This window comes from Rhineura floridana, chromosome 15 (assembly GCF_030035675.1).
Source record: "Rhineura floridana isolate rRhiFlo1 chromosome 15, rRhiFlo1.hap2, whole genome shotgun sequence".
Taxonomy (NCBI): domain Eukaryota; kingdom Metazoa; phylum Chordata; class Lepidosauria; order Squamata; family Rhineuridae; genus Rhineura; species Rhineura floridana.
Window position 1 is genome coordinate 338,977 of NC_084494.1, and position 61,731 is coordinate 400,707.

The window sequence follows — 61,731 nt, forward strand, 5'->3', positions numbered from 1 at the left end:
GAAGGCGAGGCTTGACACTTTCGGTTTGTAACACTTTGAATCCAGCTACGCTCATGCCAGAGCCTGGTGATCTCCTACATGACTGTTTAGAAGTCTTGGAGCAGGATATTTCCATTAGACCAGGGCTGTCAGACATTCCCCTATTAGAATCTGACCAAGTGTTTGTAGACGGGTCAAACCGCATCTGTGCTGGAAAACGCCTTACAGGAGCAGCAGTAGTAAAAGCAAATTCGGTAGTTTGGACAGGAAAACTTCCTGGAAACTGGTCTGCCCAGCAAGCAGAACTATTTGCAGCAACGAAAGCCTTGAAATTATGGAGAGGGAGGAGAATAAATTTATACACTGACTCTAAATATGTGTTCGGGACAGCCCATGCGTTTGGAGTTTTGTGGAAAGAACGTGGCTTTTTAGGGAGTGATGGTAAGCCCATTCAAAATGGAGAGCAGATTCGGAACTTTTTAATGTCCCTATTATTGCCAAAAGAAGTATCAGTGATGCATGTACCAGCCCATGGGCGCTGCAAGGACCCTATCTTGAGACAGGGTAATAAGTTGGCAGATGAGGCTTCTAAAGAAGCAGCCCTAGGAGGAGAGACGGATCCTCCCCTGGAAGGGGCTCTGCTACCTAGTTGGCCCTTAGCTGAGTTGAAACCCATTTATTCTCCTAAAGAAGAGGAAAGAGCACTAGAGGCAAAAGCGAAGAAAAGGGCTGACGGATGGTGGCAAGTACCCAGTGGACATATTATAATACCCAGACCATTGTTAAGACATTTGGTGATTGCAGCACACAAAGCTACACACTTGGGAGGAAGCGCTTTGGGGGATTTGCTAATGCGACAGTTAATTGCACCAGGGCTATATGTAGAAACCCAAAGAGCGGCAACTCAATGCCCCATATGTGCAGCACAGAACCCAGCCGGCATTAAACGTCCACATCCAATGGGAGGCAGACCTTGGGCATTTTATCCATTTCAACGTCTTCAAATTGACTTTGCAGAATTGCCCAGAACAAATGGGTATAGATATTTGCTAGTAATCATTGATCAGCTTACAGGATGGCCAGAAGCGTATCCTTGCAGAAATAACACAGCTGCAACGGTAGATAAAGTATTGTTGAAAGAAATCATTCCACGTTTTATGCTACCAAAAGTAATTGAATCTGATCAAGGACCACATTTCGTCTCAAAGATTGTACAGGGTGTTGCAACTGATTTGGGAATACAATGGAAGTTACACACTCCATGGAGGCCCCAATCCTCTGGCTAGATTGAGAGATGCAATCGTTCTTTGAAATTGATTGTGGTAAAGATCTGTAGAGAAACTAAGTTAAAATGGCCTGAGGCTTTGCCATTAGCTTTGACTCGACTACAATCTATGCCAAGGGGTGAGACTAAATTAACACCTTATGAGATGTTGTATGGCAGACCTCCTGATCTGGGTATAAGGAAGGGGCAAGGAGTATCTTTGATAATAGGGGAAACACAGTTACGAGAATATGTAATTGCCCTGCAGTCTGTTTTACATGATCTCCATAGGTATGCCAGAGAATTCCAGAGGTTGCCATTGGAAGGTCCAATCCACCAGTTCCAGCCAGGTGACTGGGTCCGTGTTAAGAACTGGCAGAAAGATTCCCTAACTGACAACTGGGGACCACCACAACAAATCTTGTTGACAACCCAAAGTCAGCGGGAACCCGAAGTGGATCCATACAGATCGGGTCAAATCTTCTTCCCAAGCAGTGGAACCAGGCAAGGAGGTAGCCAAGGACCTCCCACCAGCTGAGGGACAGGAGAAGGGTCCTGAAGAAAATTGGCTCTCGGAAACAGTGCCTGGTTTCGGCCTGAAAATTAAATTGCGGAGAATGCAGTGACTTTTGATATCTTCCAGCACCATCTAGTGGATCATGCTAAAAGGATAGCATATGTTGGGGATCAACACTGGAATGGAGTGGATATCAGCTGGTTGTGGAACTGGCTCCCAAATTGGGGTTGGATAAATCCCAAATTGGGATCCCCGGGGTGGGCTAATTTTTTTATATTGTTTTAAAACTGTCTATTGATGGCCCTAAACTGTTTTGTACTGCTGCTTTTAAAATGATTATTGTTGACTGCACTGTATTTTATTATGTATTTATATTGTATTGTTGAACTTTAATGTTGTACATCGCCTAGAGTGGTTTCGGCCAGATAGGCGACACAAAAATTAAATTTATTATTATTATTATTATTATTATTGGATAAGGCATATGTTTGTGATTTTTTGTATAATACTGTTAATTTTGTTGCTTCTTCCATGTATTTTGCCATGTGTCAGATGTATGATGGAAAATGCGATGAAGAATTTAGTGCAAAGACAAATGATGGTCAGGTATCAGAAACTAAACCTAGAGGATTGTATGATTTAATTCTCTAAACGCTTTTGAGGGAGGATTGTTAGAATGGAAAATTTTGAATTGATTTGTTCCATGTGAAATAGATCTTTAGTAAAAGCCAATGTTAAGTTGTCTGACATGCAAGGGTTAAGGGATGAAGGCCAACACTGGAATAACAAGTAAGACTTACATATTTTGTATCATCTTGTGGTACTGTGCGTAATTATGCCAGGCCAAGACTCCCAAGACTCCCACCTGTGTGCTTTGTGCAATCTGCCTAGTGATAGAAGAATATATCTATGCTTGTGAGAACTGTAACTTTAGACCTCACTGGACTGGCAAGAGTTGTCTGTGAGTCTCCGTTTGCAAACGTAATAAAGCTTTGGTTTGAAACCTTGAGTCTCACATTGCTTGAGTATTGGGATCTCATCCAGCGGTACGAACCTCGGAATTGAGTGTAACAGTATCATCTGCATATCTTAAATTATTGATGTTTCTCCCTCCAATTTTAAGAGCAGCTTTCACTTCACATTCTAAAATTTCTGGTTCTTCATCATACAGTTCCTCCATGAATGAATCTGTCATCCTGGCATCTCTTTTATAGAGTTCTTCAGTGTATTGCTTCCATCTTCCTTTTATTTCATCTCGGTCAGTCAGTGTGTTCCCCTGTTGATTATTCAACATCCCTACTCGTGGTTTAAATTTCCCTTTCATTTCTCTAATCTTATTTTTGTTTACATTTCACTTTTGTTTACATTTCATTTTATCTTATTTTTGTTTTATCTTATTTTGTTGATTTTTATTTTTATTTTGCTGCTTCTATTTTGTTTACCTTTTTGTTTATTTTTTTCTTTGCCATTTGAATATATTTGTGTATATTGCTTTTGTATATAGGGGTTGGGGCCGGGTTAGGGGCTGGGGGAGGGGCTCAGGGTAGAATTAGGGCTCGGGTTAGTTTAGGGAGGTCTTTTAGAGTAGGTTTAGGTAGGTGCTTTACAAAGAGGCCTCAACACATTCAAAACGTAAGTAAGATTTCTTCACAGTATTTCTATTTTTGTGTTGATATTCTGGGGGTTCCCCTACGTGGCCTTGGTCCCTGGAGGGCACTTAGGCAAGTTGCCCCAGTTTTCTGCTGCTGAGCCCAGGGACTTCACTCCACAACCCACCTTGGCACCTGCCTCCACCCCCTCCTGAGACCAGCACAATTCTCCCTCCACAAGACAGTGGAACACCCAGATAAGGGCGCAGCTAGATTAAAACAGAAAATGTGTGTTTATTTAAAGAAAATAATATTTGGAACTAGTTGTCCTCTTGCACAGAATGCTAAAACAAACATTTTGACACCCTGGTAAAATCACCCCTCCTCAGGAGCCGCCCTCCTCCCCCAAACTCTTCCCCCTCCTCCCCCCCTCCTTCCTTCTCCTTCCTCCATCTTCCATCTCTCCAACGGTCCCAGGAGACACCCTCTCCGCCTCCCTGTCAACACTCTCCATCGCACTCCGTCTGCTCCCAAAGTTCTCCCTCTGGCTCTTCTTGCACACCTGGAGGCTTGCAGGGTGCTCCTCGAGGCCTCCTCATCCTCACCACGGATCAAAGATTGCTGCCTCTGTGCTGCGCGTGCAACGCGGGGAGAGGAATCTTGGCTTCGCTGGGATCGTTGGGGAGCAGAAGGTTTAGCACACAGACATATGCACACACACAGAGTGATCTTGATGGACCTAAAATGAGAAAGGCGATACCTGCCCTGAAGGAGGTTGAAACTTGGGCAGGCACCCCTATTTCTGTTTTGCTTGCTCTGATCCCTGGCCTCCCTCTGCTCCCCTCCCCTCCCCACAGCCTTTCCAGCCATGGGCTTCATTCTGACCTCTCCCTCTTCTGTTCTAGGTTGAGGCTCCTGCGGAAGCTTCTGTGGAACAGTCCTGGGAGGCCAATAAAAAGCCCTCCTGGAGGTGTGCCTGTTTCGGGAAAAAAAACCCAGAAGCCAAGCCAGGTGAGGTTGCCAGGGAGGAGGTGGTGTCCAGTTTTGGGGGAAGGGAGGCTTTTTTTAAAAGTAACTGAAATGTAATTGTAGTCATTACTTTGGAGGAAAAGTAAAGTAATCAGTTACTTTCAGAGCAATTGTAATTCTAACGGTAATTACTACTTTTTGGGGACATGTAACTGTAACTGTAATTTATTACTTTTTAAAAGTAATCTCCCAAGCTCTGATTACATGTGAATAACTGTATGAGTGTACAGCCCAACTACTTCTGTACCCAGGTACACAGATTGTACACTTGTTGACTGTAATGTGTGAACAGGGCCAAGGAGAGTGAGAATTCTGTCATGGCAGAAGAAGGGAGAGTGAATCCTGAGGATAGTATCCCATCTACATCCTCAAACAGCCTGGTAGCAGCAGGAGATAAATGTGTAGACACTGAACTCAGTAATTCAAGCAATATCTCTTGACAGTGAGAAAGGACAGTCAAATGGTGGCATTGCTAGAGAAGCACAAAGCAGCATTCAAGCCTGGCCAGATTATTCTATTATTTTAGAAGGTGGTATAATCTTAGTAAGGGGGCCTGAATCATGAAGGAACCCTGCGCTTCTGAATCTGCCACCACTCTACTGTGGTGTGGAGTAGAAGATACCGTGTATCTTCTCCCTCTAATGAAGAGCCCCGCAGGTTCAGACCACAGGCCCATCTGGCCTTTTCTGAGAGTGGCCACTGGATGCTTCAGGGGGAAAGTCCACCAAAGGACACCTTGATGGTAGTCCTCTGCCACTCATGATCTCCAACAATATTTGGCCCTTTAGATGTTGCTGAAGTACAACTCCCATCAACATAGGGTTGCCGGGTTCAATCCCTGAGACTGATCCTGTATCTTTAGGAGAAGAGAAAGTCAACCAAGTGCAGGTGTTCTTGCAACACTGTAATGAGAAAAACCACAAGGTGGAATTCTCCCTTCCCCCGGCACAACTTTTAAAGATACAGAAGACCTCTTGGAGGTCGGGCCTGGAAATCTGAAGAATGGCCAGGAGATGGGGAGCAGGAAGGTCTGCAATAGGATGGCTAAAGGGATCAGGGCAGGAAATACTAAGAGGTGCATGGACGTTCCTTCAAGGCCTTTCCTCCTGTTTCTGTTGCAGAACTGCAGGTGCCATAGGGGAAGGAGTTCATCCCCTCGCCCGAGGTCAGTATCTGGGGAACGGAAGCAAAGCCCATCAACACAGGAGGTTCCCTTGCCTGAGCATGCACACAAAGACACAGAGACTCACACGCACACTCACCCCAAACCAGGAAAATGCCCATTCTAGGTGTTTGCACTTTGGGGTCTGAGAGCACCCAAGGGGGTCAAGAAGGTGGGGGCAGGGAAGTGTGTACCCCCCCTGAAGTCTGAATGTAATGGCGGGTGGTTTGCCAAGTCATGACCTGTAGTGTAATTCACAGACTTTACACCCCCTGAAATCTTTCTGCAGACACTCTTGGGACCACTCCTTTCTCCCCATTATTTTCATAGCTCTGTATTTTTGAAAACTAAAACGTCATCCCCTGGTTAAAGGTTTTACTGTTTCCCTTTTCAGCAACTCGCGAGGGATGAATTCTTCCTCTTCTCCCTGTGAGGAAGCCTGGGGGAGGGACCAGGACACCCTCCCCTTTTCCAAGGATGCTGCAGCTCATGTGATTGGGGTGAGTTGCAGGAGGAGAAGCCCCGTAGAGAGGTGGGGGGGAGTAGGGAGCCCTGGGGATGGGGTTTGGGGGGAGGTCTGTGGGTCTGGAAGGGAGGAGGACTTTGCAGGTATCTGGAAAGACCAATGGCCAGGGAAGTCAAGCCCTGCATTTGGGGCTGGAGCAGCCGCCCTGACGTCCCTGGAGAAATGATTTTGTCTCTTCTTCTCTCTTCTCAGGACATCCTTGACAGGTTCCAAAAATTCCTGGACCCCCTGAAAATTGTCAAAATGGCCCTAGAGGCAGTTTATGAACTCAGGTATATTGTTGGGGGGGGGTTGATTGTTTTGGAACAGTCATTGGGGTTTTCAGCTATTGTGGGGAGGGGGGAGCTTTTGGGGGCCAGGGAAGGTCCAAGTCAGCAACTTGCTCTGGCTAAGTCTCCCAGGGGCTTTAATGCTCCCAACGCCAGCTGACTCCTCCCAGTCTCCGCCCCTTCCTTGCAGAGGGGGAGCCCTTAAACGAGCAGGACTCTGGCGTGGAAGCTACAGCTTAATGGGTCCCTGGCTGGATGGCTGGCATGGGGGGTGGCTGGATCCTCAGGGGGACATGGAGGCTTTCAGGGTTCAGACTCTGGAAGTCCCAACTTGAGAGGTCTTTGCTTCAAGAGCCGCTGATATGTTGGCTTCAGGTTGTGGGTCAGGCGTGGTCCTGATTCTGGGGACTAGGCTGGTGTCTGCTAGCTCTGCCTCCAGTGCTAGTGGTCTGAGGGTCCCACTGGCTCCTCCTCATCTCTGAGACTCTGCATGGGGATGGGGAGCTAAGAGAGGCCTGAGAGGAGGTTGGGGCTCCCACCATCCCTTGCAACTGTCTACAGGACTTTGGGAAACCCCCTCTCATACTTTCCCCTCCATCCTCTCAGCTTCATGAACATGAGGAGCACCAGAGGGCCGCCCTGATAAATGTGCCCATCCAGAGGAACTCCAGATAGAAGAATTGGAATATGATCATGTCCATACCCAGAGATGAGTTTCCAGAGATGAGTTCCTCTTCTCGGACCTAGATTTTCTGGGCAGCGATGATGGAGGGACCATAGTGTGTGTTTTATGTTTGTGTGGTTTTTATTGAAGTTTTTTGTTTGTTGTCACTTTATCATGTATACTGCATTTTATCTAATAAAATTTATAAACAGTTCTGAGTCTGCATTTCTTATTTCTTAGAATATGGAATCATAGAATAGTAGAGTTGTAAGGGGCTTGTAAGGCCATCGAGTCCAACCCCCTGCTCAGAGCAGGAATCCAAGTTAAAGGATCCCCAACAGGTGGCTGTCCAGCTACCTCTTGAATGCCTCCCATGTTGGAGAGCTCATCACCTCCATAGGTCATTTATTTATTTCATTATTTATTTCATTAAACTTATAGACCGCCCCATAGCTGAAGCTCTCTGGGCGGTTCACAAGACAAGAAACATCAAAAATACAATAAACGTGTAACAATATAAAACATTAAAAGTTTAAAATGTTAAAAAGTTAAAAACAATGTCAGCGCATACTAAACATGTTAAAAAGCCTGGGTGAAGAGAAAAGTTTTAACCTGGCGCCGAAAAGATAGTAACGTTGGCTCCCTTGTAGTACCACTCTAACAGTTAGGAAGTTTTTCCTGATGTTCAGCTGAAATCTGGCTTCCTTGTAAGAGGAGTTTGATAGCGGAATCAGTGGCACAGAAGGGCAATGGGCTCTTCCCTCACTGAAGGTCTTCAGAGGCTGACAGTAGTGTAGTGACAAATTCAGAAGTGCAGGGTCCCTTTATGATAGTCACGCCACACTACCACATAGCCAAGCCGCCTTTTCCACTTTTCCTTGTCTCTCTTTCTCTCCTGTCGTCTCACAAGTCCACACTCTACTACAGTTCATGTCCCTAAGAGCCAATCAGCATGAAAGGGGAGTCTGTGTTAGCTACTGAGAAGAGTCTTCTCAGAGGCTGACTCACTTCCTTTCACTCTGATTGGCTCCAATCAGCACAAAAGGACAAGGACTCTTCTCAGTGGCTAACACACTTCAGGCTTTCATGTGGATTGACTTATACATAGGGACCTGGCTGGGACCCTGCCCACCAAAAAGCAATAGGTCTACAATGCTCCACCTGTTGGAGATACCGTAGCTCTGGATTTCCTGCATCAAAGAGATGGTACAATTAGATGGCTTCCAAGGCCGGCTCCAAATCTATTTTATTTTTTATTAAATTGAAATGCAGGGCCATAGGCCGACGCAAGTAAAACAGTAAAAAAAAAAATACAATACAAACATAATATAAATACAATAAAACATGTTGCCTAGGTGATATTTGATGAAGTAATGTAATTTGTTTGAAGTTTTCTGGCCGCTATTATAAAAAGGGAAACATTATAAGTTACTTCTCAGTTATGATCTGCCATTAAGAATATAATTTTTTCATCAGATGAGATAAGCCTGGGAATGTCTAGCCATTTCTTAAGAAATCCAGATCTAGGTTGGATATATATTGGACAATAGAGCAATACATGAGGGAGGTCCTCCAGTATGGGAGAACCACAGACACAAATCCTTTGATCCTTGGGAACACCAGCTAATCGGCCTTCCCTGTCAGCATTTGGAAGGGAAAAAAAAACATAAGGTTGTAAATGCCTGTCTAAGGGCAAAGGGTATAGGTAGTGTGAGGTAAGTAGCGCATTGAGGAACAAGTTTAAAATGCCAGAACCAGGGAGAAACCTTTGAATTGATAATAGTTAGCATATCTAATTTCAGGGAGTGATGAAATATTCGTTCACGTAGAGATTTGTTGTTTGAATCTAAATTAAACTCCAATGGTGAGAGATGGTATGTAGATAGCAAGTTATTTAGCTTAGAGCCCCATAGGGCAAAGGCAAAAGGGTGATTAAGGCATAACTGGAGTAGTACCCTAGACTGAGACTCTTCAGGAGATCTTAGAAACTTCAAAAGAGTGTAATGTATATGTGCTATAAGAGGAGGGAAGCCAGTCTCTGCACGCATCATTGCTGCTGAGGTTCCCATCGGGAGAGATAGTAAGCGTCTGAGGAAGCTGTTTCGTATTGTTTCTAGGGCTTTTACAGTGTGGTTATCCCAACCCCAAACGAAGACTCCATATAAGATCTGTGGGATCACCTTGGCATTATAAATTTTTAATGCTGGTTGGATCTGATTGCCACCCATAGTGCGAAAGAATTTTAGTATTGCCCCTACTGTCTTAGATGCAAGCAGTTTAGTATATTGTCGATGGTATTGCCAGGAAAGAGTGTCCGAGAAATAAATTCCCAGATATTTGAATTCCCGGGGTTGCTCTAGCTGATGTTCAGCTATATACCAGTGATGGCCTTGGAATTTCTTCCCAAATACTAAAACTTTAGTTTTAGCGTAGTTTATATTCAGGTTTTCCTTTGTACAATAGGTCTGTAGAGATCTCAACAGCTTTCTGAGGCCGATAGGGACTATGGAAAGGAGGACCATGTCATCGGCGTAAAGAAGTATCGAGACTTTCCTTTGGCCAATTGAGGGGAAAAAAAATTGAGGTCCTGATAAGAAAGGGATAATGTCATTTAAAAACAGGTTAAAAAGCAGGGGGGCTAACAGGCATCCTTGCTTGACACCTCTCTCTACCTTGATCGGGTCAGAGAGGGCTCCAGAAAAGGGAGTTCTTACCAGAGCAAATGTATCAGCATATAAAGTGCGAATTAAGTATAAAAGATGCAGGTCAATGTTCAGTTTGTGCAACTTATGCCACAGAGCGTTCCTGTCTATCGAATCGAACGCCGCAGCCAGATCAACAAATGCTGCGTATAAATGTCGTGTGGGACCTGCGATGGCCTATTTTACCAAAAAATGAAGAGTAAGGCAATGATCAGTCGGGGAGGAGCCTTTACAGAAGCCTACTTGCTCTGGGTGAATGATCTGTTGTGCCAGAACCCAATCTTCTAGTTTAATTAAAAGAAACTTGGCGAAGAGTTTAGAAACTACGTTCAGCAGGCTGATTGGCCGGAAGTTAGCTGGATTAGATGGATCTCCTTTTTTATAAATAGGGATGATGATGTTACATCTCCAGCCCTCAGGGATTATGCCTGTGTGATTTATTTTAGTAAATAAGCGGGCCAGGAATGGGGCCCACCAGCCTGAAAATTGTTTAATGACCTCTGGTAAAAGAAAATCTTCACCCGGGGCTTTTCCATTTTTTAATGAGTCAATCAATGATTTTATTTCTTGGATTGAAACTGGGGGCCATGGCGGCAAATTCATGATATCTGACATGGGGAGAATATTGTATGGAGACAAAATTGAGGAATAAAGATATTGAAAATGAGCTTGCCAGGTTGAAGTCCAGATCAGGCCGGGCTTAAGAATATTACTCAGCCCTTGTCCCGACTTTACTAAAAACCAGAACTGACGTTCTTGGTTCTTGTTTATCGTCTTTGTTAGTAGGTTCCAACGAGATTCCGCAAAGGCTATTTTTTTTCCTTCAAAAAGGCTCTGTAAAAGGCCTTCTGAGATTTGAAGGCCATAAGAGATTGGGGGGACGGGAACTTGATTGACCACTGGAGAAATTTTTTTAGGATTTTTTTGGCCTCTCTGAAGTCTTGATCGAACCATTGGCTCGTTTGGAATTTACTGGGAGGACAATTATTTTTATTGGTCATTTAAGGCCTGAGTAAAGATAGAACGGATTGAAGTGCCAATGAGGGGTCTTGAATTTTGTTCAGAACCTCAAACCGAATTAATTGGAATGTGTCGCTCTCCAGCAGTTGAGCGACTAATTTGGACCTCCTGTCTGACCAAAAGACTCTTTTCTCAGGGGCAACCGACTTTGTAAGTAAAGGAAATGACGGGCTACTCTTAGGTGCCTTAAGACTAAGTGAGAGCGGGAAGTGGTCGCTCTCAATCCTTAGATTGACTTTAAAGTCTATGATATCCTTCAGCATCAACTGAGAGACCAGTATATAGTCAATCACACTTGAGCCACGTGGTGTCCAATAGGTGAAGGAACCCGAGGATTGGTCATATGTAGAGCCATTTAGTATTTCCAAAAGGTGTGTTGATACGAGTTCTGGCCGAAGCCACTCTAGGCGACGTACAAACTAAAATTCAGTAAATTACAATACAATACAGATAAAATACAATAAAATCAGAACGATCATTAATCACAGCAGCATGAAATCAGTTAGGGCGATCAATAGATAATAAAATATCCCAAAAAAGTTAGCCCTCCCCGGAATTCCTGAAGGCCTGTCCAAAAAGCCAAGTTTTTAATGCCTGGCGAAATATATCCAGGGAAGGGGCTTGGCGAAGATCGAATGGGAGGGAGTTCCAGAGAGTGGGGGCCGCCACTGAAAATGCCCTCTCTCTAGTCCCTACCAACCTAGCTGTTTTCGTTGGTGGGACTGAGAGAAGGCCCTGTGTGGCTGATCTGGTTGGGCGGCTTAATTTGTGGTACTGGAGGCGCTCCTTCAGATAAACTGGGCCAAGACCATATAGGGATTTAAAGGTTAATACCAACACCTTGAATTGGGCCCGGAAAACAACTGGCAGCCAATGTAGATGAAATAATACTGGCGTGATGTGATCACGGCGGCGGCTGTTTGTAAGCAACCGAGCCGCCGCATTCTGCACCAGTTGTAGTTTCCGGACCGTTTTCAAGGGTAACCCCACGTAGAGTGCATTGCAGTAGTCTAATTGAGAGCTGACCAGGGCATGTACTACCAGTGGGAGCTGATGAATAGGGAGGTAGGGTTGCAGCCTCCGTATGAGATGTAATTGGTACCAAGCTGCCCGGCTCACTGCCGAAATCTGAGCCTCCATGGACAGCTTGGAATCAAGAACCACCCTGAGGCTGCGGACCTGATCTTTCAGGGGTAAACTCACCCCATTAAACTGTAGGTCAACAGCACCCAACCTCCCCCTGTCACCCACAAGTAGCACCTCGGTCTTATCAGGATTGAGCTTCAGTCTGTTCCTTCCCATCCATCCACTCACGGATTCCAGGCACTTGGACAAGGTCTCCACAGCCATCTCTGGTGAAGATTTAAAGGAGAGATAGAGCTGCGTGTCATCTGCATATTGATGACATCGCAGCCCAAAACTCCTGATGATAGCTCCCAGCGGCTTTACATAGATGTTAAATAGCATGGGAGAGAGGATAGAACCCTGTGGCACTCCGCATGTGAGGGGCCAAGGGTCTGAAACCTCATCTCCCAATGCTACCTGTTGATGCCTGTCAGAGAGAAAGGAACGGAACCACTGCAAAACACTGCCTCCTATTCCCAATCCTTCCAGGCGATCCAACACGGTACCGTGGTCGACGGTATCAAAAGCCGCCGAGAGATCCAGGAGAACAAGAAAGATGGATTCTCCCCTATCTAATGCCCTCCTCATATCATCCACCAGAGCGACCAAGGCTGTTTCAGTACTATGTCCAGTCCTGAAACCCGATTGGTATGGATCCAAATAATCCGTTTCATCCAAGTGTGCTGCCAACTGGCCAGCCACCACTCGCTCAATGATCTTCCCCAAAAATGGCAGATTTGAAACGGGGCGAAAGTTGTTCAAGACTTTGGGATCCAAGGAGGCCTTTTTCAAAATAGGTTTTATAATTGCCTCCTTGAGGGCTGGTGGCAAAACACCCTCCTTCAAGGATGCATTTACCACCGCCCTGATCCCTTTGCCTAATTTCTCCCTACATTTCATAAGAAACCATGATGGGCAAGGATCAATCAGACAGGTGGTAGGCTTTACCGTTGAAAGCACCTTGTCCACATCCTCAGAAGGGAGAGGCTGGAACCGATCCCACAGAACCGGACTGCAATTGGTCAACTCTGGATCCCCCACTGCATACACAGCGTACGGAATCGAGTTCTTCAGGTGCTCGACTTTATCAGCAAAGTGCTTTGCCAATTTGTCACAGGAAGCCTTATAATGTTGCAAGGGTTCCTGAGCAACTGGACTGACCAGGCTTCGGACCACTTGGAACAGCTTCCTGGGACAGCACTCTGCGGATGCAATAGAGGCAGCAAAGAAATCCTTCTTTGTTGCCCTCACTGCCACCTGGTAGGCAGCTATTGCTGCTCTAACCTGTGTCCGAGCATCTTCAGAACGGGATTTTTGCCACCGGCGGTCTAGTCGTCTCACCTCCTGCCTCAGACTACGCAACCGGGGTGTATACCACGGAGCCATCTGAGTCCTATTCAGGGGGAGAGGACGTTTCGGAGCCACCCGGTCTAATGCCCTGGTGATTCCCTCATTCCACTCCATCACCAGGGTTTCGACTGGGCGACCTTCAGCAGGTTCCAATTCTCCCAGCGCAGTCAGGAATCCCTCTGGATCCATCAGGCGCCTAGGGCGGACCATTCTAATAGGTCCTTTACCCCTGCGGAGGGAGTGTGGCATCGAGATGTCAAAATTCACCAGATAGTGATCTGACCATGACACGGGGGTAAAAGAAATAGCCTCCAACTTCAGAACACTTCCTACCACTCCCAGGACAAATACAAGGTCGAGAGCATGACCGGCTACATGGGTGGGCTCAGTATTATTAAGGTGCAGTTCCCAGGAAGCCATGGTTTCCAGGAAATCCCAAGGGGCTCCACTGAGGGTGGTCTCAGCATGCACGTTGAAATCCCCCAGTACTAAAAGCTCTGGGGTCAACGCTCGTACATCCGAGACCACCTCGAGCACCTTGGACAGAGAATCTGCCGTGCAGCGGGGTGGGCGGTACACGAGCAAGATCCCCAAACTGCCATTCGGGCCCAACCTCCAGTACATGCAATCAACAAACTTGGTCCTTGGGAGCGGAGGCCTGGTGAAAATCAAAGACTCCTGGTAGATGACTGCCACTCCCCCTCCCCGCTTACCTACCCTCGGTTGCTGTGCATAATAGAAACCTGGCGGACACATGGCCTTAAGGATGGGAGCTGAGGCCTCATCCAGCCAGGTCTCCGTGATACACACCAGGTCTGCGCACTCATCCAGTATCATATCATGGATGACAGATGTTTTTTGTGTCACAGACCTGGCATTACACATCAGCAATCGAAGGTCAGTAGGAATCCTGCTTCCCCCAGTTAATTTCTGGTTTTGGGCAGACCTGGAACATGGGATAGGTATTATGCATCTATCCCGTGTTCCTCTAAATTGACATGGTCTGCCCCTAGCATCAATCCGGCACCTGCCACCCAAACTTGGTATAGCTTGGGCCCTCTCCTTCTCTGTTTCATCCCTCCTTGGTTTGCACATGCCCCTATCCCTAATTGCCTGCTGGACAGGCCTATCTTAAATAATATAACAAATAAACATAAAAACCCACCCCTTACCCCCCAGGGGCTGCCAGTCACTTCTTGTACACCACAACAATATACAAACAACATACATACAACAAACATGTAATTAGAACAAAGATACAACACGTAACATACGACATAAGACAGACAATACACAACTTACACCTTACATACAACATGCATTTGAGTGTAATCACTCCATACAATTCAACCCGCTAAACCAACATCGTCCAGCACTATATAAGTAGATGAAATCTTCCAGCAGCAGCGCAGCAGCAGCGCAGCAGCAGCGCAGCAGCAGCGCAGCAGCAGCGCAGCAGCAGCGCAGCAGCAGCGCAGCAGCAGCGCAGGCAGGCAGATGGCTCTCCTTCCCTGGGCAGCGATGGTCCTCTTCCCCTTGCAGGCAGTGGGTCTCCCAAGCCCCCTCAGCCAGCCGGCCTATATATCCCCTCCAAAGAAGGGACAGGTGGAACAGTATCAGCCACAGCTGGCTGAGTACCTGGGGCCTGGTCCTGCAAGATGCCCACATGCAGAGCAGGAGCCCAAGAAGGAGAGAGCAGAGATGTTGCCTTGCTTGTTCAACTTTAGGTCTTGTATTAAGTTATGGGAGGGCAGGTTTTGAATAAGGGGGGCTTGGTTGGAAGAATTGATGTTAAGCTGCCAGGTGTTGCCAATTCTGGCATTAAAGTCCCCACATAAGATAATTCTGTCGTTTGGGAACTGAGTCTCTATATAAGAGAGGGCCTCATCCATCCTATCCCATAGATCAGTAAAATCATGTAAAGGAGGTAGATAAATGTTAATGCAGATTACGGGACCATCGCTTATGCCCTTTATCCTAAGGGCCAGCATAAAGGTTGGAAGTATTAAAGGGAGCTGAACGGTTGTCGCTGCCAAGGAACTAGTAACGAAGATTGTGAGGCCCCCACTAGGGCGGCCTTGCTTAAAGTTCTTGGTCGCTAAGATTGAAAAAGGAACGTAATCTGGTAGTATCGTTTTATCTGGGGAAGTGGTCCAGGTTTCCTGCAGGCAGATAATCATGAAATTATTTAGATATTCTTTAAAATCAATGTCAAAACATTTATTTTCCCAACCGCTAATATTCCAGGACAGAAAAGTTATGGGTCATATAGAGGTAATTTCATCAAAGAAAGTGGGCTGTACAACACAGCCGTTTTTCCATGATGGTCCTGGAGGGAGTTGTACTTGTGGGTCAAGATTGTTTATCACAGGGGCCGGGGGGGAGACCCTCTTTCCTCTGGGGCCAGAAACTGCATTTTTGTCCAAAACCCTGGGGGGTCAGTTTTTGCCCGTTTAGCTAACTCATAGGAGGAAAGATTATTGGGAGTAGGGTCTTTTGAAGGTGGGATAGGGGGAAATTCATGCAAAATCCTCTGCTCAGTTTGTTGACGAGGGGGCTGATTGGGAAGGAGAACGGTCTCCAAATTAATCTTTGGGTCCCCTAAAGTGCTAGTAATGGAAGCATGTCTGGGATCTAAGATTTTAATTTGTGGCTCCTTAATAGCAGAGGGGATAAGATTCGATGATGGTAGATGAGGTGAGTTACTTTTCTTGAGTGAGATAAGGTAGATTTTCAATTGTTCTAAGCAATCTAATATCTCATTCTGGTTGGGGACCGGTAAGGAGCTACAGGTTTCTATAAGCTGTAGCTCTTCCGGAGTAAAAGGATTCATAGAGGCCTGTGGAAGAAGAGGTAAGTTTAATGGCAAAGGACCTTTAGAGATCTGTACCATTGAAGGGGAGATAGTAATAAGGGGAACTGTGAGTTCATGAGTCGAGGGGTTAAGCTGTGGAGGAATGTGTGATCTAGGATTAAAGGAACTACCAATTAAGGATTTAGGAGCTGTTCTATTTTCAAAATATCTATGAAGAGTTATACCCAGGTCAGCTAATAATGGTCTAATAGAGAGAAATTTACGGGATATGTTACAAGAAGAAAATTGAATTAATGCACATGCCTTATAGCCATTATAGAATAAGTATTTAACGTTGGATATATCTGTTATAGATAAAGTCAGTTTTGCTCTAAATAAATTGCAAAAATGTTGAATCCGTTCTGATTGAGAAAGTAGTCCAGGCGGTTTTGGATAGTTTTCAAATATTAAGTGAGAGGGATTCAAAACTAAGTTCCATTGATTAACCTTATTAATAAAGTTCTTTTTAGGTATTAACAATGCTTCGGCCCACGGATCTTGCGGAAAATCTGTAAATGTGTTTGCCTGCTTCTGAAAGGAAAGTGATAGATCAAAAGCATCCGAGGATGAGGAGAAATGTTTGGTCAGCGGACAGTTATGTTGTTCAGAAAGGGTGGTATCATCTTTGGACGCTTTCTTAAGAGTGTTCAATGGAGCATTAATGCGGTGGGGTGGCAACTTCGGATTCTTTTTTCCCTTGGGAGAATACTCCTTTGTTTTCCCAATAGACCTTGTGGATACACTGCCCTCCAAGAGGGCAAATAATTTATTAAAGTTCATTTTTCTCCGGGGTGAATGTTTATAGTTCTTCACATTACCAGATTTCTTTCCCTTAGATGATGGCGGTAGGCAGTGACGTCGTTTTGGTTTCCTGGATTTTACTCTGTTATTTTTGTTTCCCAATTTCCCTTGTTTACTATGAAGAGGGACAGAGGGAGTAATTGGTAGCTGAGTATCTGAATAGATGTGTTCGTGGTTAAAACGTAAGTTAACCAGCGAAGTTACTAGACGGTTGGATTCAAGTATTAAGGAGTTAATAGAGTCTAAATCAAGGGCTATCATAAAAAGACAGCCTAATAGAGTAGGACTAATTTCCTTAAGAGCTGCTGAGACCTCCGAGGTCTTACGGGGCGGGGAGGCTTCAGCCTCCTCAAAGGGAGAGTCCACCTTTGTCTCTTCGTGACAGGATGGCTTCATCGTTCTGCGCTGGAGCTGGAATGATGTATTTAGGGGCTGGTCGTTAAGCGAGCATGGCGAAAGTTCAGCTGAGTTCTGTATAAGGTACTCAGGATCATCCATTTTAATATCCAAGGTTGTTTTACGAGAGTGGGTGGTTTCATCCGATGAATCAGATCACTTTCCAGATTTTGATTCCACTATGGCAATCTCTTCTGCAAGGGATAAAGCCGTTGGAGCAGTTGTATTGTAATCAACTGGATCTTTAAAGGGAAGATGTGAAATGGACCAGTCATGATTCTGCAAAGGATCAGGAGAAGTGTACTTTAAGGCAGATTTTGGGGAAACTAGATACTGAGTAATATGTTGCTGGGTCTTTAAGTTTGTTGAAAGTTGGTGCTGATTGTGTGGATCAGGTAAAATAAGGGTGGGCGTCGAGGCTATGGATTTAATTTTTTTTGTCGTTTTTCCCTTTTCCTGATTATTTTGTTTATTTTGTTTACGTTTTTGTTTCAAATCCCGGAACAGAGGAGATATTCCTAATGTTTTCCATTTACTTCTCGTCACTACCATTCTGATTTAATGCAATAAAATGTCAGTCAGTCAGTCAGATTTTATTACGGTCAATGACCCGTCAAAAAAGGTAAAATAGAACAGATACAAACAAATCTAGACACTTGTATCAATTTGCACTAAAACTACTAAAATTATACACTAAAACTACTAAAATACTATTACATAACAATTAAGGAGAGTGATGATGACCAAATACAGAACGTTTACACTGGCATATGTATAAAAACTTAGCAACAGATATCAGATGTAAGCTGTTATTACCAGACAAAAGCTTAGACGTCCAATGCTCTACAGAATTAGGGTACTCTTGGATAAAAGGTAAAATAAGTTGGTTCCTTTCCTTTTTTTTTTTTTTTCAATAATTTTTATTCAGATTTTCATAAAACATACAAGACAAAATCATAAAACATTCAAAGACAAAAAACAAAATCAAAAATAGTTAAACAAAAAGAAAAAAAGAAAAGAAGAAAAAAAAAAAAAAACAAAAATAAAAAATAAAGAGTAAAATATTGACTTCCCATTTGTCAAAGATCAAATCAGTTATAAGTCTATAATATATAGCAATCCTGTCTCTTAAGTCATATTATAAAATCACTTTCCTCCAGTAGTTATCTTACTTAATCATCAAATCTCATAAACATTACTTTATTCTTTCCACAAAAAGTCAAAGAGAGGTTTCAATTCTTTAAGAAATATATCTATCAATTTTTTTTTCCAGATAAGCATATCGATTAATCCATCTCATTACTAATTATGATAATCTTATTGTCATAACCATAGTCAAAATAAACATTTCAATTAATCCATCACATCAGAATCTGTTAGGTTCAGTAATTTCAGTAGCCATTGTTCTATTATCTCTATTAGTTCCATTTTCCATCTTCCATCTTCAGTAGTCTTGTTAAGTCCAGTAATTTCAATATCCAATCTTCCATTATCAGTATTCCATAATAATCTTGCTGTCAAAGCCATAGTCATATAATAAGAGTCTGATGGGAATTACCTCTATCCCAAATATTTTCTTGCCATCCATTCTGAATAAGTTGCTGAAATACTGCTGTAAAATCATATCTCTGTTCTTTTTTTCAAAATACACTGGGTCATCTCTTAAAAGTTTTTCCATTGTCACATGGCTGCAGTTAATTCCATAGATTTTCTCTATATTGGGCTCCATCACATCATTCCAGTCCAGAAGATAATCCATGCCATTGATAACTTTATCTCTAGAATCTTCATTCATTTCTTCAGAGATAACATTGAGTTCCAAACAATAGATTTTATTTCTAAAGTCCATAGACTCCAAATCTTGTTCCTGTTCCACGTTTGTTCCAATCTCCGGGATCTCCTCTCTCACAGGGACCCCTATTCCAGTCTCCAGGGTCTCCTCTCTCACAGGGACCCCTATTCCAATCTCCGGGGTCTCCTCTCTCACAGGGACCCCTTCCAGGGTCACCTCTCTCACAGGGACCCTTATATCTTTAATCTCCTGCTTCATTTTACTCAATTCAATTTTCGTTATCTCAATCTCATTCATTATTCTCTGAAACATAGTTATTTCCAGATTCTCAGCCACTTTCTTAATTGCCATTTTAAAAGAAAAATATAGGAAAACCACTTCTTATTTCAGCAACAATTGGGTTAATACTCCAAACTTGGTGACATCACAGTATAAACAGAGCAGACAGCCTTATCTCTCCAATAGTTAAGTAAACAAAATGCAGTTCCCAGGATCGAAGCAATTAATGGCAATCGTCAAGAAACAGATTCGTCAAAATAAAATAGACCAAAAAGAGAGTAGTCTCAAAACAGTATAATATTTTTCAAAATAAAAATCTGGAATAGAAATCCCTCTTCTGTGTGTATCTTTAGAATGCAAATCCAGGACAGCTTTTTGCAACAAAAACAGAGATAAGCTATTAATTAGTGCGTAGCAGAGAGAAGTTACGGCTCCCCAGTGAGATGTCAAAAACCGATCAATCTGGCAAATCTCTTTTAAACAGCAACAATTTAAGTCAAGTAAAAGAATTCCATGGAATATAGTGGGCAAACGAAAAGAACATGGGTAAGCGTCTCTACATATCCTTTACTGCATGGACATAGACGTTGCTCCAGAGGAACACCCTGAAATCTACCCTCCAGAAGAGCCGACTCTAGACAGTTAAAGCGTGCCTTAGAGTAGGCCAAACGATATTTGGGGTTCGTAAGAGCCTCCAGATAGGGAGCATATTTTAAATGATGGAAACTCAAATTATGATGGATAGGGGAGCAGACTTTAGCTGCTGCTTGGATCGTAGCTTGTGTGTCAATGTCCTGAAGCCGGGTAATGATAATCTGTCTAGCCTTATTAAAAGCTTGGGAAGAAAGAAATTCAGTTGAAAGGCCCAAATAAGGAAGCTTAGCTGCCATGGATTTTTTCCAGGAGGAAAGGAAGTTGTCCTCCTCAAGGAGTGACATATAGCCTGGCGGACAAACATAAGCAATTTTAGCCCATAGATTAAAAGCCATAGACCACGCTTGGCATTCGACCGAACTTAGGCCGGCTTCCAATCTTAAGGCCGCATTCGGAACGCAGTTGGGAATTCCAAAGATTTGGCGCAGGAAGATAGATAGAACTGCTTCAACTGTGGAATTAAACGAGTATATCCATAGTTGGACCCCATATAATAGTTGGGGTAGAACTTTGGCTCTAAAAACCTGAATGGCTGCTGGTATAAATCGTCCTCCTTTACTATAATGATAATGTAGAATGGCCTGCGATGTTGTCCGTGCCGTAGCAACTGCCGCACGAATGTGAGGCACCCACGAAAGAGAGGAGTGGAATATCATCCCTAGGTATTTATATGAACTGACTTGCTCGATAGAATGGCCATTGATTTTCCATCTGGAAGTCGAGCGGGATTTTGAGGACACTAAAATTTTGGTTTTGGTGAAGTTAATTGTTAGTGAGTTCTCTGCGCAATAATTCATAAAAACTCTAATCAGTCGTATAAGGCCTACTTTTGAAAAGGAAAGTAGGGCCGCATCATCTGCGTAAAGCAGGAGGGGGTATCTACTTCCTTTGATTTTGGGCGAATGAAGGTCCTGCTCAAGACAGTTGGAAGCCAGGTCGTTCAAAAAGAGATTAAAAAGAGGAGGAGCCAATACACATCCCTGTCTGACACCTTTTGACGTGGGGATTGAGTTGGAGAGATCCCCATTACATCCACAGCGAACACGAATCGAGGTGTTCAGATGGAGATTGTATATCAGGAATAGGAGCCTTTTGTCAATAGAGGTTTTATCCAATTTGGCCCAAAGTAAGTCCCTCGGGATGGAATCAAACGCAGACTTCAGGTCAATAAACGTGACATAAAGACCACTCCCAGCGTGGTTCCTATATTTTTCGGCTAAGTGATGGAGGATGAGACAGTGATCCATAACAGATCTGCCACTCCTAAATCCTGCCTGTTCGCATCCTAGTACATTTTCCCCTTCCATCCAATTTAACAATTTCCTCTTTAGATAGTTGGCATAAAGCTTTCCAATGATCGAAAGCAGGCTTATTGGCCTATAGCTGGACGGCTCATCCCTAGGACCTTTTTTGAAGATGGGAACCACAATGAACATAAGAACATAAGAACATAAGAAGAGCCTGCTGGATCAGGCCAGTGGCCCATCTAGTCCAGCATCCTGTTCTCACAGTGGCCAACCAGGTGCCTGGGGGAAGCCCGCAAGCAGGACCCGGGTGCAAGAACACTCTCCCCTCCTGAGGCTTCCGGCAACTGGTTTTCAGAAGCATGCTGCCTCTGACTAGGGTGGCACAGCACAGCCATCATGGCTAGTAGCCATTGATAGCCCTGTCCTTCATGAATTTGTCTAATCTTCTTTTAAATCCATCCAAGCTGGTGGCCGTTACTGCATCTTGTGGGAGCAAATTCCATAGTTTAACTATGCGCTGAGTAAAGAAGTACTTCCTTTTGTCTGTCCTGAATCTTCCAACATTCAGCTTCTTTGAATGTCCACGAGTTCTAGTATTATGAGAGAGGGAGAAGAACTTTTCTCTATCTACTTTCTCAATGCCATGCATAATTTTATACACTTCTATCATGTCTCCTCTGACCCGCCTTTTCTTTAAACTAAAAAGCCCCAAATGCTGCAACCTTTCCTCGTAAGGGAGTCGCTCCATCCCCTTGATCATTCTGGTTGCCCTCTTCTGAACCTTTTCCAACTCTAGAACATCCTTTTTGAGATGAGGCGACCAGAACTGTACACAGTATTCCAAATGCGGCCGCACCATAGATTTATACAACGGCATTATGATATCGGCTGTTTTATTTTCAATACCTTTCCTAATTATTGCTAGCATGGAATTTGCCTTTTTCACAGCTGCCGCACACTGGGTCGACATTTTCATCGTGCTATCCACTACAACCCCGAGGTCTCTCTCCTGGTCGGTCACCGCCAGTTCAGACCCCATGAGCGTATATGTGAAATTAAGATTTTTTGCTCCAATATGCATAATTTTACACTTGTTTATATTGAATTGCATTTGCCATTTTTCCGCCCATTCACTCAGTTTGGAGAGGTCTTTTTGGAGCTCTTCGCAATCCCTTTTTGTTTTAACAACCCTGAACAATTTAGTGTCGTCAGCAAACTTGGCCACTTCACTGCTCACTCCTAATTCTCGGTCATTAATGAACAAGTTGAAAAGTACAGGTCCCAATACCGATCCTTGAGGGACTCCACTTTCTACAGCCCTCCATTGGGAGAACTGTCCGTTTATTCCTACTCTCTGCTTTCTGCTTCTTAACCAATTCCTTATCCACAAGAGGACCTCTCCTCTTATTCCATGACTGCTAAGCTTCCTCAGAAGCCTTTGGTGAGGTACCTTGTCAAACGCTTTTTGAAAGTCTAAGTACACTATGTCCACTGGATCACCTCTATCTATATGCTTGTTGACACTCTCAAAGAATTCTAATAGGTTATTGAGACAGGACTTTCCCTTGCAGAAGCCATGCTGGCTCTGCTTCAGCAAGGCTTGTTCTTCTATGTGCTTAGTTAATCTAGCTTTAATAATACTTTCTACCAGTTTTCCAGGGACAGAAGTTAAGCTAACTGGCCTGTAATTTCCGGGATCCCCTCTGGATCCCTTTTTGAAGATTGGTGTTACATTTGCCACTTTCCAGTCCTCAGGCACGGAGGAGGACCCGAGGGACAAGTTACATATTTTAGTTAGCAGATCAGCAATGTCACCTTTGAGTTCTTTGAGAACTCTCGAGTGGATGCCATCCGGGCCCGGTGATTTGTCAGTTTTTATATTGTCCATTAAGCCTAGAACTTCCTCTCTCGTTACCACTATTTGTCTCAGTTCCTCAGAATCCCTTCCTGCAAATGTTAGTTCAGGTTCAGGGATCTGCCCTATATCTTCCACTGTGAAGACAGATGCAAAGAATTCATTTAGCTTCTCTGCAATCTCCTTATCGTCCTTTAGGACACCTTTGACTGGCTTCCAGTCAATGGCTTCCTTTCAGGCCTGAAGGAAGTGTCCAGAGTTGTTAATCAATGTAAATAAATTGTCCAGAAGAGGTACCCACCAGGCTGAATGCTTTTTCAGGAGTTCTGGAGGAATATTATCTCCACCCGGGGCTTTAGCCGGCTTTAAATTATTAATCAGCTCCATAATTTCTGACTGCGAGACCGGGGTCCAGATGGGAAGATTTCCATTGTCATCAGTAGGGAGGGCCTTTAAGGAAGTGTGACATGACTCCTTTTGTAGGTCAGTAAAGTATTGTTCCCAAACACACGGTAATATGTTACAGGGGGCAAGATTGTACGGTCTGGTAGAGCCGTTAACTAGTGACCAAAAGCTCTTAGAATTTTTGTCAATGGCTGCTTGTCTCAAAGTTTCCCATCCCTTTAAGGAGGCTTGCCATTTTTTGGAGGCTATAAGCGCTTTATACTTCCTTTTAATATTATAATACGCATCCGGCAAGCAATTAGCATTTTGCCGGCGATAACATAAATATATTTTTTTAAGATGTCTTTTCAGAGTTAGGCATTCTGAATCATACCAGTTATGTGTACCAGAGCTTAAGTTGGTTTGAATGGCTGCGACTTTTGGTACTAGAAGAGGTTGAAGAGACTCAATCAGAGCTTCATAAGCAGTTAGAAAGGTTGGAAGAGCTTCCAAGAACCTCATGTATGATTTTGGTCGAAGGAGATGAGATAAATTCCGCTATTTTAGAGTCAACTGTCACCGTCCATCTAGGGCGTTTGTGGGTAAAGTACAAGTGATTAATGGCAGGATTATAAGAACATAAGAACATAAGAAGAGCCTGCTGGATCAGGCCAGTGGCCCATCTAGTCCAGCATCCTGTTCTCACAGTGGCACTGCAACCATGAAACTGAAGTGAGTGGTTACCCGAGATTCCAAACTAGTGAGCAGATGCTGATTGGGCTGAAGACACTACAGATAGAAAATGCACCAATGGCAACATCTTCTACGATGGAGATTCAGTGATCACCTGGGCAAGTAAGAAACAAGAGACTGTAGCACTCTCTTCCACAGAAGCACAGTATGTGTCAGCTTCTGAAGCAAGCAGACAGTTGACATGGCTACTTGAACTGTTCAAACAATTGGGCATCTTTATACCTGGGCCTGCCATGATGCATGAAGACAATCAAGGATGCATCAGACTTATAGAGTCAGAAGGGGTGAGTTCACAAATCAAGCACATAGACATGAAGCACCATTTCATTAGAAAAGACATGACTGCAGACACTCTGACGAAGGCCTTGAGCAAAGTCAGATACTACAAGCTGTGAGACAGTATGAATCATGGGCTGAACCAAACACTCATTGAGAAGAGGTGTCACACACAGCTCAGACTGCTGAGTTATCCTGCATATCCATAACAATTTTGGTAGTACATAAGTTTGCACGAGAAAAGTTAAATAAGGTGAATTATTTATAATAAAGTGGGGGTCTAAAACTATTGCAACTATGGCTCTAGCCACATTACACTCTTTAAAACTATTTTGAAATGGAACCAGCTTGAAAGGATTGAAAGGATATCTTTTTCAACTCTTTTAACAAACTAGGGAAGAAATGCCCCCCAGACATGCATGCACACACAATATTCCAGCAGTTCATTGCCTGGACTAAGTAAGTAAGGTCTCATTAGGCGTCCTGGGCCTTGGAGACCCAGCTCACTCTCCTCTTTGCTTCTTCACAGGTCCTGCCCTGGAATAGGCTGGGCTGCTGCACAGTCTAGGCCCCAAAGTCTAGGCACACCCATCAGATGCACTAATTGTTGGAATGTATGAGGTTCAACTCCAACTTGGTGAGTTGAGGCTGCATGGGGGTTAATAAGGGTAGCTAGAGAGCTAGACCTCTTGCTGGTTGAGGCTATACTTATCCCTTTGCTCCTCTGCTGTCTTTCCTCTTCCTGCTAGGCTGATAAGCAAAGGAATGTTGATCCCAGTTCCTTCCCGCCTTTCTCAGTGTTCTCGTTCTCTCGAGAAGGAAGCAGACATCTTCTCTTTGTCTCTCCTCTCAACCAGGATGAGGGCCAGCACTGGGACCAGTGCAGGCTGCTCCAGCATAGCCAGTTAGCTAGATATAGAACTCTTTCCTATCAAGCATGTACTTGTAGTTGTTTCTTATTTTAAAGCTTAAAGTCTCTGTCTGACTAATTTGCAGGGAAGGTAGAATCTTAGCAAAGATTCACACACACACACACTAAGCTCGCTCAATACTCTCCATTCCACAGCGCTACACAACTCTGCTATGCATCTCAATAGAGAAATTCCGACACTAATAGCACTCACCACCTACAAAGGCTGCCTGAGCACTACAGGGGAGGGGGATATCAGTGTTGCCAACAAGAATTCCCACCACCACCAGACCGATGCCCCAAATCCACCAAAATCTGACCTTAACCCACTAGACACTGAGTTTGATAACATGTTTGTGTTATTGTGAAACATTGTTATGAATTGCTTAACAAGGTGGAATTTAAAAGTACTAGCAACCATTGGTGTGTTGTATTTATGTTTGGAACTGCAGATATAAATGTGTGTGTGTCTTTTAGATCTGAGAGAAGTATGGAGGTTTTGCATTCCTGGTTTTTTTTAGGTTTAAACATGCTCTGTGTGTGTTTGTGTGGTTGGTTGGCTGTTCTGAAACAGGATGCTGGACTAGGTGGACCTTTGCCTGATCCAGCTTTTCCTGTGATGATTATAAGTTGTACTGTTTATAGGAAGAATGCCCATTGTGGAATCACCTTATTAAACACAAACAGAGATTCTTCATTGGTGAGGCAGGTGCACTCAGGCCATTTATTTCTGAGGCTTATAGTTCCTAATCATCATGTCTCCTCTGCTGGTTCTTAGGCTACATCACACTTTGGGTAGAATATTGCCTGCACATTTTCTTTCTCAGTCAGCCAATTGGCAAGATCCTCCTTGTCTTTATACTTTAAAAAACAAGCACCCCAGAGGATCTGGAGACTTGACTTAAAAATCCTCCTCTCTGTCAGTGGCTTAATGTGTATCCTTTGCAGAGCTTGGAAGTAACACGTTACAAATAATGAGTTACTCGTAATGTGTTACTTTTTTTAGTAACTTAGTTCCAATTTGCTAGTAAAAGAACGAGTGGCAATTTCATTACTTTTTAGCTGCAACTGTAATGTTTCCAGCATTACTTTTGGACGTTACTTGGGGGGGAAAGGGGAAGTCTTCTGCTCCTCTGACTGGTGGACAAAAGACATGTGCCTCACCTGTACAGTGTTGCTCTTCCCTTGTGCTCTGTGTTAGGAGGCCACGAGGGAGATGGTTGTGGAGCGGAGACAGAAAAAAAAATTGCTTCAGAAATGGACAGTGGAGGGAGAAAGCCGGAGGGCAAGGATGAAGGAGGAGAAGGCAGCAGCAGAATAGAGATGAGGAACTGTGGAGGTGAGTGACGATGATATGTGTGTTTGTGTGTGTGTGTGAATTAGGGATACCCTTTCCAGCTTTCAGGGGTGATCTCCGGACTCACTCTGGATGGTGGATCTCCGCTCACTTGCCCTCCAGCCCCCCTGCACCCACCTGCAAGCTCACTCGCTCAACCGCCCCCGCTCTCACTTACCCTACCGCCCCACTCTCTTGCCCCCCTCTCCCACTTGCTCACTCCCTCATTTGCCCTACTGCCCTCCCCCACACCCACCTGCAAGCCCACTTGCTCACTCGCCCTACTGCCCCATGCTCGCTCACTCCCTCATTCGCCCTACAGCCCCCACCACTCCACTCACTCGCCCCTCACTTGCTTACTTGCCCTACTGCCCCCCCACTGCTCTCTCACCACCCGCTCACTCACTCGCCCTACCCCCCCACCCCTGCTGTCTTACCCCCTCTTCCTCACTCCCTCACTCGCCCCCGCTGCCCCCACCCCCAATCCCCCACTCAGTTCAAAATCTGTTTGCAATCCAGGATGCAACTACACCATCCCTAACAGATGACCACCCAGCCTCTGCTGAAATACATCTTGAGGCAACTTTTTTGAGTTTTACTTTCACAAGTTCTTACCACTAGGAACTTTCTCATAAAGTGCAGCCACAATCTGCTTGCCTACCAGTTGCACTGACCATTTCTAGTCCTGCCCTCTGGGGCAAGCCTGGTACCCTATTTTTTTTTAAAATCAATACCTTTCCAATTCTGCAACATTACTCAGAGCTAAACATTTGGGGAAACTGCCCAACGTGAGACCACGGCTTCATTTAGCTCCATATTGTTTGTGCTGAGGGGCAGTGGCTCGCCAGGGTTTCAGGTGAAGCTTTTTCCTTTTTTTTTTTTTTTTTCCAATAATTTTTATTCAGATTTTCATAAAACATACAAGACAAAATCATAAAACATTCAAAGACAAAAAACAAAATCAAAAATAGTTAAACAAAAAGAAAAAAAGAAAAGAAGAAAAAAAAAAAAAAAAAAAAAACAAAAATAAAAAATAAAGAGTAAAATATTGACTTCCCATTTGTCAAAGATCAAATCAGTTATAAGTCTATAATATATAGCAATCCTGTCTCTTAAGTCATATTATAAAATCACTTTCCTCCAGTAGTTATCTTACTTAATCATCAAATCTCATAAACATTACTTTATTCTTTCCACAAAAAGTCAAAGAGAGGTTTCAATTCTTTAAGAAATATATCTATCAATTTTTTTTTTCCAGATAAGCATATCGATTAATCCATCTCATTACTAATTATGATAATCTTATTGTCATAACCATAGTCAAAATAAACATTTCAATTAATCCATCACATCAGAATCTGTTAGGTTCAGTAATTTCAGTAGCCATTGTTCTATTATCTCTATTAGTTCCATTTTCCATCTTCCATCTTCAGTAGTCTTGTTAAGTCCAGTAATTTCAATATCCAATCTTCCATTATCAGTATTCCATAATAATCTTGCTGTCAAAGCCATAGTCATATAATAAGAGTCTGATGGGAATTACCTCTATCCCAAATATTTTCTTGCCATCCATTCTGAATAAGTTGCTGAAATACTGCTGTAAAATCATATCTCTGTTCTTTTTTTCAAAATACACTGGGTCATCTCTTAAAAGTTTTTCCATTGTCACATGGCTGCAGTTAATTCCATAGATTTTCTCTATATTGGGCTCCATCACATCATTCCAGTCCAGAAGATAATCCATGCCATTGATAACTTTATCTCTAGAATCTTCATTCATTTCTTCAGAGATAACATTGAGTTCCAAACAATAGATTTTATTTCTAAAGTCCATAGACTCCAAATCTTGTTCCTGTTCCACGTTTGTTCCAATCTCCGGGATCTCCTCTCTCACAGGGACCCCTATTCCAGTCTCTAGGGTCTCCTCTCTCACAGGGACCCCTATTCCAATCTCCGGGGTCTCCTCTCTCACAGGGACCCCTTCCAGGGTCACCTCTCTCACAGGGACCCTTATATCTTTAATCTCCTGCTTCATTTTACTCAATTCAATTTTCGTTATCTCAATCTCATTCATTATTCTCTGAAACATAGTTATTTCCAGATTCTCAGCCACTTTCTTAATTGCCATTTTAAAAGAAAAATATAGGAAAACCACTTCTTATTTCAGCAACAATTGGGTTAATACTCCAAACTTGGTGACATCACAGTATAAACAGAGCAGACAGCCTTATCTCTCCAATAGTTAAGTAAACAAAATGCAGTTCCCAGGATCGAAGCAATTAATGGCAATCGTCAAGAAACAGATTCGTCAAAATAAAATAGACCAAAAAGAGAGTAGTCTCAGAACAGTATAATATTTTTCAAAATAAAAATCTGGAATAGAAATCCCTCTTCTGTGTGTATCTTTAGAATGCAAATCCAGGACAGCTTTTTGCAACAAAAACAGAGATAAGCTATTAATTAGTGCGTAGCAGAGAGAAGTTACGGCTCCCCAGTGAGATGTCAAAAACCGATCAATCTGGCAAATCTCTTTTAAACAGCAACAATTTAAGTCAAGTAAAAGAAAAATATAGAAAGAAGGGTGCTTGCCTGTTAGTGCGTTCTCTCTTAGAAGATAAGATGAACGTTCGCTTTAACAGATAGAGCTTGCTGTTGAAAATCCGTCCCACCTTCGTCGGCTGGACCTCGTCCCATAAATTAATGAGATCTGGTCGTCCCAACAAAAATAGGCTTTGAGGTTAATCTCTTCGTTTCTCCCTACCCGGGAGAAGTTTAATCAGTCAAAAAAAAAAGAAAAAACTGACTGATATATCTGAATAAGCTTCTTTTGAGGCAGGAGCCCGTCTCAAAAGCAGGCACAGGCTAAGTCACCCTTCCCGGAAGTCCCCTTTTGTCTGTCCTGAATCTTCCAACATTCAGCTTCTTTGAATGTCCACGAGTTCTAGTATTATGAGAGAGGGAGAAGAACTTTTCTCTATCCTCTTTCTCAATGCCATGCATAATTTTATACACTTCTATCATGTCTCCTCTGACCCGCCTTTTCTCTAAACTAAAAAGCCCCAAATGCTGCAACCTTTCCTCGTAAGGGAGTCGCTCCATCCCCTTGATCATTCTGGTTGCCCTCTTCTGAATTATAATTTGCCTGAAGCCGGCAGTTTGCCTTTAGTCGGATTGATAGGGATAAGGGTAAGTGGTCACTGTCTAATCTCTTATCTATCGAAAAATTAGCTATTAGATTCAAAAGAGGGTAAGATGTGATCACATAATCGATCACACTGCTTCCCGTTTGAAATGAATGTAAATTCCGCCCTAGAATCAAAGGGCCTTAGGCCATTAAGAATAAACAGATTATGGCTTCCTACGGGTTAGACATATACCCGAATAATTAACTTTTAGGTCCTTAGAGGACCTCTCTAAGTTGGGCACTAAATGTGAGTTGGCTTCACCCCTCCATAACTTGGAGTCAAGGAGCCTCTCATTACTCTGTCCAATTCTAGCATTAAAGTCTCCCATGATTACTATGGAAGCTTTGGGGAATTGTGCCTCCTGCTCTGAAATACATTGATCTATCTCCTCCCACGTTTGATCCGTGAGTGCCCTGGAGATGGCTGGTGGAATATAAACATTAAGTAAAAGTGACAAAAAGTCAAAGGTCAAGATGACAGCCATGGCATATTTGTGACAAGGCAAAAGTTTATGACATAGGACCTTTAGTGATGTTGAGATAAGAATTGCCAAGCCTCCTTTAGGGCGTCCTTTAGTTTTGGGCAAGGCAAAGTCAGCAGGTAAAGTTATAGAAGTAAAACCATCTATATTTAGGTCACATGTATTCCAGGTCTCCTGTAAGCAGATTATGTTTTCCATTTACTTCTCGTCACTACCATTCTGATTTAATGCAATAAAATGTTGTCTCCTTTTCCCAGAGGAGGCACAAATCACTTTCCTTTTGAAGGAGTTTTATCTAGTTCCAGTTATGTTCTTGTTTATATTGTATAAATATGTGTTTGTGTTAGGTTGTTAGGTTGGAGAGCTATCGTTGGTTATAGCCGGCTTTGATAAAGAGCTCTTCTTTTAAACAGAGAGATACACCCACAGCTTTTGGGCTCGGATTTGCCAGGTATTCTATTTAGGCAACAACTCTCAGAAAAAGGTATCTGGGAAGATCAAAATACGATCACCATCTTGAGATCATCTGGATCCTGATCGCCTTGTAATCTTAATTACAGCTACCCTTTGGCTTTGAAATGATGTTTTAAGTTTTAAGTTCTGGGCTGTATGCCAAGTCTTTTTAGCTTCACACTATCGCTTTTTGCTGAGAGGTGAATAGAATTTAAAGGCTTGTATTTTGTGAATTCAGGGAGCTGAAATGAAGAGCTGGAAAGATATCAGCTTACCCTTCACCGGAACTGGAAAGGATGTCCTCCAAATCTATGATCCTACACTTTTTATACCTCTAAAAATAGATGGCATATACTAGGGATTAATATGAGTCTGTCATAATGACTATTGAATCCTATTTTTGTTAGAGCTTTTGGTATATACATACTGCAGCCGGGTGCAGAAATGACTGGTCTGTTAAGACTGATACTTGAAAGAATAAAGAAATGTAAGGTTTATTACTACAAAGAGGTAATGGATGGTTTCCTGATGGCTCTTGGAGATTTTCCTGTCACCTTGGCAGGCGATCCTGTCGAAGCCCTGGTTGATATCTGGAATAGAGAAATGACCAGGGCGGTGGACACGATCGCTCCCGAGCGTCCCCTCTTTCGGAGTGGAGCCAAACCGGCTCCATGGTTTTCCAAGGAGCTGGTGGTGATGAAGTGTGTCAGACGGGGACTAGAGCGACGTTGGCGGAAGACTCGGAGCGAAGCTGATCGATCTCGGGCTAGAGCCTATTTGAAGGCCTACTCCGAGGCAGTATGGGCTAAGAAGAAATCTTTCTTCTCGGCCTCCATTGTGTCTGCTGGGAGCTGTCCAGCGGAACTGTTTTGAGTGGTTAGGGGGCTTTTAAGTTCCAGCCCCCGTGAGGGTAATTCTGACCACTCAGCAGACCGCTGTCAAGAATTTGCACGTCACTTTGCGGACAAAGTCGCTCAGATTCGCTGTGACTTGGATGCTATTATTATTTATTTATTATTTATTAGACTTTTATACCGCCCAACTAGCAATAGCTCTCTGGGCGGTGAACACAGAGAATACAATAAAATACACAATATACACGCTAAAATTTATAGTCTCTGAGGATGTAACTTCGGTGCCTGTTTGTCCAATTAAAATGGATTCTTTTCAACTTGTTCTACTTGAGGATGTGGACAAGATCCTTGGAGCGGCGTGTGCCACCACGTGTGTACTGGACCCTTGCCCTTCCTGGCTCATTAGAAGTACCAGAGGGGGTCTGGTCGATTGGGTCAGGGGAATAGTTAATGCTTCTCTACAACAAGGCAGAATTCCATCATGCTTAAAGGAGGCAGTTATAAGACCACTGCTGAAAAAGCCCTCCCTGGATCCCTCTTTACTAGGTAACTACCGGCCAGTCTCCAATATTCCATTTTTAAGCAAGATAATAGAGCGTGTGGTGGTCGCCCAACTCCAGAGATTCCTGGATGATACGGATTATCTGGATCCATTTCAATCTGGTTTCAGGCCTGGCTATGGGACAGAGATGGCTTTGGTCGCCTTGGTGGATGACCTACGCAGAGAACTGGACAGGGGGAGTGTGTCTCTGCTGGTTCTACTGGACCTCTCAGCGGCTTCCAATACCATCGATCATGGTATCCTTCTGGGCCGACTTGCCGAGATGGGACTTGGGGGCACTGTGTTACAGTGGCTCCAATCCTTCCTGGAGGACCGAATCCAGAAGGTGGTACTGGAGGACTCCTGCTCAACCCCTTGGCCATTGACCTATGGGGTCCCTCAGGGTTCCGTTTTGTCCCCAATGTTATTCAACATCTACATGAAACCTCTGGGAGAGGTTGTCCGGGGTTTTGGGGTTCAGTGCCATCAGTATGCTGATGACACTCAACTCTATTTCTCTTTTCCACCTGAAGCCAAGGAAGCCGTACAGGCCCTAAACCAGTGTCTGGCATCAGTGATGGACTGGATGAGGGCAAACAAGTTGAGATTAAATCCTGACAAAACAGAGGTACTCCTGGTCAGTCGGAGGGCAGATCAGGGAATAGGGATTCAACCGGTGCTGGATGGGGTCGCACTCTCTGTGAAGTCTCAGGTTCACAGTTTGGGTGTACTCCTGGACTCAGCTTTGAATTTGGAGGCCCAGATTGCTGCTGTATCCAGGAGCGCATTTGCCCAATTAAAACTGGTGCGCCAGCTGCACCTGTTCCTGGAGCTACCTGATCTGACTAGGGTGATGCATGCCTTGGTTACATCCTCTACGTGGGGCTGCCTTTGAAGACTGTTCGGAAACTTAAATTGGTACAAAGAGCTGCAGCCAGAGTGCTAACCGGGGCTGGTTATAGGGACCATACAACTCCCCTGTTACAACAGCTCCACTGGCTGCCAATTTGTTTCTGGTCACAATTCAAAGTGCTGGTTTTGACCTACAAAGCCCTATACGGCTCAGGTCCAGGCTATTTGACAGATCATATCTCCCTACATGAACCTGTCCGGGATTTGAGATCTTCAGGTGAGGCCCTTCTTGTGCTCCCCACACCTTCGCAAGTACATATGACGCAGACACGAGATAGGGCCTTTTCGGTGGCCGCCCCTAGGCTGTGGAACTCCCTTCCGAGTGAGGTGCGATCAGCTCCCTCCTTGCCGTCTTTCAGGCGACAAGTAAAGACTGTTTTATTTCAACAGGCATTTGGGATAGAGAACGACCAGGATTAAGTGTCATAGGTTTGGTGATTACATTATATGATTTTATTATTTTAAATTGTCCGCTGTTTTTAACCTATATTTTATGGTTTTAATTTTTCTCATAGTTTAATTCTTTTTTAATAATATATTCTGTATGTTTTAATGGTGGTGTTTTTAGTTGTAAGCCGCTCTGAGTCCTATTGGAAAAAGGGTGGGGTAGAAATTATTATTATATTATTAAAGTCATACAAGGCAGCCATGAGGCTTCCCCTCTGGGAGCCATTACTAACTGAGAACAAAGTCAGGAAGAGAAGGAAGGGGAGGAGCAAAGCTTGCAAAAGCAACAAACACTTTAGAGGAGGAATCAGCAGAGAAGACTAGATTGCTTTTATGTCTACCTCACCTAGTTCAGGTCACTTGTAACATGTGTTTGTGCTTTACTCCCAACAATTTTAGTATAACTTTAACCTTGAACTCCCAGGAACATAGGAAGCTGCCTTATACCAAAATCATACTGCTGGTCCATCTAGCTCAGTATTGTCCGCACTGACGGCAGTTCTCCAGGGTTTCAGGCAGGAGTCGCTCCCAGCCCTACACTGAGATGCCATTGGGGATTGAATCTGGGATCTTTGTTGATGCCAAAAAGTGCCAGATCAGTGGTTTGTTGCAATTCAACCCATGGGAGACAAATGTGATCTGTGATTTTTATGGTAGTTTGTGGCTTCCCTGAAAAAATCAGGAAAATCCGCGAAGGGCTCTTTTTGATTTACTGGATCTTATTTTACCGAGACCTGCAGGACAGCTTAGGCAAGCTTTCTTGGGTCCTTCAGACACGCCTTCTTATTCATTATTAGTATCATTTATTAGATTTATATCCCGCTCTTCCTCCCCGCTCTGCCTGGAATCAATGTCCGGTACAGATCACCTCGTTCCCTTGAAAGCCCCGAAGGAAAGCGAGGCTCTCCAGCAGACGCCCTGCGCAGCCAATCCCAGCGGCGACCAGCACGGTCACCTTCTGCTCCCGTCTGCGGCAGCCCCTTCCTTCCAGGGACCAGCCGGCGGCGCGGGCTGTTGCTGCTGCGCTCGCCCCGAGGGAGGCGAAGGCGACATGCGTCGAGCGAGCCGGCTCCGAAGGCGGAGCGGAGCTGCGGTTCGTTTGCAAAGGGGCGAGCGGGGGTGGAGCCGCCCAGGAGGGCCGGGCGAGCGGTACTCCTGCGCTCCAGAGAGAAAGAAGCGTCGGCGAGCAGGGCTTTCTTGCCCCTCTGCTGCCTCGGCGCTGCGCCGGCTTCCCGCTGCACGGCAGGTGGGCGCGCTTCCTCCTGCCCGAGAGGCCCTGCTGCCGGGCCAGTCGCGCGGCCTCGAGGGAGGAAGCCGGCGCTAGCGTCCGGCGGTGGCGGGGGCTGCGCTGGGTGCCTGCGGCCAGCCGCCTTTGTTCTGCGCCCTGGAGGCGGCTGTTTGGAGCCGGCGAGCCTCTGCTTCCGCGGAGATGCCCCGCAGCGTCGCCCCGTTTGCCGCAGGCGCGGGCACACCCCGGCGTCGGGGATGGTCTCTGCGCCGCCCCGCCCCCTGCCTGTGCCCGAGACTCTCGTTGCTTGGGAGTCAGTCCCGGGGGATCCGCCCAGAGCAGCGCCCTCGTCCTCTGTGTCCGAAGGAGCGGCGGGTGGCGTCCCTCCGCTGGCCTCCTGGCGGGACGCTATCAAACGCCGCAGGGCCAGTGGAGCCAAGACTCCGCCTGTGAGGAGACTCCCAGCGGATGTTGCGGGCAACAATCCTAAGGTTCTAGGCCTTGTCTTCATGTTTGTGCAGCACAGCGAATGCGGTGTTTAAAGTGCTCGATCTGTGATTTCCACAAGTCGCTCTGGGTGGACTTGCGTGATTTGAGATTTGATGCGGGATGGTGGTGATGGTGGTATCGTGGATAACAATCACCCATTCGAGGTGATCTGTTTTTTACTGATTCATATTTGAATGTGGCGTGTGGCTGGAAGGGTACGGTTGAGGTCTGTAGCTATGTGCCTGATGAGCAGTTTTGTGGATGCCCTTTCCTTGCAGGCAGGAGGCTGACTCTTAACATGGAGCTTGAGCGACTGAACTTGGAGAGGGCCCCGGAGTCACAGGATGAAGATGAGAGAAATGAAGGCAGAAACTGTGCGGCTTGTAGTAACTGCAACAACATCCATGACACCGTTTCTAAATGGATGCTTCCAGAAGAGGCCAGGGCGACCTACCTTGAAAGAGCCAACTGCATCCCACCACCTCTCTTCATCATTGCCATCAGTGTAGCTGAGGTAGGGAGCTCTATAATGAAATGTTCAAAACTCTTTCTTTATTCCCCAGAAAAAAATCCCTACCTATTCTGCCCATTTTTCTGTGCATGCAGTAATTTTGATCTGCAGCATTAGTTGCCACAACTAAAATGCCCCAGCTCCTTTTTCTGCTTCCAACAGCCTTCATGAGAGTATATTACTTCACAATGCAAAGAAGGGATTGCAGGGGTGAATGCTCTGCCTAATCAGAAAGCTAGCCCTAGGAAAACTAGTGTGTCAAGGAGAAGCATTCAAGCTTCCTCCCAAATGTGTTCTAATTTTCAGTGCGGATGGATTTTTTCTTTCTGTGTATATTTATATGCTTTTGTAAATTACTTTATTGAATTATAAATAGCAAAACAAAACAAATACAATTGGGGTTATGCATGAAATGATATCTGTTTTCACTTTCACATTATAGAGACATTCCTCTGGTATTAATAGTTCAATAAGGTCAGTAGAGGAGCATAACTTTTATAAATCATAGTTTTGAGGTCCCAATTTCATGCATTTGCAGATTGCTGTATTATAAGTGACAAATTACAAATGACATAGAAACGTGTGTTATTTTCTCAGACGTCACAAGATTCCAGACATTATGATACCATGAAGACAATTGCAAATCATGTAATATCTTCCATTTTTGAGCAATGGAAAGTCAAGCAGCTGCCATCAGCCACATTAATAACTCCTTTGAATGAATATTTAGCGCTTGATCATCCAGCATATATAGCAGTGATAGCTGCAGGGTCATTTGAATAGCAATATTAATCTTAGCAATCTCCTGATATACTCAGTCCAAGATTTATGAACAAATGGGCACTCCTACCATAAATGGAAGTACATGCGCCTGGCACCACACTTGCGCCAACACTCTGGTGCCAACCATGAAGTTGTACAGGATAATTGCACTACCACCTGTGTGAAGTCTTCAAAGAGATTCCCTCTTTAACCTCTGAGAGTCCTTCACATAGGCAGACACTGATTTGTATAGTCTTTAGCAGAGCTTGGAAAAGTTACTTTTTTGAACTATAGTTCCCATCAGCCCAATCCAGTGGCCATGCTGGCTGGGGCTGATGGGAGTTGTAGTTCAAAAAAGTAACTTTTCCAAGCTCTGGTCTTTAGACGACCATAAGTTTTCCATTAACGTCACTTGAAGCAACACCCATATCAGTCTCCAGTAGAGTTTTAAGACCTACAAGAGGTCCGGCTGAGACATCTTCTTTATACAGAGCAGACACCAATATCTTCCTTGTATTACATTACTCTTTTTTTCTGAACATATCAATCAGCTCTCAGTTCCTTTCAAATTAAGTGTCAGTGAAGTGACAATGGAAATGATCCAGCTGTTAAACAAGAGTTGTAAACTTTTGTTCCACCAGTCTTAGTTTTTTTTTTTACTTTGGATGAATTGTACTATTCCATTCTAACTAAAAACTATCCAAAGAAGGTCAGGAAACCTAAGAACTTGCTCTGCCTTAGAGATGCCCATCAGGAAATCCACTTATGCTAGGAAATTGCAAGTCTCTTTCCAGTGTGCTCCAGTAAAGAGCTCAAAGTCAATATTACTGTGAAATAATGGAGTCATATTGGTCCATCTAGCTCAGTATTCACTACACTGACTGGCAGGAGCTCTCCAGCATTTCAGAAAGGAGTCTCTTCCAGCCCTATCTGGGGAGTGAAGCTGGGATCTTCTGCATGCAAAGCAAGTGCTCTACCACTGGGCTTGAATGACAGTCCTTCATCCCTTGCCCTATATGTATCTTGTGCTCATAAATTTCCTGAGCCCCAAGTTCTCGCCACTCCAGGCTGTGGGAGGGATGGGCAGCAGGTGCTGTGCTCTGTAGTTGTTTTCATCAGCTCAATGTGAGACAGAAACTCTCTGTGTTTGTTTCTAGCTGGCTGTGTTCATTTATTATGCTGCTTCGAAACCCCAGAAACAGTGGATCACTCTAGACAACCAAATCCAGGAAAGCCCTCTTATTTACAGGCCTGACAAAAGGCAGGAAGCCTGGAGATTCTTGTCTTACATGCTTCTGCATGCTGGGTAAGCAACAACCTGTTGTACTGGTTTAAAGAAGTGCCAAGCTGGATTTGGGGCATCTTTTAAAAAACCCTTGTCTATGTAATCAATTGCTGGTTTCACTCCGGAAGGAGACAAGGCATCTGCAGACGAGGCTTTTTATCTCCTGAAATTTAGAAACAGTTCCCTTCTTCAGGGGGTGACTTTGCTTTGGGATGCTCTCTCCTGGTCTGTGTGTGTGCAACCCAGATCTGTTACTCCATGAGTCGGTATTTTCCCTGGATGCCATTCCGTCACATGGGTTAACCTGGCGTCTGGTGTCCAAGGACAGAAAATGCACTGTAGCTTTGAGGAAGTAGTCAGCCTTTGCTGGCTTGTAGAGGTCAGTTGATTTCCTGTACTGGTCCAAGGAGGATCTCTCAGTCCTGGCTCCCACATCTTCTACTCTGTGAGTTCTAAACTGTTTTTTTCCTCTCTTCCTCGACTTTTATTTAGACTTATTTACTTGTTTATTAAATGCTAAGGATCCTGCTTTTCTCCCCACTTTGTACCTTGTGGGGTCTTTTTCTCCCGGAGGGGGCTTATTTCCCCCCCCCTTGCCTCTACCACCACCACCAATAACAACAACAAAGGCTCTGGGGTTGAGTTCGAATCCTTTTGTCTCTTTTAATCCCCAGAGATGACTCTTGCTTGTCAGCTCTCAGGGACAGCACAGCAAGATTGCCTGAGGCCCCCGCCTTTTTGAAAGGGGACGAAGAGGCAGTTGAGGCGGCAGCCAAAGTATGCCCCTAAGTACGTCCCTTTCTCTCCACGCGGCTGCCCCTTCCAGCCCTTGCCTGCTTGCTCAGGTAGGGCAGCAGTGCCAACAGCAGGCAAGCAGCAGTTTAAAAGTTTTTTCCTTCCCACGCTCCTATCCTGACCGCCCAGCCACAGACATTCTTTCTGGGGCTTTTTCTTTCCACAGAACTTCAGAAGTTTCTTCTGCTAAGTTTTCTTCGTCCTCACCAACTGCCTGTCCTCAAGAGGCAAGGAAATAAAAAGTTGGATTATTTTGCCTCTCCCTTGTTTTTTCCCTTTCCTGTGGCATTTCGCTGGGGTGGTTCCATTGCCCCTGAAGGGCCAGGGCTGCAGCACGCCTTGCTGGTGAACTGTTTACCTGCATATTGTTCATTATTATTATTATTATTGGGGGGGGCTGTCTATCAGTTCCTACTTTCCTCTCCTTTTATTATTCTCCTCATTGCCTCAGACAGGCTAGAGAGAGTACAGAGCCCCCATTAGAGGGTAATCGCCCCCATAGGGAGCAGCCATTCATCGAGGACCCAGAAGGGCATATGCTGCGAGCCAGGAACAACTGCAGCCCTCTTTTTACTGCCTCCCCGGCATTCAGCCTCTGCTGGGAAGTCAGGCCCCCTGCCCATTCCTCTCATCAGCTCCCCCTGACAAGGAGGTTGAGGCAGATGGGCCCATTCCATTACCACATGAGGCCTGGGGCTGTGGCACCCATGCTGGTGAACTGTTGTTGTTGTTGTTAGTAGTAGTAGTAGTAATAGTATTAATATCTATAGGGGACACTGTATATCCTCTGTCTCCCTCCCTCCCTCCTCTTCTTCCCCTTGCCTCGGACAGGTTTAAGAGAGTGCTTCTCCCAGCAAAGATCCAGAAGTGCATATGCTGCAACCTTCCTCTGGAAAAACAGCAGCCATACTTTCCCTCTCACCAGCAGCAATGAGCAGAACAGGCTGCCACAACAAGGAAACATGGCAGCAACACAGGACGCCCCCGACCAGCCCTGCTTGTCGGTTTGGCAAGCCACAGATATTACTGGGGCCCAAGGTGCTTCCACCAGTAAGCATAGCTCTAAATCTGCCAAAAGTGTCAAGGTACGTACAGACCTCTCCAAGGCCAAAAAGCCCAGAAGTCTCAGGACAACAGCGCAACCAACCAGGCTACATGCAGGGCCAAGTACATGGAACAAGAGGATGCAAGCGCCTAACTTGCCCGGGGAGCAAACATCTGAGGGGCCCTGACCCTACAACACACAAGACAGCCATCGCTAGGTTTGCCTGCCTTCCCCCTAAACAACCCTGCAGTGGCTCCTCTGCTTGCCTGGGCTGCAACGCTATCTGGTAGCTGTTCCCTGGCGCAACCGCCTTTTCTCTCCCCGTTTCTCCTAGCTAGGAAAGCAGTTTGCTACTGTAAATTGCTGTCTAAAGCTGGGTAGGTGCTACTTCCAGGTCTCTGGAGTTGTAGTCGTGATTTGAAGCCAGAAATGTTCCTGCACCTTTCCTTCCTTTTCTGGTCGAGCTCTGCAGCAGCTCTGTACCTCTCCTGAACTTTACAGACAGTATGACCTACTGGCTGGGCATGGCAGTCATAAGCATCGAATCTCAAAGACCATCCACAACCAAGATTCACCAGGCAAACTGGAAAGCCTTTGTCTGTTGATGTTATCCTAGGCGCATCCGCTCCTCCAGGGTCACCATCCAGCAGGTACTGGACTTCTTGAATGACAGCCTCCAGCTACAGCTGAAGGTCAGTACATTGTGGAGACAGACATTGGCTGTCTTGGCAGTCCTTGCCACATCCAACCACCCAGTTGGCACCCATCTGCTGATAAATCACTTCTTTAAAGGGTGCTGCTGTTTCACATCCCCCAGTTGTCCACCACTCCTGGCATAGGATCTACAGAAGGTCCGGCAGACATTGCGAAGACCCCCACTTGAGCCTCTAGGCACCATATCTTTCCAGGTCCTGTTGTACAAGGTCCCCTTCCTCATTGCCAGCACCATGGCCATGTGCATCTCACAGCTGGGCCCCCTCTCCACAGCTCCCCACCCCTGAGTCTGTTGGAGAATTTGTGGGATCTTTGCTGGGGGTCTTTTAAATAATCTATGACACAGGCTTAAAGCAAAAAGGTAGGCCTTTATTTGGTAGACAAGCATATGCAAAGACAGCCCCCCAGAAATTTAAGAGGGACTATAAAGAAGTACAGTCTGAACAGATCCTTTATATCTTATTGAATACACATGTGACATTAGTTTTACCAATCCCCTAAGTTCTTTGTAATAGCTCTTCCCTCCTGAAATATTTCCAACCAACCAGATAACTTTATTATAATGAATTCATGGATATTCATAATCAAGTAGATGCCTCCCATCCCCATTGTATTCATGGATGTCAATCTGTCCCCTTGACTGATATTACCACTATTCTACTGTCATATATTACTGATGATTTTGTACTATGCATTTCATTCCCATCATGGTTTCTGGTCAGCCAAGCTGGTCAAGGAACATCTCTAAGACATAACAGCATGTTTCTTGGGTGATTGGCTCTCCTTAGAATAACTGAAAGTTCCATACCCTGCTATAGAAAAGGATTAATTTCAGATCACCATATTATAGCTGAAGGCAACATCTCAAGCTTAAATTTCTATCTCCTTTTCACCTAGATTTCCATTATAAAACTTCCCTTTAGCTGAAGCCTTTTGCTCAATTAGTAAAAGAGACCAGTAACCATGAGCAGGTAGGAACCTGACAGGGAGAGCCAGGGAAGGACGCATCACATGTGGTGTCAGTAGCAGTGGGATACGAACAACAGAGAATCCAGATATGAACCAAAGAGAGTCCCAAAGACACGTGGTGACAAAGGAGACTACGTCACAGGTGTTGGCTGTAGCAGTGAGATACGAATACTAGACAATCCCTAATAGTTGTGTGGCAAACAGAAATAACAAAACAAGATTTCTTGTGAGAGTGACTGGCAAAGAGTGAGTGAACTCAAACACCATGGCTGAATACATAAAAATGAAAAGAGAGGAGCTGGTGGAGAAGTGCATAACATTCAATTTACCTCATGAGGGTAAAGGGGTAGATGAATTGAGGGTAGCACTTATAGGATTTGCAACTGCCCAGCAAAAACAACCTGTCAAAGAAGAGACCCCAGAAGGATATTTAAGCAATCCCGCTTATATAGAGTACTTGAGAGAGAAGTTGAGGATGGAAGGTGCAGAGAAGGAAAAACAGAGAGAGTTGGAAGCTGAGAGATTGAGGATGGAGGCTGAGGAAAAAGACAAGCAGAGAGAGTTGGAAGCTGAGAGATTGAGGATGGAGGCTGAGGAAAAAGATAAACAGCGGGAGTTGGAAGCTGAGAGATTGAGGATGGAAGGTGCAGAGAAGGAAAAACAGGGAGTTGGAAATTGAGAGAATGAGATTGGGGTTTGAGGAGAGGGAGAAGCAACGAGCATTGGATGCTGAATTACAAGTAGAAAAGTTAAAATTTGATAGAAATTTCACTCTGAGGAGACAAGGAAAGAGAGAGATGGAGCAAAAATAAAAATTACTCCAAAGGACTTTGCTGTCTATGAGCCTGGTCAAGATCCTCAAATTTACCTCAGCACCTTTGAAAAAGCAGCTCAGTTGTGGGGGCTACCTGAAGATAAATACATGCAGTATTTATCAAACCTGATTAAAGGGGAATTGGCTGAGGTATACCAATATTTCCCCTCAGACAAGCCCGTCACCTATGCTGAATTCAAAGAAGCAGTGTTTAAAAGATTCAGACTGGGGCCTGATTATTTTAGAAAGCTTTTCAGAAATTGCCAGATACAGACAGGGAGGTCTTTTGTGGAACTGGGAGCAAAGTTGATGGATATATTTGGAAAGTGGATGAGTAGTGCCAAAGCTCAGTCAGTGGAAGAGGTGAAAAGCCTCATGATACTGGATCAATTATACCATCAGTTACCACCAGAAATAAGGCTCCTGGTCAAAGACCGTTCCCCTACATCTGTGCAGGAGGCCGCAGAGATGGCAGATCACTTTGCCTCCAATAGAACTGGCTGGGTGGGGAAAACATCAAGAGAGTTTAAACCCAGACCATATAGTGCTGGCAGAAGGGATGTGGTACCACAGCGAGTGAGTCCTCCATTAAAATCTGAAGGGCACAGGACACCCCAGAGTGGATCTGTGTACCCTAAAAGTGAGGAGAATTTATGCTACAAATGTGGTAGACCAGGGCACCTACGTTTTCAATGTGAGGTTGCCAACCCCATTAGTAATCCTGCTCAGACAAGGGCAGTGAAACCAGAGCCCAAGGCTTTAGAAGCAGCGAAAAAGGTTCAGTTCTGCCAGATAAACTGGACAGAAGTAACAGACCTTGATTCAAGTCTGAGAGAGGAAGTGAGTGTACAAGGGGCAAATTATTGGGGATTGCTTGATACTGGTGCCGCTCAGACATTACTGAGGCCAGATTTAATAAAATCTGAGGTAATACTACCTCAGGAAACTGTGACTATCCAAGGAGTGAGGGGTCAACCAGAAAGTTTGCCTGTGGCCCTGGTGGAAATGACTTGGAGAGGCCGAGAGGGCCGATATAAAGTAGGCATTAATGCCCAGCAACAAGAACCAGTAATACTGGGAAGGGATGTAATGGGCGCCCAAGGAAAGATCTATGTAGTGACCAGACAGCAAATTGGCAGAGAAAAAGAAGCCATATTAAGGGGGGCTGAAACAAACAGGGTGGAATCTGTTAACCAGCCTCAGGTCACCATAGCAACCACTAGCAGGCCTGCTGAAGAAGACAAACTGTATCAAGTGGTCTCTGGGGAAGAAGCAGAGCAATTCAGGGAAGAGCTGCATAAAGATATCAGTTTGAAGCAGGTAAAGGAACAAGCCCTGACCCAACAGATTCCTTTCACTGACAAACTGAGGAATCAAGTTGTGTGTGAGAATGGGATTTTATATAGACTGTGGATGCCTGCTGAAAGAAAGGATGAATGTGAACCAGTGAAGCAATTGATAGTACCTAGCAAATACAGAACCAGATTGCTAGAGGTAGCCCACGATGTCCCATGTGCAGGACATCTGGGAATAAAAAAGACCAAGAGGAGATTGGCTGCACATTATTATTGGCCAAATATCTCCAAGGATGTAAAACAACATTGTCTATCTTGTGGAATATGCCAAAAGGTGGGAAAGAGTGGAGTAAAGACCAAGGCACCCTTAAAGCCCCTTCCTATAATTGGACAACCCTTTTATAGTGTGGGAATAGATTTGGTGGGCCCTTTTTCCAAACCCACAAGGCATGGCAAGAAATATCTAGTGGTGGTGGTGGATTTTGCCACCAGGTACCCAGACGCAGAAGCACTGAGATCTGTAGAAGCCCCTGTAGTGGCAGAGGCTTTATTAAAAATCTTTATGAGGCTGGGTTTCCCTCATGAAGTGCTGACAGATCAAGGCAGTGTATTCATGGGAGAAGTGATGCAATGTATGTGGAAATGTTGTGGTCTAAAACATCTAAAGACCACTACTTACCATCCCGCCACTAATGGGCTAACTGAGAGATTCAATGGAGTTTTGAAGGGCATGATAAGAAGCTATGTTCAAGATCACCCACAAGACTGGGATGAACGTTTGGGATGCTTCTTATTTGCATACAGAGAAGTCCCTCAGGAGTCAACAGGCTTCTCACCCTTTGAACTAATGTTTACTAGAAAAGTGAGAGGACCTTTGGAACTGCTAAAAAGTTCATGGGAAGGAACTCTGGGAGAGTACAAAACTTCTGTAGTAGATTTTGTATTGGAATTCCGCAATAAATTAACATCAATGATGGAAGTAGTGAAAGAGAATTTGAGTCATGCACAGGAGAAGCAAAGTTACTGGTATGACAGAACAGCCAGAAAACGTGTGTATGATGTGGGAGATATGGTTATGGCGTTCATACCCAGGAAACATGACAAATTACAGGCTAACTGGGAAGGACCATATACCATCAGAGAAAGGCTTGACACAGTGACATATGTAATCACCACAGACCAATTAAACAAAAGCAAAGTGGTTCATGTAAATATGTTGAAGCCTTACCATACCAGGGATGCACAGGTGTTGCAAGTTACCTTATTCCCTGAGGGAAGTGGGCCTGAACTTCCAGATTTGGTACAGGAAAGCAAAGACAAAGGAGGGGTAGATCAAGTGGAATGGTCAGAGGAGGTAGAGGAGGAAGTAAAAGAAGAGATTCTGAGAGTTTTGAAAACCTATAGGAATCTCTTTAGCAACAAACCTGGCCGAACCAGTATAGTTATACATTCCATTGATACTGGAGATCATGCCCCAATCAGATCTGTTCCGTACCGTGCGAATGGGAAAGTTTTGAATGAGATCAAAAAGGAGGTGGAAGAGATGCTGGAATTAGGAGTGATCAGGGAATCCATCAGTCCCTGGGCCTCAAGTATTGTCCTGGTTCCGAAAAAAGATGGAACGACAAGGTTTTGCATTGATTATCGGCTAATCAATAAAATTACTGTCCCAGATGCGTATCCTATGCCTAGGGTAGACGCTGTGTTAGAGTTATTGGGGGCAGCAACCATTATCTCTACACTAGATCTCTGTAAAGGATTTTGGCAAATGGAACTAGACGAGCAATCCAGAGCCAAAACTGCCTTCAGTACACCAGATGGGTTATATGAGTTTGTGACCTTACCCATGGGACTAAGGAACTCACCAAGTTCATTTCAGAGGCTAATCAATACTGTGTTGCGAGGCATGTCAGATTTTGCAGTGGCCTATATCGATGACGTGGCCATTTTTAGCAAGTCGGTGCCTGAGCATGTCCAACACCTGACAACAGTATTGGAGGCCTTAAGAAAAGCTGGCCTCACAATAAAAGCTAAGAAATGCCAGTTTGGACTAAAGGAAGTAATCTATTTAGGACATAAGGTGGGGAGTGGGAAAATCACCCCCTTATGGAGCAAGGTGGAGGCAATACAAGCGTGGCCGATCCCCTTAACCAAAAAAAAATAAGGGCATTTCTGGGTGTGGCTGGTTTTTATAGGAAGTTTGTGAGAAATTTTGGGGAAATAGCAACCCCCTTGCATGAATTGACCAAGAAGAAGTGTTCTGAGCGTGTGGTATGGACGGATGAATGTCAGAAGGCTTTTGATCTACTGAAGCAAGCCTTGTGCCAAGGACCCATATTAATAGCACCAGACTATGAGAAACCATTCATCGTGGCTACAGATGCGTCGGACCTCGCGCTGGGAGTTGTCTTGCTACAGGAGAGAGAAGGCACTAGACATCCAGTGGCGTACCTGAGTCGCAAGCTGACGCCGAGGGAGAAAAACTATTCGTCGGTCCAGAAGGAGTGCCTAGCGGTCGTGTGGGGACTGAACAAGTTGCGCCCATACGTGTGGGGACGAAGATTCACAGTGACTACGGATCATCGGGCCTTGTTATGGTTGCAGACTATGAAAAACCATAACACTATGCTGCAGAGGTGGTCCTGGGCCCTACAGGACTATCAAGTGGACTTCCAGTTCATCAAAGGCAAGGACAATGTACTGGCCGATGGACTTTCCAGGCAAGTGGCTGGGACTGCAGTGACGTGACCAGACAGAGGAACAAAGAAAGACATTTTCCCCATAGAGACTTTTATTTGTTAACGCGACGTATAAATCCTGGAACAGGAATAATACTCTGCAGTTGTTTAAGGGGGGGGAAATGTGATGTTCCTATATATTAGTGTATATATGGTAAGTGCTGGTTGTTTAGAGTATACATGGTAAGTAGTGGAAGAGAAGGGGAGTGAATGGGCAATAGAATGCTTGATGATTGGCTGAATGTTTAAAATGGCTGACAGTATAAATGAAAGGATGACAGGTAAATCTGGGGGAATGTGAGGTGGTGAATTGTGGAATCTGGGGGGAGAAGAGAAAGAGTGGATGGCTTGGTGGGGTTTAGAGAGTTGTTTACCAGGAGGGAGGTGGAGTTCGGATTAGTATTGAGTAAAACCATATGCTTATGTGCCTTAAGAAGAAATCTTGTTAATCTTGTTAGCTTTGTTATCTGTAATAAATACTTAATTTGGTTTATCAAAGGCCTGATCCTTGGCTGGGGTTTCACAGACCAGAAGGGAGGGTAAGGTAATGACCAAGGCTGAAGGGGAACTGTAACAAATGGTGGCAGCGGTGAAGAGAATAACAATACCAGTATTCAGAGTCTCTGGGAATACTAGTATTGGGACGTTACTGGTGGTTGCCTAGCAGGGGGATCTGTTGAGATCTGTGCTAGAGCGGGGAGAGAAATCATAAGAGAGAGCGGTCCGGACTGGTGGAGTCCCTGGTGGTGCCTAGAGACAGGCAGTAACCACGAGCAGGTAGGAACCTGACAGGGAGAGCCAGGGAAGGATGCATCACACCGGGCCCCCAGAGTTTTTGCTCTGCTGAATAGCTTGGCTTAGCTTCTATCCGGCTATGAACTGGGCTAAGAGCGCAGACAGCAGGCTGTGGAGTGGCCATTGGTCTCCTTTAGTTATTGAGCCTCCAATGCTGACATAAAAAGATGGAAGTTAATACTTTGAATATAGAATATTATTTTGTCCCAGTTAAGATAAACATAATTGCTGATTTATATTCTTGAATTCTTTTCCTTTGTAGCATTGAACATATCTTAGGAAACCTTTTCCTGCAGCTTCTTTTGGGGATTCCCCTAGAAATGGTTCACAAAGGTCATAGAGTTGGATTGGTTTATATTTCAGGAGTGATTGGAGGTAAGCGGTAGAGAGGAGAAATTGGGCAACACAATCAAGACCTGGCTCGTCAGGCAGGCTTTTGGGGTGGGTTAGGTTTTTACTGTTATGGTTTTAAATTTTAACGTTTTAATGTATTGTTTTTTTATCTTGTACATTGCCCAGAGTGGCTGGACAACCAGCCAGATGGGCGACTAATAAATTTAATAAATAAAATAAATAAAATAAAGCTGCTTTGTCTAGGCAGCGGAGTGCAAATAATGGCTGAAATGCCAGACCTGAGGCTTGATTTAAAGTACTCTCTCATTCCATTAGCACAAGGATTCATGTTTGCGCAGTGGAACTTTCTCTGCTCTCTCCTTCTTCCACACCCCCCCTAAACCTGTTCTGGTGGTTCCCCCCAACCCTCCAGAGCACATTTGGGGAGGCACATGGAGGGAGGAGGGGAGAGTTCCATTGTGCAAGTGTAAAGGGCATTGAATACTGGGCAGAGTGTTGACACTTGAGAGTACATGAGTGCCAAGGGATGGCTTGTTGCAAGGTAACTTTAACTTCCAGGTCCACGTCCAGATTGCTTATGGCTGTTTAGACCTATATCCAGTGCTGAGTCGGCAGCTTTGTCTTTGCTAATCTGCCACAACCCTCTTCTCCCATCTTCAGGTTCCTTGGGCAGCTCAATCTGTGATCCCCACCAGGGTCTGGTAGGAGCATCTGGAGGAGTCTATGCTCTTATTGGAGGATACTTCATGAATGTTATAGTGGTAAGGAAGGGGCTTGAAACCCCAGAATTTTAGTGAAGCTATGTGCAAATGGGTGGTATGAGGCAAAATATTACCAGCGAAAATAACACCCATCTAGGCAGAACATAACTACTGCTCTGGATACGCAGTCTAATGCTAACTCGCTTTCCTATACAAGGAACAGAATTCATTCAGCCATTTAGTTCCACAAACCAAAGTCTGATGAGGAGCAGTTGAAAGAGCTGGAGAAGAGAGGAGATGACAGCGGTCTTCAAAGTATCTGTAGAATTGTCATAGAAGAAGATGGAGCAGACTTGTTTTCTGTTTTGCTCCAGGAGGGTCTAGAACCAGTGGGGGGAAATTGCAGGGGAGCAGTTTTCAGCAAAACATTAGGAGACATTTCCTAATAATATTAAGAGCTGTTCAGAAGTGGAACAGACTGTCTTAGGAGGTGATGGGCCATTTCCAGTTGCCTAGTTACCCGGATAAGGTGCCCACTCGAGCAGGTTGATCTGCAGAACAGGCATTGTTACAGGTGCCACATAATACTTGTCCGGCACTTGTAAGAAAACGTTCTTTTAGTGTGGCAACACCTACTCTTTGGAACTCCCTGAATGTTGACATTGGGCAGGCATCTTCAGTGTTTTCCTTTTGGCCCCTGCTTAAAACTTTTTTGTTCAGGCAAGCCTATCCAGACACATCGCTGTTGGTGTGTTTTAATTTTTTTAGTCTGTTACTTGTGTTTTATTGATAATTTTAATGTCTTTTATAGATCATTTAGACTGAGGTTGTTGGTTTTTTTACAATCAAGCAGTGTATAAATTTTGTTAAATTATAATAATCATAATAATAATAAATTCTGCATTGCAGACTCTGCATTGAGCAGGGTTTTGGACTAAATGACCTTCAAGGTCCCTTCCAACTCTACAATTCTATGAAAATGCAAGATGCCTCCAAGACCTGTGTGTCAGAATCGCCCAAATGTTTCAGTGATACCTGAATCCTAGGTAACATCTGAATCAGCCCTAGGAGGTATGGAATTCTTCCAGAGTTTCTTCATGCTTTTGTTCTTTACAGAACTTCCAAGAAATGATTCCTTTGTTTGGAGTTGCCAGATTACTATTCATCTTCCTAATAGGTAACTTTCTCATATGCCTGTCTCTTTCCCTTTTCTGCCCTGTGCTCGTTTAGGCACACCTGCAATTCTTTTACATGAAAATTTATTTATATGTTTGTTTCATCCATTTAATATCCTTCCTGAAGGAGCTCAGGGTGTCTTACAATGTAAAAAAAATTAATACGATCATGAAACAACAACAATAATAATAAAAATCAATAGCATTATCATCCACAGTTTGAGAAAAAAACAGCCTCAGACTCAGCAGTAATGATCCCTATATTCCAAAGAGATAAGCAAATGAGCCCTGCCGATGCGGGGGGGGGAGCCGAATTTCATCACAGCGGAGTTTCACATCCAGGGCGCTGTCACTGAGTGAAAATGGGCATCTCCTCCTTATTTTAACAGTCATGAAGGGCTTTATACATTAACCCCTCGAACTGGACCTGGTAGTTAACAGGCGCACATGCAGCATTTTCAGGCTTGGTCCCTCCTCCCCACCCCAGGCAGCAGCTTCTGGACAGTCTTCAGGGTGGGCCCCACATAGACAGCACTGTCGCCATCTGCTTGGGATGTTATTAGAGCATGGTTAACTGATGCTTTTAAGTCTTATGTAGGGATGACTCATTTGTGCACAAACACATGCGATGGATCTTCCATGCTATTTTAAAAAAGAACAAGGAAAATGGCTTTGAGGGAGGAAGTTAGAGCAGAGAAGCTGTGGAGGCATAACCTTTTTCCTGCAAATCCATGTTTTGAATCGTGTGGTGGTTGTGGGAGAATGCATGTGGGGAAGGATCAACAAGCAGAGAAATGGTGGACCGGGAAAGGGTGGTGGACTGGGAGAGGGCCTTCTCTGTGACAGCCCCTTAAGCTGTGAAACCCCCTCCCCACCAAGGTGCATCTGGCAACTTCATTGTACAACTGAAGATGCACCTCTTTATCCTGGCCTTTGACACCCGAGATGTAAATCTTTAGGACCCACCCATTTTCTGTGATGTTGTTTAGGTTGCTTTTAACTGTTTTTAATAATGTATTTTAAAATTGTTGTAACCCGCCATGGGACTTCTGGGTGAAGGGCAGGTAGTTAATGATGATGATGATGATAATAATAATTATCATTATTATTATTTAAAAAACATCTCCTCCCTTTGTAGCTTTTCTGCTCAAAATACTGCCCATCAGCAAGTAGCCTCTGACAGAAGACCTACTAGCAGATTGGAGGCTAATTCTCAAGTTCTTCCCACTTGCTTTCTAAGTAAACTGAAGTTGAATCCTGGCAAGTTGGAGGGTGGCACTTTCTGGATGGGGTGGCACTCCCCCTGGAGGAACATGTTTGTAGCCTAGAGGTGCTACTTGATCCAGCATTGACACTGAAGGCCAAGTGGCTTCAGCGGCATGGGTTTATTTATTTATTTATTAAACTTGTATACCGCCCCATAGCCGAAGCTCTCTGGGCGGTTTACAATAACTAAAAACAAATACAATTTAAAATACATCTTTAAAAAACCAATTTAAAACACAATTTAAAACTGGGTGTTTCTAGCTAGCTACAGCAGTTTCTGGACCATAATAGTTTTGCCACAGAACCCATGCTCTAGTAATCTCTAGTTAAATTGTTGTAAAGAGTTCTATACAGACTGCTTCTATGCTGCTGAGCCCAATTCAAGTAGTTACTCTTGACCTATAAAGCCCTAAATTATGTAGGGCTCAAATCGTTGAAGGAGTGCCTCTCCCTGTGTCACCCTGCCTCTACACTGAGATCTGCAAAAGAGACCCTCCTGGTTCTTCTGCCACTGGGGGAAGCCCAGTGTGTTGACATGAGATAGGGCCTTTCCCACGGTGGCACTGGTTTGTGTTTGATGCCACTCTTACACTTCAGCCACACCCACTTTGACATGCAGCCCCTGAGAGTTAGCCCAGGGGGTCAGTATGTTCACTTTGACTCCCTGAATTGCCTGCCTAATGTGCTGCTGGGGATGTGGGCAGATGGCAGGTGTGGTGGAGGCCGCCATCTCCTACGCTGGGGATGTTGCTGATCTCAGCCAGACCAAAGACACCCTGGATTACTATGTCAGCCTTGCCGAGGAACTGGTCAAAGCTGGGGCCCACATAACGGCCCTCAAGGTAAAAGGAGGCAGAGGCTGTGAGGAGGGGGGCTCAGGCTCACTCCCAGAGGGGTGTTCATTTTTTAAAGTGAGCCCTCTGCCTCCATATATTGGACAAGTGCACATTAGGAAATGTTTTGAGTTCCTCCTCGCACAGACACAGGAATATTATCTGCTATCTGCGATTCCCCCCCCTTTTCCCCAAGCCTAGAAAAGGCTTTGTGCCCTGCTCTAAGGAGCAGCCTGTCAAGGTGGGGTGTCAGAAACATTTGGGGACTTGCCCAGTTTCCTTCAAACCACTTTCATTGTTTTCCTAGTTGGGACAGATGTAGGATTTGCTTTGTACAGAAGATTTCTTCCTCCTGTGGATGGGCCTGAGGTAAGCATGTCTTTCCTGTGACAGGATTTCAGCTTGCTTTCGCCACTTGCTGGTTCATTCTTTTGCCAGATCTGCTGAGTAATGGGGTGTTCTCTTATTTCCCTTCACCAGATATTCCTCCTTCCTTTGTGTCTGAATGCAGCTCTTCCCGCTGTTACATTTGGGACTGTTCATGCAGCCTTCTCATTCTTTTTCCTCTTTGGCGCGTTAAGCAGGTTCAGAATTAAGCACGGTCTGTGCTGGGGCCGCTTCAGTGACTTCTTGGGCAGATCTGTAAGGAGCTTCAACTAACATGGGAAGGAAAGCTGAGGGACGCTGTGCATGATCCAGGTTGCAGGAGAAAGTAGGTGTATGAGAAGACCTGAACTACTGCTCAGTGATCATGTCTGGAAAGATAGAACTTAACTTCCTCAGTGAGTCTATGTGTGAGCATCTGTAGTCTATGCAGCCCCACACAGGGAAGGTGCATTTGATCTTGCCTCATTTGCCGTTGTAACGTGTATACGTTTTAAATTGTGTTTTAAATTGTTTTTAAAAGATGTGTTTTTAAATTTGTATATTTGTTTTTAATGTTTTTAGTTATTGTAAACTGCCCAGAGAGCTTTGGCTATGGGGCGGTATATAAACAAACAAACAAACAAACAAACAGGGAATTAGCCCATTCTCTTGATACTGCATGTAGTACCATGCAGAGCAGAGAGCCTGATTGTGGGAAGTGGCCATCTTTTGGATGAGGTTTGCAACTGGATTTAGACATGTTTCTCAGAAAGGAGGGCCTGGCTTCCAGCAACTCCCCTGAGAACTAATGGCAGCTTCTACCTCTCTCTGTGTCTGTGTCTGTGTCTGTGTGCGTGCGTGCGCCTGCATGCACACATGCACAAGGCTCACTTTGGGGCAAGTGCCTCCCTCTAGGATTTATCGTGGGGTCCTGTTGTGCCCTCGTGGCCTCAGGCAAGCTCCCCTTTTTTGTGGAGTTCCTGTTTCTTCTGTCTGCTGTGTGTTGGCCGAGAGGGCAGAGCGCCTGTCCTTGGGAGCTTTTCTCACAAAGCCCTGGGCTGCTGCTGTGGTCCTTGCTTACAGCCACTGTCTTCCACAATATGGACTACACTGAAATGCTCCTGGATACTTGCTGATACTTCTGCTCTGTCTCTTACTAATACTACAGCAGTTTTTGTGTAATGTCCGCTGTTTGATCCTCCATCCTAAAGTGGAGCACCATTAAGTCTATGTGTGCTTTTGTTTTCTCTTTTAAGGTTTCCTTCGTAGCCCACATTGCAGGAGGCCTGGCTGGGATGTCAGTTGGTTATGTCATATTCAGCTGTTTTGATAAGAATTTCATTAAAGATCCTAGATTCTGGGTCTGCATAATTGCTTATTTAATATTTGTAGTGTTTGCCGTATTCTTCAATGTGTTTTTTTCACCAGCAAACCAGTAGAACACATTACCTAACAATGAATATAAAAAGCTTTAAAGGATAACAAAGTAAACTTAAAAAAAAGATTGTATTTCACTGTAATAGTTTTTTTTGAAAGAATCATTATTGTTCTGAAATCAAATGCTGCATTTAGTATTCTAAAAATATTCTTTTTGTACTTTAATATTAAACTGCAAAATCTTTTCATTACTACTTACAATGGGAATTATTTGCAGTACTGTATTTTATAGTTTAATACAGGGAGTTCCTAAACTATTGTCTGCAGCCCATCTCTGGTCCATGAGCTTCATTCAGGTAGTCCATGGTATGTCCGTAAAATCATACAGCATGTAGCACAGGGGATTATAATTGCTGCAACATTAAGTGGTCCATGAAGACCCTCAGCAATTTTCAAGTAGTCTGTGAGCAAAAAAAAGTTTAGGAATGACTGGTTTAATATTTAATTCACCTGCAAGCTTGTTGATCTTTGGAAAAAAATGCTCATGTGTCTTCATGAGTCATTGTTCCTTCCTTGAAATTGAAGGGTTCTATCTTGCCTGGCTCTGGCCAGATAGTGTGCCACATTCAGAGTACAAATACAATACAAATAATTCTTTTGCAGCAAGGTGAATGCAACGGTAGTTGTGGGCCAGCTGCGCATGCTCCTGGATGAAATGGATGATTTAGACTCATTTCAGTCCAACCTCAGTCCTGGGTATGGCACTGGAACAGCCTGGGTTGCCCTGGTTGCTTACTTTGTTTGCTTGATTGTTTCACTCTCACACATACACACGCACCTCATCATTGGCTACACTAGGATGGCATCAGATGCAAGTTATTGATGTTGACAGCAAGTACCTGAAGGAAGTAAACAGTATCAGGCTCCGCTCATAGCTGGGAGGTTTAAAGGGACAAAGTGTCAGAGGGGAGTTGAGGCTTGCCTGGCTGCCTGATCCATTGTAGCAATAGGGCTGGGGGGAATATATAAAGGAATCGCCATCACAGCACAGCTATATTTGTGGTGCATAAGCAGTAAACTGTGTCCCCCTCTGCTAACATAGAGGGGAGAGGGTACAACACGATGCAGCGACATCAGTATGCAGATTACACCCAGCTCTGTTCTGTCTGAATCAGGAGGGGCTCCTCAAGTGCGTGGCCAGTGATTGGAGGCAGCCATGGGCTGGATGAGGGGCACTAAGGTGAATCCCAGCAAGATGGAAGTCTGTGAGTCAGTGGTTCCTGGGTGCAGGAATTAGAGGGATGCCTGCTCTGGTTGGGGAAGCATTCCCCCTGAAAGAATCTGTACATGGTTTGGGGGTGCCCCTTGACCCCAAGTGGCCACTAAGGGGGCACCAATGCCCATCTGTGGCCATTCCTTGATTAGGATAGTGACCTTAGTAACCCATGCACTGGTAACCTCTCAGACAGATTAATGTAATTATGTGGGGCTCTTCTTGACATTTGGAAGCTTCAGCTGGTGCAGAATGCCAGAGCAAGGATGACTTCTGTTCCTCTCATAAAGCCAGGAGGAAGAGGATGGCTGTCTTGTAAGCGAGGGTGTGTGTCTTGCAGTGCTGTTCAGAAGGTACTCGGGAGGACTTTGTGAGTGCGCCCTATTGTCTCCCACCATTTTTATGCAGCAGCTGTACTGGGGTTGCTTTAAGTGTATTTACTCAGTTTCTTTTTATTTATATCCCGCCATCCTTCCAATACTGGAACTCGCGGCAGCTTCCAGATAAAAGCACATATAATTAAAACATACAGAATCTACATTAAAATGAAATTAAAATACATCCAATATTAAAACCAATCATACTGATAGATAAAATGGAATCTTAACCAATTTAAAAATAGTAAAATTCGGCATTAGTAGTGCAGTTCCCAGCAGTCCCAACTTTAGCAACCGTCAGTACCAAAAGCTTGTTGGAATAGGAAAGTCTTTGCTTGACGCTGGAAGGACTGCAGGGAGGGGGTCATTCTTCTATCCCTAGGAAGAGCATTCCACAGCCTAGGGGCCACCACCGAGAAGGTCCCCACCAATCGTACTTGAGAGGAGGTGGGTACTGAGAGAAGGGCCTCTCCTGAAGATCTCAGGGCCCGGACAGGTTCATACAGGGAGATACGGTCTGATAAATAGCCTGGACCTAAGCCATATAGGGCTTTATAGGTCATCACCAGCACTTTGAATTGTGTTCGGAAAGACTGGCAGCCAGTGGAGCTTTTTTAACGGGGGTAGTATGGTCCCTGTAACCTGCCCCAGTTAACAATCTGGCAGCAGCACGTTGAACCAGCTGGAGTTTCCAAACAGTCTTCAGAGGCAGCGCCATGTAGAGCGCGTTACAGTAAGCTAAGTGGATGTAACTAAGGCATGTGTCACCAGTTTTGTCTTCTGAGCTGTTCTTGTCCAATAAGGCTGGAGACTTGGACACTGTAAAACTGGATTTGGGTCTTTGAGGGTAGTGGTGGCCCAGACACATCAAGTCAGGTTAGTTTCCTCTCTCTCTCTCTCTCCCCCCCCAAGATTCCAGCTTCAAAACTACACAACTTAATTAGTACTCCAGTGAAACAATGAAAATAATGCACAATCATTTCTCTGAAACTGCTGGTCTAAGTCAGATGACTATCTAGCTTTACATTGTCTCCTCAGAGTTACACTAGATCTCTGGGCTTTGGCAGAAGTCTTTTCCTAGCTTTACATAGATAAATCAGGGATTGCACTTGAGTCCTTCTGCATACCACTGAGCTATGGTTGTTCCACACTGTACCCCACAAAGACGTCCGTAAATTCTTGCAAAAATAGGTTTTTCAATAGTGAACATCATTTTCATATAATGATACAAAGAAGCCAGATACAGTAAAATTATTTGGCAAAATGTGTATAAAAAAATTAAAAGTTGATTCTTCAAGGAATATTGTGGGGAGGGGAGAGATTCATTCAATGGACCAATGAATGCTTTCAGTTAGAGCTGAAATTGTATTTAAAGGCTAGGAAAATCACTTGCTGAGAGACCTGTGGGAGAAGTATTCTGAAGGTATTGCAGTGGACTTGATTGTATTAGGACATGGTTTCATTTAGCTATGAAACAGCATGACCGATTGCTCCTCTGTGCCAGAACATGCTACAATGACTGGCTGTTGACTTGTCCTCCACAAGATGTTTCTTAAATTGTGCAAGTTAATAAGGTGGGAGGAATTACAAATGCTTGTGGATTTCTAGTTATTGGGAACCAGCTAATTATTTTTGTATGTCATTATTGTGCTTGTCTCAGGATTGCTGACCCGAATGAAAACCAACAAGCTAATTAATGAATTAATTAATGAGTGCGTGGAGCCCCCAGCCCAATTTGTGGCCTCAATTTGTAAAAACAAATAAAGCCCAATTAGTACATGTTTGTAACCATTCTGACCCAATCTGGATCTGAATATGACAAATATCCAGAAATCCCATTAACTTGCATTGCAAAACAAAAATGGCCATAACGTTCTTGTATTTTGACATAGGGACATGGAATTTGGGGACTTGGTAGCCCCTAACAAGGGGATTAACCTTAAATGATTAAGGAGGTCGTGGTAATGCTGTTTCCAACGCAGTGCAATAGAATCTTTATCCTTAAGAAGCTTAGTACCATCCATTAAATGTAAGGAATTTGTACCATAATTTGTTGGTCGATAGATGGACTTAGTGGCATTAAAAAAGCCCCATACATAATGATCATCTGCAAAATGCTGGATTTCTTGAGCTTTCTGGTGGATATCCGCTAGGTATTCTTAAGTTCTCTAGTTCTTCATTGGACCTCAGCCTTTGCACTGGCATAGATTTTTTTCTTAGCAGCACAGTCAATGTTATTCTGCCATATCTGGAAGGCTTTTCTTTTCTTGTCGAGAAGTTCAATCTCAGTATCATTCTTGTCAAACTAATCCTGGTGTTTCTTAGTTTGGTATCCAATAGTTTGCTTTTGTTGTTGTTATATGCCTTCAAGTCGATTATGACTTATGGTGATGCTATGAATCTTTTGGGATATATTCATAGGGTTTTCATGGTAAGAGGTTTGTTTACATGCTATAATAATGGAAGTCTTCAGTTTAATCTAATGTTTCTCAACATTTTCAGGGAGTTCCATAGGTAGATATTTCTTAAGCGTTGTTTGAAAACAAGTTTGATTAATAGGACCCTAAAGGACATGGATGTTCATTCTACACCTTGGTTTTCTTCCTTGAAGCCTACATTGAGGAACAATATTAATGGCCATAGTGGATCAAATTAATCAGTGATCGGTCCAGCAGTCATCAGCACTCTACATGGCCTTAGTAAGAAGTACATCATGACAATCTCTAGCACGGATGATTACATAATCCAGGAGATGCAAGTGTTTCAACTGAGGGTGCTTCCATGATGTTTTAAATTTATTCTTCTGGTGAAAGAGCATGTTTGTAATAACAAGATTGTGCTCTGCACATTTAGTCAGAAGCAGAATTCTATTCAAATTACTATTGCCAACTCCTTCTTTCCTAATGGTTTCTGGCCACAAATCGAAATCATGCCCAACTCTTGCATTGAAATCACCCAGGACGATAATTTTATCCTCCTTAGGTATCTCTGATAAGATGATGTCCAGCTGGGTATAAAAATTTTCCTTGATGTCTTCATCAGCATCTAATGTTGGTGCATAAGCACGTACAATAGTTGCCTGCTGGTTTTTGGTAAGTTTTAACTGGAGAGTTGAGAGCTGTTTGTTAACGCCCGTAGGAACTTCTGACAATGGCTTCACAAGATTATTTTTAATAGCAAAGCCTACTCCAAGTATTTGTCATTCTTGTTCAGGCAGCCCTTTCCAGAAGGAGGTATAACCCCCATTTTCTTCCTTCAGCTGACCTGCTCTTCGAGTTTCTTGGAGTGCTGCTATGTCAATATTAAAACGTCTCAAATCCCTCGCGATGATGGCAGTCCTGCATTCAGGACATTCACTATCTGCATTGTCCAGCAATGTCCATATATTCCATGTCCCAAAATTCAATTGTCTTTTGCAACCACTAAGTGATGACCCCACTGGATGCAGTGATCCAGTCTATGAGGCTATGTTTAGGGCACCTTGTCTAGCCCCCTCATACGGAGTGAGCAGAGTGGATTCTGAATAGGACTGCTCAGTTGTGGATATAGCAGCCGAACTACTCAACCGCCTCGGTCCTTGAGCCAGGACGACTGAGTCTGTATCTACTGCCTATGTGCCAGTCCATGACTAGGGGCTTCCAGATTTCACAGTCCTGCCCCCATCGCCATGTGCTGATCACCACAGGATTTTTGTTTTATTTTGGTTGGAAGACGCCCGTGCGTGAATTTGTTTTATGTGGGGAGATCAGTGCACAACAATCAACACGCAATCTTGACAGAAAAAGGCTTTGATCCAGTGGCATGGATACCACGACGATTGGAAGTCTTTTATCTGCTGCAGCCTTCATCTGCCTTCTTAGCTGTTGTAAGGTACACATTGTTATCCTCCGCCTGTTCGGCTGTTGAGGACATTCTTAGATCGTTCTTTGTCTGGTTTCTCTCCTTTGACTTTCCTTTGACAGTATGTAAGTGCTGGGAGTATGACTCCTCACGGCATCGCTCGCAGGGTTCATTGGAACACACAAGCCAATTCACCACTACAAGGTGACGATCCAGCGAGTGGGCATAAAATAGTAGAGTCAGAAGAGGCTATCGAGTCCAACCCCCTGCTCAATGCAGGAATCCAAATTAAAGCATACCTGACAGATGGCTGTCCAGCTGCCTCTTGAAGGTATCCAGTGTTGGAGAGCCCACCACCTCCCTAGGTAAATGGTTCCATTCTCATACCGCTCTAACAGTTAGGAAGTTTTTCCTAATGTTTGGTCGAAATCTGGCTTCCTGCAACTTGAGTCCATTATTCTGTGTCCTGCACTCTGGATTATCGAGAAGAGATCCTGGCCCCCCTTCTGTGTGACAACCTTTTAAGTACTTGGAGAGTATGAGAATCTCAAGGCTAAACATGCCTAGTTCTTTCAGTCTCTCTTCATAGGGCTTTGTTTCCAGTCCCCATTCCAAATTTAAAAGTGCTCAGTTATGCCAATTCTCATGCTTTTGTGTTTGCCCTGTTCCTTCCTTCAAGATTTTGAAAAGAAACCTGAGGGTTTTTTAAAAATTAAGTTTGTGGTGCTGGGCTCTGGTTGGCAGCATCAGCAGGCGGGCAACAGTAATGGTTAGTGTTGGACTACAACCTGGGAGACCAGGGTTCGAATCCCCACCCAGCCCTGAAGCTGCACTGCACTGTGACTGCACTGCCTCTCAGCCTCAGAGGAAGGCAATGGCAAACCACCTCTGAATACTGCTTACCATGAAAACCCCATTCATTGGGTCACCATAAGTCGGAATCGACTTGAAGGCAGGCCATTTCCATAGGGACATGAAATCTGGGGACATGGTAGCCCCTAAAGAGGGGGTGGACCTTGCCAAATATCAGGTGGGTAGCCACAGGAGTTTTCATGCTAACCAATTTTAAAATTTAAAATGTTTTAAAAGTAAATGGACACAACTTTCTTGTTTGTTCCCAAAGGGACATGAAATATGGGTACATGGAAGACTCTGTGAGAGAGACTATCCCTGCCAAATTTCAGCTGGGTAGCTCTAGAGGGTTTCATGCTAGCCACCTTTAAACTTTGCTTTTTCCAAAAATGATTTTTTAATCAAGATTGTTCTCATTCAATCAGGCCAGTTCTCAAGCTAAGAAGCAATGCCCTCAAGGTTTAGCTGACTAAGTCCCCTCCAAGCTATTATTCATTATAGGATGTACTTACATAATATTGATAAATGTATTCAAAATATGAGAAAATACAGAAGAGTCCACACCATGGTGGCCAGAAGTGCTAATATTTCTTCTATGCATAGACAGGAGAAAATTATTAACAATTAAAATAGACTGTATGGAAAGTAAATAGGACAAAAGAAAAAGTCCACAACTGTTAATATATTTCTTAATACTGATGACTGAAAATTATCAATAATTTCAATAAAATAAATATTGCAAGGTGTCTGGTAGTCCAAACTCTGCGATAATCAAGATTGCTTTAAACAAAATAGATCACAGGGCTGCTGATACTAAATACCATTAAAATAAAATAGTCTGAAAATGGCTAGTCCAAAAAATAAACTCATTCAAGAGATAAGTATGAAAAATTCAAACAAATGCAACTAGTATAGTGTGTCTGGCTCCAAAAAGATGAAAGAATTAGACTGCAAAAACAAATCAGATACAGAACAGCAAAGGGGATGTGGATACAAAAGAAAACAAACTTAGGAACCGTTAAAAAAGATGCACGCCACTCACAGTTTAACACAGCTATAACGGGAAAAGAAAGATGAGCTTAAGAGGAGATTTATTGCTACAGTACAGGGACTCTGCTACAGCATCTCCTCCCCAAGGCAACCCCATGTGACAGTGAAGCTCAGTCAAGCAGAGGCAATGAAACCACATCCCACAACAAGAAGAGTAGTAGTGGTGGGAGACTCCCTGTTGCATGGGATTGAAATTCAAGTATGCCGAGAAGATCCATGGACTCGCCAGGTAAGCTGACTGCCTGCAGGATGGATTAGAGATGTGACAGGAGGGTTGCCATTACTCATAAAGCCCACTGCCAGATATCCCTTTCTTCTCATCCATGGGGGAACCAAGCAGTGCTATAAAAAAATCATGTCAGACTTTGAAGGAAACTTGAGGACTTTGGGGCCCAGATAGTTTTCTCATCCATGCTTGTGGTACTTAGAAGAGGAATGGAAAGGGAAGAAAAATACTCTGGGTGAATGACTGGCTGCGAGGGTGGTGCCAACACAAGAGACTGGAATTCTGGGATCACGGGCTACGCTTCCTGGAAGATGAACTACTGGCAAGTGATGGGAAGCACTGGGCAGAATGTGTTTGCCCACATCATGGAGAAATTCATCAGGAGATGTTTAAACTGAATCCTAAGGGGGAGGGAGATGTAAACTTGGCAGTAACAACTAACAAGGGCTTGCGCACAGTAAGAGGACCTGAGGGAGCACCTCTAATGGCCTAGTAATTGTCAAAGAATTGTCCCCCTGGGGTCCCTTGCCCTCAGCACCCCAAGGGGGGTTCTTTGCTTCTGAGAACAGTCCCAACTCCTTTGGGTCTCTGTGTCCCAGGCAAATCCTTCTCCCTTTCAGACCTAAACTCCTGGTAGTTCTGCCACCACCCCTCTTCCTGGTTACTTTCTCTGAGGGAGGGGATCTCGGAGACCTATGTGAGTTCCAAAGGGTATTAACCCTCATTAATCAACAGTAATCAGTAGCGTTCAGTGATCAAGGACTATATTTAGAATCATTAGTTTAAGTAATACACACCAATGATAAAAGGATAGTTTATTTAAAAGAAAAGTATATACAAAAAAGAGAGCAGCAATTGTTTCTTCAAAGCTAATCGCCCTCAGCCAGGCCTCACGAGGTACATTGGCATAACAATGGCAAGAGGTTCAATACAGACAAAAGAAAATAAACAAGAGCTTGCTAAGCTAAGATCTTATACTTACAGCAGAATAGCCA

At 44.3% G+C, this 61,731-nt stretch overlaps 1 protein-coding gene across 6 annotated transcripts; it reads left to right on the forward strand.

Moving 5' to 3' along the window:
• Positions 1-34,551: 34,551 nt before the first annotated feature.
• Positions 34,552-53,296, forward strand: RHBDL2 (rhomboid like 2). 6 transcript variants are annotated; one of them, XR_009759119.1, is made up of 9 exons: positions 34,718-34,852; positions 35,602-35,837; positions 37,754-37,902; positions 47,309-47,421; positions 48,061-48,161; positions 49,218-49,278; positions 51,683-51,744; positions 51,960-52,087; positions 52,998-53,077. XR_009759119.1 is itself a non-coding variant. In XM_061596581.1 (8 exons), exons 2-8 carry the CDS (start codon positions 35,622-35,624, stop codon positions 53,178-53,180), a joined length of 885 nt encoding a protein of 294 aa, XP_061452565.1. In that variant the 5' UTR covers positions 34,552-34,699; positions 35,602-35,621; the 3' UTR covers positions 53,181-53,296. The 6 variants fall into 6 exon arrangements, 5 of the variants coding, with proteins under 5 accessions (XP_061452565.1, XP_061452561.1, XP_061452566.1 ...); XM_061596581.1 differs by lacking the exons at positions 34,718-34,852; positions 51,960-52,087 and adding an exon at positions 34,552-34,699 and having other exon boundaries at positions 52,998-53,296; XM_061596577.1 differs by lacking the exon at positions 51,960-52,087 and having other exon boundaries at positions 52,998-53,296.
• Positions 53,297-61,731: the final 8,435 nt, after the last annotated feature.

Excerpts from the sequence above, each read along its gene's own strand:
- RHBDL2 (XM_061596581.1), top strand. The coding sequence starts at position 35,622 with ATGGAGCTTGAGCGACTGAACTTGGAGAGGGCCCCGGAGTCACAGGAT. Across the intron at positions 37,903-47,308 it reads TACATGCTTCTGCATGCTGG|CATTGAACATATCTTAGGAA; the intron begins GTAAGCAACAAC and ends TTTCCTTTGTAG. Across the intron at positions 49,279-51,682 it reads ACTATTCATCTTCCTAATAG|TTGGGACAGATGTAGGATTT; the intron begins GTAACTTTCTCA and ends TTGTTTTCCTAG.